A 72,089-nucleotide genomic window follows, 5' to 3' on the forward strand; every position below is an offset into this window, starting at 1 on the left:
TGCTGTTTCGGTTGACAGATGGTATGCTGTAGCTCTGCCCCTTTTGAGAACATTCTTCATGGACCCAGGTTGTCCTGGATAGTTTTCCCCAAGAACAACCAGGCTTGAACCAGGCCTGGCTTCACACTCCTCTTCTCACCAGCTCCAAGGCACCTCAGACTTGTCCTGTGCTTTGGTCTCACTCCCTCCATGGTCACTACTGACCTTAGGCTGACTCCAGACTAGAACATTTGTCCTCTTCTGCCCTGACTCCTTATGATGTTTGAGACTTGAACTAACCCCCTTCCCTTACCTCCTTCTTCCACTACACATCTCCTTTCCATACTTGTGCTGTGTGCAGCCTTCCGTAGCTGCTGGCTGTTCATATTCTTTCTTTATTACTTTCTAGCCCGACTGCCTGTCTCTCCACTGTAAGACTGTGGGGAGCTGCAGATTGGAAGCCAATTAGCTCATCTCTTAAGATGCATGCTGTGATGTGGTCATGGAGCATTCCTCATCGCTGTACATTCCTTCTGCCTCCTCGGCAGGAACACAGCACTATGTTCTCTTCAGAAGTGCTGGCAAAGAGGGAAGCAGCATCCATAGCTGCCTGCTTTTCTGCATCCGAGTCCTGTCTCGACTCAGTTCTAGATATTCATGTTCTAGGCTGGAGATGTCCTGCTTCTCCCTGTGTAGACACCGAAAGCTGTCCTGGTCCTGGAGTAACAATGTGGCCTGACCCCTAGGGCATCTGAAGGTTTGCCTGTTTCTGCCTTTTTGGAGAAGTTTCAATCTAGATTTTAAAAAATCTTCTCAGAAAAAAAAAATCAGATCTCACTTGCTAAGGCTGGCACTAGAGGTTTGGCAAACATCGGAAGTAGGCAACCAGGCCCCATACCGTATGAACATCTTTGTAAATGGCTAATGGATTAGACTAGCAGGAAGGCGCTGCCAGACTCCTATCAGTTCTTTATGTTGCTGTGCTTTCCCTCTCAAACCGGCCAGGTCTCTTCATAAGTCCTGACAGATAAGCCCCAGGGGATATGCTCAGGTATCATGAAGAATCTTCCCCCATCCACTCGCAGCTGTGATTCAAAGAGAAGGCCAACATCTTAGGGAAGAAGCATTAGCTGAGGATTAAGCTGGCTTCTAGTACTGTTCCCCACCTGAGCCACAGGCTTCCTGCCCTGCCCTGTGGGCTGGTTCTATCAGAACCTAGCTTAGGAGATTTCCAGGGAACAAAGTGAGGGGATGCAGCAGGATAGCACGTCTGTGCCTGTGTCTGGGCACCTAATCTCAGAAATAGTCTCACGTCAGTTTCCTAACTTAGTGGTTATGAAGTACAGCCACTGAGCTTCCCAGAGGCATGAAGCGTTTAGCATGTGTGTTAGTTACTTCTCTTATTGTAACAAAATACCTAATAACAAGCAGCTTATTCTGGCTCACAGTCTGAAGGGATACAGTCATCCATGGACGGAAGGCATGGTAGTAGGAGGAGGAGGCTGGATGGTCCTTCTGTATCCACCCATACTCAGGAAGCAGAGCGTGAACATGAAGTGAGGCCCCGCTACAGAACCTCGAGGCCCACTTCACCACATACTCTCTTCCAACCACTGACCCACTTTCTCCAGCAGGGCTCCAAATCTTAAAGGCTTCACAGTCTTCCCAAACAGTGCCACCTTTGCGGCACCACGTGTTCGAAACTTGCGCTTACGGGGAACATTTCACCCTTGATCACTTGAGCTGGTCACTGGCAAGAAATCCTGATCCTTCCCTATGGAGGATTGAATCATTTCTGGATGAATTTGTTCTTACTTTTGCTCTGGTACGTCTGGTCCTGCTCATGATGAAAACCAGGCTTACTAGAGCAGTTCTCAACCTATAGGTTGAAACTCCTCTGGTGGTCACATATCAGATATACTATATATCAGATGTTTACATTACAATTCATAATAGTAGCAAAATTACAGTTATGAAGTAGCATCAATTTGGGGGTTACCACAACATGAGGAACTGTATTAAAGGGCCACAGCATTAGAAAAGTTGAGAACCACTGGACTAGAGGTAGAAACATGGCCAGGTTCCTAGCATCACCATATCAACACTGGTGCCATGTTAAAAGATACCTCCAAGCCCAGCACTATGGTCCATATGCCAGCTTCTGCAGACCTCCCTGGACAGGCCCCACCAAGTTGCTGAGGCTTCTTTTGGGTTCTGAGCCCTGGTACAGGACTCCTCTGACCATCAGTCATACTCTGTGCCTGGAGATAGGACTAACTCTGAGTAGTAAGTGGTATTCTATACAGTGCTGGGTAGTTTGGGCACCAGAAGTCAGTCAGCTAAGCTTGCCTTCTCTCTGGCAATCTACAGCATCTGGCAAACACTAGCATGCAGGTCTTCAGATCAGGAAGGACCAAACACAGATGAACTCTACCTACAGAGGGTCTATACCATGTGGGGCCTCTAGAGGGAATAGTGGTAATGGGTTTTCATGAAGAATGTGAATATCTGAGCCAAAGAGGAACTGCTGTATAGAGTGGTCAAGGCCACTGTTACCTCATGAAGACCTGGGCACAGCCACCACCACTGTCCATGCTGGATGGTCAGGTCAGACACACTTCCCTGGCCAAGGAGACAGCTCTGCAACCCTAATTGATATTCCAAGTCCTAGACTTTAGCTCTTAATTTCCCATCCGACCCATAGGCAGGACGTACCTGATGTTATTCTTGTTAACCTCACACACTTGCCTCCCATGGGAAAAGAATGGGCTGTAGATAGCACCCAGGGCTTTGGGATACTTTAGAGGCTGAACTCGGTTCTGCCATCTTAGAGTCCTCCCTCGAGCTCCTCCCCAGTAAGAATGAGACGCTGGAGGCTGTTGTTCCAAGCACACCTTCTAATGAATATGGATTAAAATGGTAATAAACATTGAACAAATAATAGACACAATTGCCTTTTAAAACAAACTCATATGTTTGAAACTCATGGCACGCTTTGGGGATTTGTGTAATTTTCACATCTCTCTCACCTCTACCAGTGTTTGGCTTTCTCATTAGATACTTATTTGGACAAAACAACAGAGAATTTTGATGTATGATTCATCACCAAGACACTTGTAAACAGTTTTCCTAAATCAGTCCTAAGGCTTCCCTTGTGCTAGCTCTTGGCAGGCAGGTGTCTCTCTTCTGAATTTTTGTGTTACATAAAGAAATGGACTTGTCTAAGTACCATGGTCCACTATGAGCATGTGACCTCTGACCTACGACCTCATAAACTAGAGAGAAGACAGTGTACCCGCCCCTCCCTCTTCCATATATCTCTCTACTTGTCCCACTTTCTTCTCTCTCTCTTTCTCTCTCTCTCTCTCTCTCTCTCTCTCTGCCTCTCCCTATCTCATCTCTCCTTCCCCTCCCTCTTCCCCCTCTTTCTCCCTCACTTGCACAATCTTCTTTCTGTCCCTTCTCTCTGGCCTCTTTTCCACCATCACATTGTCCTTTACAAGGATTCTTCTGGTGACAAGGAGCCTATCTGTTACACGAGACAACATCTCATCTGGAGATCTTAACACTGCAAGGTCGCTACTGACCTGCGAGGTGATATATTCACAGTGCACCCATATTGAAGGACCACATCTGCCCTGCCTGCTCTATAAACAGCCCACATATTATATGCTTGCAAAGTCCTCCCTAGGAACTACCACAGTGGCCTTTCTTAAAAAGGGAGGGGAGGAGTAAAATGTGTGAGTCATACAGGAAATGCTCTACTATTTTAACAAGCTTCTTGGAGGCTGCTGTTCCAAGCACACCTTCTAATGAATATAGAAACAGGTGAGTTTCTCAAAAGCCACAGGCCGTTTGCCTCTGTAGCTACACTGTAGACAGTGCTGCCATCAACATGAGCACAGGGTCCTATAGAAAAAAGGACAGCAACTCCATGCTGTCCTTCATTCTGACTTCATGTCTCACACTCTTAACAGACAAACCCAGAGCTGTGTGTGTAGTAGCAATGTTTTTTGTATGGTACCGGATAATTTTAAGAGAGGGGATCTCAAATTAAATATTCTTACTGGAACTAATAGGGTTGGGGGAGCATTGGGAGGTGACTAATGAGTCATTACCTGATTCTTGTGGTGATTTCAAAGTCATGTGCATACATCCACCCACCAATTATACACACTGAGTACCCACACTTTAGGGGTGTTACTTACAAATGAAGCTGTTAAGAGCAAAGAGTACATTGTTCCCAATCATTGCCATTGCCGGGTTTCAGCTTCCACTTGCCTAGTAGTCATAAAGTTAACCTTTTCTGTTTTCAGCGTTTGTGAGCTGCTGGACACTGGATATCCTCTCAGGGATCCCACAGATAATTTTCAAAGGAAAACTTGTTGCCAAGGTCACAGTGAGCTTTGTACAAACGAACACCAACCCAGGGGTGCAAACAACCTCTTTCTGAAGCCTGAGCTCTGTGGACCAGAGTGGAAAGGGTCTCCCTGAACTCAGAGAAAAGATGACAAGCCTGGCTCCTTCAAGGACGCTAGTCAAGGTGTGAGGCCTCCCTGACTCTCTAGCCTCCAATATGTCCCAGCTATGCTGGCTCCCAGCCCCTTCCTCTTCCTTTAGAGATGGTCATAATGATTAAGATGCCCTAGATCTCCTTCAAGTCCAGCTTCAGTATTTATCACCTTCTGAAGGGAAACTTCTCTGAGATGAGACCAACTCACCCCAAGATTTCATCTCTCTGGTAAAGAATATGGTCACAGACCTGGAATAATGCACAGCATCTTTGAAGACACCATTCTATGACCTCGGCTACAGGATGGCTCACATTGGGACCTCAGAGAGGTAAGTTGATGAGGTCCCTGGACTCATACAGATCTCCCCAACTACTCAGATACAAACTGGAGATCTGTGGGGAAAGCTACCTCCCATGGACTGTTTGAGCTTTGGTCTTTGTGGTCCAGCAGATCTTCATCATCAGACTCTATTGCAGCCTGGCAAAGCAGAAGTGAAATGACTACATCGGTGCCCTTGATAAGCATTAACCACCACATGGCCCTCACATGCTGCCTGCTGCCCTGCTCTGATTGTCCCTGTCCTGCATAGCATTGCCCTCAATGCAGCCAGTGGCATTCACCCTGAAGGTAGGATGCTTTTTTAACTTATGATTTGTCCATTCTAATAGATTTTCCCCCAAGAACAGGGGAGTCTGAGGCCTCTGAGTCTGAAACTTTCTAATGAAATTGTCCTTGACTGTTAAGTTAATGAAACTGCAGAGGGAATTGTTCAAGAGCTGGGAGCAGGCCTCCATCTTTCCCTGGTCTTTCAGATGACTCTGTTGGGACACACTCATGATGGAGCATTGAGGCTACTATGAATGGGGGAGGAGGCTGCAGAGTTGAGGTCATTTTTTGTCTGCCGTCACATAAAATTGAAAGCATAGAGAGTGCCAGGAGAAAGTTTTTTAAACTTGTATGAATTATTCCCACAAGGAGTCATAACATTTTTCACTGTGGCCATTTCAGCTCAGCAGAGCGGCAAGTGGCTGACAGCTGCCTGGCTTTGTGATTAAAGGCTACATTCTGCTGCCCGGTCACACAGGCCTGGGAGAGGGTGGACCATGTCCTCAGGGCCAAATCCATCCAGTCAGGAAACAGGAGAATAAAATGCAAGAATAAGCTGTGGTCCCATGAGAAGTTGCTTCCCTCAGCCAGGCTGTGAATGGATACTTCCAAACCAGAGAGTAGGTACTGAGTGCTGAGCAGAAGGGCCTAGTAGCATGAGCCACCATGACTGGTGTTCATACACACTTGACTAGAGGCTGCTGTAGGCTGTGAGTTTCAGTCCTCGGTTCTGCTGACGTCCTAGTATCTGCCCCACAGATTCCCATATCTGGGTGGCATAGCTAGAAGCTGTTCCTACACTCTTTTTGAGCCACCCAGAACTGCTCAGCTGACCTTGAGAAAGCTTCTCAATACCTGGCTCCAGTACTAACATCAGTAAAGAGAGTCATCATAGAACCTACCAGAGAAGTGGCTCTGAAATCAAAGGGGATGTCTGAAGCCCCAGTCATCTGGCCAATACTCCCAGCATCCCAGACATTCCCTAAGATCAGAAGACCCAGCACATTTACCCTGCATGTCCTGAGACTGTACAGAAGACCAAATCTGGGTTCATCCTTCAGGCTGGAGGGAAACAGAGCCTAGGAGCTCAATCTACCTCCATATTGTTTCTAGTAGAAGTTACTATGTGCTCTGCCAGGGAGCCACAAGGTCTCCACACACCTATGTGTGCTCAGAGGTACATTTGAGAGCTGGCTGAAGACATTATGACCTTCCATGTAGCTCACTTCTACCTCCCAAGAACAGGAACCTCGGAGACTATCACAGCATAGATGTTAGGTTCCTAAGGCACAGTACTGGTTGAGATGTCTCCTGCTGTCCCATTAGTGTCCTCAATAAGTATTTTTTTTTATCTCTAATGACTAGTTGTGCAGTGCATTTAACTCTTGTGTCTCCTCCCCCATGGTTCCTCACCTACTATTGCCTATCCAAAGGATCTAGCAGGTTATCTACTGAAGACATAGCATTAGCCAGCAGAGTTCTTCCCTCAGTATGATGCCCATGCCAAAGTCTAGCCTGTCCATGGAACACCTGGGTCTAGTATCTCATGACAGGGGCGTTCCCTGGGCATCTGGGTTCAGTGTGTCCTGCAGTCTCCTGTGTCCTAAGGGGACTTCAATAAGCAATGGTGATAGTCTTTCTTCTGTCCCAACTGTGTCGGTTCCCTGTAGGTCCTGGAGCCAGGCTCCTTCACAGGAAGCGACACTGAGGGACTGCTATGATTTGACTCCAAGATAACCCCCGGGGGCTCATGTATATGGAAACTGCCAGCTGATGGTTTTAGGGGAACTGATGTGACCCTTAGATGGAGTGACCCCCTTCATAGATTCACTGTTTGGTGAGAAGTTTTAGAGAAGTAATAGAAAGTAGGAGGTAGGATCTTGTTAGAGGAAGTGGGTCACTGGAGTTGCCCTGAAAAGATATATCTTATTTCCTTCCTGTCTCTGCCTCACCTCCACTTCTCAGGTTTTATAAGAAGCTCAGTTCCCATGCTCTGACCACCATGATTGTTTAGCCTCACCTCAGGTTCCAGGGGAACCAGCTGTGCTGCCTAGTTTTATGTCAATTTGACACAAGCTGGGGTTGTCTGAAAAGAGGTAATGTCAGTTGAGAAAAAGACTCCATGAGATCCAGATGTAGGGCATTTTCTTAATTAGTGATTATTATACCCAGCCCATCGTGGGTAGTGCTGTCCCTGGGCTGGTGGTCTTGGGTCTGTAGGAAAGTGGGCAGGACAAACCATGGGGAGCAAGCCAGTAAGCAGCACCCCTCCATGGTCTCTACATTAATTCCTGCCTCCAGATTCCTGCCCTGTTTGCATTCCTGTCCTGACTTCCTTTGGTGATATACTGTGGATGTAGAAGCATTAGCCAAATGGACCCTTTTCTCCCAACTTGCTTTTGGTCATAGTGTTTTATCATGGCAATAGTAACCCTGGCTAAGACACCAGTTGACTTTGTTCTCAAACCTCTGACAGCATCAGTCAAACCACACCTTCACATTGCTTCCCTGAGGTGTTGGTCACAGCACCGAAAAGCTGTCAGCAACTATGTCCTGGGTACCTGTGAGATCCTGGGAGGCCTCACTGCCAGGGGCTGTTTCTTCCTTGTCAACTCCAACAGCACAAGTTTCTCTCTAAAATGCCAGGATTTTGCAGAGATGTCCATAAAGAACTTAACCTTGCAGGACCCAAAAGAGCACCTGTGACCTAGCAGTGATCCCAACGAACCCTAAACATGTGCCCTGTCTCCCAAACAAACTATGTTACTCTGAGAGCAGCATCACAGTGGGTTTATCCTGTTATAGCCCACCAATCTGTGCCCTCCCTCTGAGCCAAGTCCCCCAGGTTGGTTCCTCATCTCTCACAGATGTGAGTTCCCAGACCCAGAACTCATGCCTGGCCCTGGCAGGCTTGGTTCTTCCCTGCCCATGTGTCCTGGGAGCAGGTGACAGATGTTCTTCAAATTTATGTGCCCTCTGTCCTCAGCAGTGCTGTGCGTGGGAGCACCCTCCACTTCACTGCCATATTCTTGTCTCAGCTGGATCCTGGAAAAATGTTGGCACAGAGCTGCATAAGCACAACACTGTCTTTGCTTTTTTTTTTTTTCCCACATGTAGGTAGTACTTCAAAACGTCTAAACAGCACAAACCAAAAAACGGGGACTTCCCCTATCCTGGCCTCAGCCCTACTCCACAGTAGCAGCCATAGAGCCTGACATTCATCAGCAATGTCACACACAGCCAAGCCTGTGCACAAACTAGGACGTCTTTATACACTTTCTATCCAATGATTTTAATCTCAGTGTTTCAGTATTGGTGCTTTTGTGGTTACCTTTCCGCACTAATGAGCGCTCCTTTTAGTGCCTGTGTAGATTCCATTGCACAGCTAAATGACCCTGCCGTCATGTTTAGGTCTGCCCTGTCTCCTTGCTTTTGCAGTATAGACGCTTCCATGAAACTCTGCTCTCCTGTTATGAATCCAGGCAGGGTGGCTCCTCACTCAGGGAGGATGCTTCGAGAGCAGTCCGCATCCGGAGTTGTGCTCATTTCCTTGTCATGATGTCCAACATGCTGTCTCAAAAGCAGAGCCCAGGGTACCTCTGCTGTGGTCTCGTGCCCACTGGGGACTCCCCTTCCCCCCCCCCATGCCTTTGCCAGGCTGGAGTTAACACCATGTCATGACATGATCCTTTATCTCCCTCTCCCTCACAGAAGCCTCGTTCCTTGAAGGAATTTCTCTTTCCTCCTCTGCTTTGTGAAGATATCCCCACCCTACGGAAGCAAAGACAGGACAAGCTGGGCTCCATCCTGTCCACTGTCCTTCTCTCTTCAAGTCACTTAAAATATCACTGTAAGCCTTCTCCTCACTGATCCTTCCAGAACCCAAGCCTACGTTGTGACAGACCTTTGCTCCAAACAGGGGGTACAGGAGTAAATCCTGTTGAACCTCAGAGCATAGGTTTTATGAGGCCTTAAAATGTCCCCTCCCTTACACCTTGATTCTAGGATGTAAAGTCCACTCAGCCCAAGCTCAGTACCACCTGCCACACGTGGGAGTATGCCACCTTTTTAAACTTTTATTTATTTATTTAGTCACTTTACATCCTGATCGTAGCCCCTTCCCTCCTATTCTCCTGGTCCCACCCTCCCTTTGTCTTCCTCCCTTTCCCCTCCCCTCCCCTATTTCTCAGAAAAGGGGAGCCCTACCCATCCACCCCAGCTCATCAAGTCAGAATGTGCCATTTTAAACAAGCAGGATTTCCTCTACTAAGCTGTCAAAGGACAACAGTCCCCAGGTGGCCTGAGAGCGACTCATCATACCCCCGGAATCTCAGAGACAAAAAAAAGCAACAGTTGTTTTTAACTGGTAAGCCCAAGAGTCTGAATAACTAGCTAGAGCTAGTGACCTAGGCTTGACTTTGGAGTACATGAGGCCCAGAGCTAACCACAGCCTTGGTTGGATGCAGAGGTAGTCTTGGGCCCAGGGCTGACTACAGTGGCAGGCACACAGGTGACCAGTAGCCATACACGGGATCATAGTAACTCAAACTCAGAAAAGAAATACCTCTTAAGGAAATCATTGCTTTCTCTCCCCAGTTTCTAGCAGAACTGCGGGCCTGTCACAGAACTGGACAGTGCAAAACAGAAATGTTGGAAAGAGACTCAGCTCTTCCTGTGGGGAGGCCCAATTCAAAAATGGCTGCTTACAGGTTTCCCCAAGGAAGAGAAACCCACACACCTGTGAGATCCACTGAATACCACTAAACTGTCGGCTCTAGACATTGCCGACCTGTTAGCCAGACAAAGCAACAATAAAACAAGGCTGCATACCCTGCACTTGCAAAGTCTCACTGCATAACCTGCAGTGCCCACACTGTCCCAGTGACTGTGAGCACCTGCTATGTGAACTAAGCCAGAGCTTAGCACTCATGCTCAGAGCAAAGCCTCGGATATCAGTAAGCAGAGAGAATGCCTGCGCTTCCGGGAAGAGGACTGGGCCAACCTGGGGAATCAAATCACCCTTGAGTGGAGAGGATGAAAAGGATTAGCCAGATTTGGAAAGTGAAGCGGGAACTTGGGGTCCAGTAAGAGAAGACATGAAACCTGGAAAGGTGTGCTTGGAGGAACAAGGGATGGCCAGATTCTTTCCTTGGAGAGAGTAGGTATGAGCCCATGATGGGGGGTGGGGGAGGGCAGGGCAGAGAATCCCTGAGAAGCCATGATGGGCAGGAAATAAATCAGAAGCCCTCAGTGTGGAAGCAGATGAAAAGGGGCGGCTGCACGGAACAGAGTAAGGTGGATAAAAACACCTGATCTTTGAGCTTCAGCATCCAGATGGGTGCTTGCCACATATAGGCTCTTGCTGAGCCCCCAAAGCCCATCTGTGGAAAGGTCCACAGCTTTGAACTGGAAGAGGGTTTTTTGAAACCTTGGATGCCAGGAGTGAACAGGTTGCAAAGCTGAGCAATGAGAATGCACAAGCAAATGTCTCAACAAAAACAAAAAAAAAGCAAGCATGAGTTAGGAGGCATCTTTAAGCTTTGATTTCCAAGGCATTTGGCTAGCAGCTCATAATTTTACACAGCTGCTGTAATAACATGGTTAGCTGACTTGTACTAGGCGCTGGTAGGAAATATTTCAGAAATGGTGTTCTCCTCCAATTTCCAGGCACCGCATATGCCTGGCATGGAACCACCCCGTGACATAACCAGTGATTAGAGAGTGACAGCCCTCCCATTATCACAGGAGTCACAGTCTACATGATTGGACTATCTTGGGCTAAATATTACTGGGAAATAGGTGTAGAATTTGTCCTTTAAGACAGAAGTATAAATACACCCTTAAGATCATTTTCCACTGTCCATACAGGTCAAAACCACATCTAATATTAGTAGATGATAAATGAGCTGGCAAATTGAAAGTTATTGCTAGAAAAATATGCCTGATACAAAATGGGTAATGTCAAAGTAAGCCGTGCATTTCACATCCGTGCTGCCAATTCCAGAAATAAAATAATTACACTCTTCCTAAAATCGTGATCCTCGGGAAAGGCAAATGAATACTCACAGCCACTCAGCACCTACCCTCTATTAAGCCAGCCTGAGCCAGGCTGGCATCCAGGCACCTGCTTCCTCGGAGCAGTTGTAGAGCTACGTATTACACATGGTGACGGGTCAGGCTTGAAAAGAAGCTGTCTTTACTTCGTAGCTGACGGTTGCTTTGGAAACTCCAAGCCTCTGTTTGTTGTCAGGAATGTGCTCATAATCACTTGAATTCCTATCCAGGTAATCCGTCCAGCCCAAAGTAGAGCCAATTGTTCCAGCTCATTGCTACCAGCTCAGAATGTAGTGATGTGCACCATAGTCTCTCTCTCTCTCTCTCTCTCTCTCTCTCTCTCTCTCTCTCTCTCTCCTCTCTCTCTTGTTGGGGGCCACTGAATTATACCTCCTTTCCTCAAAGACACCACCTGAGCCACTCACAAAAAAACAAAAACAAAAAACAAGCTGCCCAAAGACACCCCAGTGAACATAGCCATACACTCTCCTGAAAGGAGGCCTCTGAATAAAAATAATAATAGTAATAATTAATTTTTTAAAAAGGCATCCAGACTCCTGTGAAGCCAGGATAAAGGAGCCCCATGCCCCATCCTATCCCTGGGCTCAGGGGCCACCTTCCTCTGAGCGGTTTGGTTCTCCGCAAGATTCAGAACTCCTCAATCACAGTCCCTATGATGTATAGACCATTCCTGAGATCCCAGTGATGTTATAGTGCCCTGTGGCTGAGGGCCAAGTATATCCGGCACTCTCTATACCCCACGAATTCACACATCAGCCTTATATATAGGTACACGATAATCCCCGTGTGGCAGATAAGGAAATCAAGGCACAGAGCACCATGGAGATGGTGCACCCTGAGCTCCTGGACTCCGTACTAAGAAGTACAAGAGCAACATCATTGGAGTCAAAGGAAAGGAAAAATGGCAGGGGGGCACTCCTGTCACTCATCCCAGGTCCCCGCAATGATACTTCTTTGTACAAGCATATAAACTGAGTGTCGGCACTGATAATCCCACCAGCAACCACCCCTCAAGCGTTAAGATTCCAGCCATGAACCACCACGGCCAGGGGCTAGAACATGGCTTTTCATGCATACTAGGAAGGCGCTCCATCAATTGCCTACAGTCCCAGCCCAATGTCTGTCTTATCACACCATGCCATGCACCCACCACCATGGTCAGGAAATAGAGCACTCACCCCAAAGGAGCCCCCAGGTTAACCTCTTGTGTCATTAACATGCCTTTTCTTTTGTTCTGTTTTGTTTTAGTTTGACACAGGGAGGCTCTACATAGCCGCAGCTGTACTGAAGCGCACCATGTAAAAGTGACTGGCCTCGAAATCACAGAGATCCGCCTACCTCCGCCTCCTGAGTGCGGAGATTAAAGGCTTGCATCACCGTGCTCAGCACATTAGCACATCTTAATTGTACCTGTTAGGGCGACTCTTCGCGCTGTTCCCTATGCATTCAGCACACACTGATCAAATTCAGCCTTCTTTCCACACTCCCCCCACACACCCTTCCCACTCTAAAGCTGACATTGGACTTTTAGGTCACCATTTATAGCTTTCATAGATGAAAGAACATGTCATACTTGTCTGTGTCTAGCTTTTCTTAACACAGTGACCTCCATTCTTGTCCATTTTGCTGCAAATGGCAGGATTTCACTTTTCTTCACGGCTAAATAGCACTCCGCTGTATGTAGCCGGGCTGACCTTCTATTGCCGCACACACTGCCTCGCCTCCCTCTCCTCTCCCCTCAGCCCCTCCTCTTCCTAACCACATCCTACATTTAGCCACCACTCATCTGCCCTCCTGAAATCTTACCAACTAAAACTGTTTCGCAGTGGGATTATACGGTGCACCCTCCTGGGACTGCCCTTTTCACCAGGGGAGGTCCATCCAAGCAATTGTGTCTGTCCTGTGCTATGCACACACCCACTGGGGCACACCTGGACCAAATGATTCCCTCTTCACAAGCACAGCTGCTGTGACCACTCACGCATGGGCTTTTGAGGGATGGTAAGCCTGTACTTCTTTGGATAGATTCTAGGAGTACCAGTATGGGCTTCTCTCTGGCCTCCTCAGCATGCAGGATTGTCATACTCGCATCCCAGCGGCTCTTGCAGGAGTGCGGGGAGATCTCGGTGTGGTTTCATTTGCATGTTCTCACTGGCTAACCAGAGTAGTTATCTGCCTTCTCACTTGCGCTTCCTCGGTCTTCTAGTGGGGCTGCTGCAGAAACCTCCGGACTGTTTGAGGTGAGGTGTAGTTAGCAAACACATTCTCAGCATGTGCAGCTCTCCAAGAGACAAGCTTGGCACCCTTGCCGCACACTTTCAGAGTGAATTTTCCGTTTTGAATGGGCACGGTTTATCAATTTCTCCCACCAGGGTGTTTCCCTTAGGCTTTCTACTGCTGTGACCAAACACCATGGCAGGACAGGAACTCAAACAGGGCAGGAAGCTGGAGGCAGGAGCTGATGCAGAGGCCATGGATGGGTGCTGCTGACTGGCTTGCTTCATCTGCTTGCTCAGCCTGCTTTTCTACAGAACCCAGAACTACCAGCCCAGGGATGGGACCAGCCAATGAAAGCTGGGCTCTCTCCCACCAAAATTAAGAAAATACCTTACAGCTAGACGTTTTGGAAGCGTCTTCTCAACTGAGTGTCCCTCCTTCAGATAATTCCAGTTTATGTATCAGGTTGACAGAAGACCAGCCAGCACACCCGGATTCTACTTTCTATGCCAAGTCTAGAAGCTGCGTCACTCCACTTTACAAAAAGCTTTGGTTGTTTCATGTCTCCCTTTGAAGCCTGGGATCCACTTTGATTCTCCTTCTGTATAAGCATCAGATGTAGATCAAGGTTTACCTTTTGCCCTCGGATGCCCAGTTGCCCCAGGCTGGCTTGTCAAGAAGGAAACTTCCTCTAGCATACAACAGAGACCTGGACCTTATTCCTACATGACTGAGATTTTATAGCCTTTGGTCCACATCTTCCCAAACACACCCTCAGCACTTGGGAACCCCAACTCTACCCTGTGCCTCTGCACTTGACTTTCCAGTTTTGGTAACGGGGTGGCATGCACACTCCCTTTCTGGTACCTGGATTACTCCCTGTGACGAGTCCTCAGGAGACATCCATGCTGTAAGCAGCAGGATCTCCTTTCCTGTTCTGCATCTCTGCTGCTGTGAGGAATGCCATACAGTGCACAGGAGTGGAGGGATCGCCAGCATATTTACTCCAAGCCCTTGGAATCCCAAGGGGGCACTGCTGAGTCACATGGTTTAATCTCAGACTTTTGAGGAATTGCCATGCCATCTTCCAGCAATGACTGCTTTATTGTACATGGCTACCATCAGTGTCCAGGGGTTCCCTTCTCTCTCTACCCTCTCTGCCACTTCCCTGTCACTTCCCTGCTTGATAAAAGACATCCTAGCAGCTGGAAGGTGATACCTCTAATGTGGGCTCTAATCTGCATTTCCTTGATGATTGATGGTACCAAGCATTTTGTCACATGTCTCCTTTTGAGAAGTGTCTGCCTTTGCCCATTTCTCCACTGTGGTGTTTTCTCTCCATGGAGTTTATTTCTTTTACCCCAAATATTAACTCCCTTTCATATATGTGTTTTGCAAATGTTTTCTCCCTTAATGTGGGTTTTCTCTCTACTCTCCCGAGGGTCTCCTTGGTTGAGATGGAGATTTTAAGTGGTATATAATCCCATTGGTCTATCTTTCTGCCCTCATATCAAAATTACCAACTCTTCAGACCAATGTTAGAGCTCTCCCATGATGTTTTCTTCTAGAAGTTCACAGTTCAGCCTCCCATGTAAGACTTCAATCTGCCAGCCCTATCCTACACAGGTCATAAAAAGCACATGGAGTACCTACTGTTTGCAGAAGAGTATGTCAGAGGCATAGGAGAGAAAGGTCACATAGTACAGACTTGTGGGCTTACCTGAGTCTCAAAATCATCCACAGTGTGATGGATGGCTAATGCTGAATGTTTGAACACACCTATGAGGGAGCCTCTAGGACTGTGTTACCTGAGGTGGTACCATTCCATGCACTGAGACCTCAGAGTGAATAAAAGTGAGGAAGGAAGCTGAGGCCCATTATTTCTTTGCTTCTTGACTACAGATGCAAGGTGACCAGCATCCCCCAGCTCCTGCTGCTGTATCTTCTCCACAAAGATGATAATTCTGTGCTTGACGGACCCTTCAGTTTAAGGTTACAGTCCTCCCAATCCAGATAGCTATTCTAGGCTTAGTGTTAAGGTGCAGGACTCCTTCTCAGCAGGGCCTCCTATTCTCTGCCTTACTTCATTTGGAGAGTGTCTTTAGACATAGATGCCCCTAACCACATTTGATATATGGCCTTTGACACAGCTCCCTGCTAGCTCTCCCCTCCCTGCACCTATAGGATAATTACGTACTGTGTTCCCATTCATATGATAAGAGTGTGCTGTTTAATGCAAATCAAGCAAGCACCTTTGAAGTGCCTAGTTCCAACCAATTATGAACACCTATCCTGGGAGCCCTCCCCCTCCAAGGGGTATATAGACTTTCTTATCCCAAATTAAAGTTAAACTAACTCCCTGAAGTGGTTCCTGGATTGTTTGGTCCAAGTCGTGCTCTCAGTCTTCTGCTCCTTATCTTCTGCTCCTTCCACCTTCATGGGCTGGTGGCCAACAACCCCTACCTCCCTGCCCCCGGAAAGAGGAGAACCACAAGTTTGAACCATGATCCAAAACAAACCCTTCCCTCCCTTAAGTCACTTTTTTCAGACACAGGAAAAGAAACTAATGCACAGAATATGTGTAAAGTTGGGCCAGTGATGAAATGAGAAATTTCAGTGTGCGTTTGAGAATAGCAGAGCCTTCCTTGACTCTTAGATGGCCTTTCCATTCAGGAGTAAAGGGTTGGACTCTCACAGTTACACAAGACTTCCCCAGAGTAGGCAGCCTCCAGGTTCTTTGTCTTGAGAATTTGAAGAATGAATGGACCACAGAAGGTGGAGTTTGGAAAGAAGTATTTTATTATAGATAGCTTAAGACGAAAGAAAGAAAGAAAGAAAGAAAGAAAGAAAGAAAGAAAGAAAGAAAGAAAGAAAGGAAGGAAGGAAGGAAGGAAGGAAGGAAGGAAGGAAGGAAGGAAGGAAGGAAGGGAGAAAGGGAGGGAGAGAGGTAGGTAAGTAGGGAGGGAGGGAGGGAGGGAGGGAGGGAGGGAGGAAGGAAGGAGGGAAGGAAGGAAGGAAGGAAGGAAGGAAGGAAGGAAGGAAGGAAGGAAGGAAGGAAGGCTGAGTGCCTAAATAGCTAGAGGCATATAAGAACATGATATCATTGAGGGTCACTGCCTTGGAAGTAACCAGGCTGTCTGGATGAAGGCATTTGGAATGGGGGATGGACTGGTCAATGCAGCTTCCATTAACCAGGTGCTCAGGTACCTCTCTATTCAGTAGCATCCTTGCATATATGGTTCCCAGAAAAGAGGCTCTCATTTAAGGGAAAGGAAGTAAGGAAATACCAGACTCCCTAACTCCCCTCCCCTTCAATTCTGGCATCCCTAGCCTTAGGCTATGGCAGAACCAAAGACATTTTAGCTTATTTTCTGGTATCTCTGGTCTTTCAAGGACAAACCTATAAATTCGGCCAAGAACAGTTTTAGTTTTTAACCAGGAAAAAAAAAAAAAAAAAGAAAAAGAAAATTTTTAGTTTTTCACCAGGAAAACAACACAGTTCACTTTCAGATCATCTTACCCTAAACTGCCTAGCCTATTTCTTTCTCCTGTCCTCATCAATGACACCTCTAAGATCACGATTATACACATACACACACTTTCACAACATAACTACACTATTACCCTGTATACCGAACACGAACCTAAACCTCAGAACATCCAGAGCCTTCAGACACCCTGCTCTCACAAGCCACATGCTGCAAGAAGCCTTGCGGTAGAAGTCGGGTGGCATTCCAGCCTGTATATAGGAATGGAATCTGCAGGTTCATTAGTGGCAGCCATCTCCATCACTGTGGGCTCCACTGCAGTCTGACGTGACAAACCACAGCTATTACAGCCACTATGGATTGCCAGCGATTAGCAAAGGAACCAGTATATTACCCTAATTTAATTATCCCACCATCTGATGCTTATGATGATCACTAACAGTACTTATTTCTAAAATGAAATGTGCTATTCTCTAATTGTTCACAGTTCGAAAGAAACAGCCAGAGAACACTCGCAACCATTAAGGAAATGATATTTTAAATGATGAACATACTGTATATGTTTGTACTTTAAGGAAACAGACTCTGGTAATGTTTGGGGAAATTAGTGAAAATTTACTGATTCCCAGAAGAAAAATACTTGTGTCTAACAATGCCAGGCAGAATCCATGGGCACAGTATAGAGAGGGTTGCATATGGCACAGCTCAGAACACTGGAATGAGATAAGCCAAACTGATCAGGATCAAAGCTCATCCCCACCAGGGGCCCCAGAACCAGGGAGCCTGCCGCCTGCCTGGGCCTTTTAATCTGACCCTACCAACAAAGCCTGTGCTATGGACTAACAGAAGGATCCCCATAAATTTAAAGCAGGGATAACATTGCACAAACACTCCCCCAAAGTGCCACCTCCCCAAAGTCAGCCCCCCACAAGGCTCCAAAGAGCCTCAAGTGCCTAGTGACATTCTGCAAAGGTGTCCCCAACTGGCATGAGGAAGAGTTGGATCCCAATCTGTGACCAGCCCAGATCTGGCCCTTGCTGGGACATGGTGCCACAGTGAGAATTGGAGAGGTGGGAAAAGAATGTTAGAAAACAGTGCATGGGCTAGGGGAAAGACTCAATGGTAGAGCACTTGCCCAGCATGCTTGAAGTCCAGGGTTCCTTCTCCAACTCAAGGCAAACAAAATGTCCCCATGTACATATTTGTGGAATGTACAGCCCCTGGTGGAATCTCACTGGCATTGACCTTGGTCATCTACCCACCCAGCAGCCACTGTATCGTAGAAGACCCTTCGGAGAGAAAAGGCCAGTGTCAGCCAAGTACAGTGGTATACCTCTTTAATCTCATCCCTTAGGAGGCAGTGGCAAGCTAATTTTTATGAGTTCCATGACACCGTGATCTGCATAAAGAGTTCCAAGCCAGCCAGTTTTACGTAGAGAAACCCTGTTTCAAACAACAAGAAAAGTCCACACTGCCAGTCAAAAACTCCAAAGGCATCACCGGGGCTAACAGAGATGTAGCATTCCACAGGACTAGGAAGGATGCTTACTTACTAGACCACACAACTGGGGTTGTCAATCACCTCAGGCTCCCTCCCCAGACAGAGCCTTCCTCAGAGGTGGGGCTGGGAATCTCTGACCTACAAAGTCAGTGGGCTTGAATTAACCACAGGAAATGGGTTGTGTTCTGGTTGTCGACAATCAGGACAAGTGTCCCCAGAGCCCAGCGTGCAGTCATAGCTCTCCCTTCTGTCACCTGCATGACTCAACATGAACCATTGGGGCCTCCAACCACAATCCCACAGAGATCTGCTAGGAATACAAGGTGGGGCCCATCCCGGGGACAATGCCTAGTCCTTGGAGGCATAAGTCTCAGCAGCTCCAGCCCCAAGGACGGAAGAAGCGATCACAGGCCCTTCTTGTTGATCCCTGAATCCTGCTGGCTCCCTGTAGCTGCTTTCTGGGAACCTCTCTTTATCAAATGATAAATGATGATCGCTCCATTCTCCCATTACCGCACTTCTCACTCCTCCGTGCCCTCCCTTTCCATGGCTGAAATAAATAATCCTGCACTGGAGGTGGATGCATTTGTCTAGATGGTAGATGGCCCTGGTGTCATGAAGGCTGGTGACTGCTCTCTGGAGCTGCAGCCTTCCTTACATCTTCCTCCTCCTCAAAGCTTCCTCTCTTTCTGTCACCTTTGCCTTCTCTCAGTTTTAATGTCAGTGGGAATGGCCAATTGCGTGTGATGGCTCTGAGCTGCCTAGGTTGTGTCCTGGTTGTTCTTGTGAGTGTGAGAGCATTCAGAGGCAGAACTGACCCCTGGCATCTGCTGGTTCCAGCCTCTGGGTGGGTAGAGGCAACTGCCTGCTGACCCCTGGAAATCCTCCTCACTCTATCCAGCAGACATTTCCTGGGTTCCTGAACACATCCGTTTCCTGTGAGAGAAAGATACAATAAACCACTGAGCCTCATCCTAAGTCTCAGCCATGTCTACTTTTATCACCATTTGCACATTTCCCTGTCACCTGACTACCTGAGGGAGCTAGCCCCGTGCTCCTACACCTTGAACTGATCAAAACAGTCAAGGGGAAAACCACCTCTTCACCAGAGAGGGAAGGACAGAAGGACCACTGTGTGAGGTGTTGCAGGCCCAGCCTCAAGCCCTCCCTGAGCAGTTACAGATGGGCATCCCCTTGTCATTGAGGTGGTCTTCTCCCTGTGTCCCCACAGTGGCTGGTGTCCACCATCAGGGCCTTCCTCGAGCTGGGAGTGACAGCGGTCAGTCTCCTAGAGAGACTTGGATAGTGGGCACTGGCATTGGTGAATCACCGAGGAGATTTCAGAAGACTCCGCTGATAGTTACAGGCAGTGATCAGCAGCAAGGTCAGGAGCTGCTTATTTTAAACTTCTCAGAAGATTCTGGTGTCCAGCAGCTTTAGAAACCAATGTCTGAAGATGGGCATGACAACCCTTTAAAGAGAAGACAGTTGTTTCAGGCCTTGAAGGCCAGGCAGTTACTATTGCTGGGTCTTGTTGACTAGCCATCAGGAAAAGAGCTCTGGCACAGAACAAGCACAAATGAGTGTCAATAAAGTTTTATTTATGAGAACAGGTAGTGGGCCAAAGTAGCCTATCCCTCCCCTTTGTCTTGCAGACTTCCTAGCCAAGACCTAGGAAGGGTTTTAAATTGCAAATCACAGATATCAGGGAAGCAGCCTCTCAGGCCTAGGACTGACTAAAAATACTCATTATAATCCTGTTTAATTCATTCAAATATTCTAGATGCACATGCCTCTGAATTTTTGCTTTTATTTTATTTTCAAATAAAGCATGGTAATAAATTAAACACTAACCACATGGTTATGGCACATGCCTTTAATCCCAGTACCCAGGAGGCAGAAGCAGGTGGATCTCTGAGTCTGAAGCCAGCCTGGTCTACAGAGCAATTTCCAGGACAGACAGGGCTACACAGAGAGACCTTGGCTTGAAACATAAATACAAATAAAATAAAATAAAATAATCAGTAAATTAAACACACATGAGCACAGCAGAAAAATCCTGATTAAAAATATAAAGTTAAAGCCTGGCACAGTGGTATACACCTTTAATCTTAGCCCTCAGGACACAAAGGCAGGAAGATCTCTATGAGTCTGAGGTCATCCTAGTCTACACAGTGTGTTCTAGAACAGCCAAGAACACATAGCTAGACTGTCTCAAAAATGTATGCGTGTGTATCTGTGTGTGTCTATGTGTGTGTCTGTCTGTGTGTCTGTGTGTTTGTATGTGTATGTCTATGTGTATGCTCCTTTCTGTCATGAGTATGTGCTCATGTGTATGTATATACAATGTACAAAGAATACATGTATACACATGAACTTATATAATTTATACACACAGATGCCCATAATAATGCACAAGCTCATAACACACACATACACACACACACATACTACATATATGTACACACATGTATACACTCACTCTGATCATTGAGGAGCTACCATCCAGGTAAACTTGGTGCCTACTAAACCTAAGTTTCTTCACAAACCCATGAGGCTGCTCCCACAATCTGGTATGTACTTGACATGTCTGTTATGATGTGCCAGCCCAGTCAAGTTCTCCTGGGGAGAAGAGCTTTGCTGAAGAGGGGATTATGATGGAGCTCACACACACACACACACACACACACACACTATCCTCTCCATTTCAAGAACTTGAGTTGGAGCACCAGGAAGTTGTGGGACTTAACCAAGACCACAGCCATGGCATGAGGTGAAAAATCAAGACAGTGCAAAGAGTCATACTGGACAGGCCATTCATCTCTAAAATAGGGAACGTTTGTCACTCCTGCCATAAGGGAGCAGAGCTTGCAGACAGGGACAGAGAATCACTAGGTGCTGAAGTATAAAATCCCATTTAATCTGTTCAAATATTGAACTGTATGAAAGGAACCCTCTGCCCTGCAGGAATACACTTTTGTCCCTTGCTCTCCCAGCAAAGTTCCAAGACACACAGCTCCAGAGACAATCAGCTCTCCAAACAAAACACAAAAGGCCCTCGGGGACTCCAGTGGCATTTGAGATGCATTATTTCCCCTTTAGCCACTGCTTGCCATCATGGTCAGTGGTGACACAGGTTCCAGACACTCTCTGACAGGGCCAGAAGCACCAGCTGATCAGAGGGGCCAAGAGGCACCTCCATAGACATAGAGCTATGGTTGTTCCTGTGAGCCACTATGAGTGATGCAAAGCTTGTCTTCTTGCAGAGATCCGGGAGCAGTGAGCAGCCTAGAAGTAGGCAGCCCTGCTCATTCACCCATGCTGGCACTCCCTAAAAAGGGAACCCTCATAAATAAAAAAGCAGGCACTGGGTCTCCGGGCTGTTTTTATTATGGGCTTAATTCCTCTTCCCTGATATAGCTCTCAATATTTTATGACTTGTCGCCTAGCAATTCAGTTATGACAACTCCCCAGGCTTGCTGTACCCCTGAAGGAAACACTGGAATGCAAGGAGAACAGGCCCCAGCCCCGCCCTGTTCCATAGGCAGCTTGTGCTGGGCATGGGATTGAGGCCAAAGGACAGATCCATGTGAGAGAACTCAGAGCACAGCAAATGATGGGTACCACTCCTGTACAACCAGATCCTCTGTGGAGGAGCAGGGCTTCGGGCCCTAGCCTGAAGGAGGCCCAGGCTCCACCCACTGTCTACCTGTGCCTCTTTAATAGTGAAGCAGTTAAATCCATTCCCCACCCCCCACAAGCCAAGTAATCCAGAACTACAGGAGGCAGAGGCCTGTGGATGTCTGTGAGTTCAAGGCCAGCCTGGTCTACAAAGCAAGTCCAGGACAACCAAGGTTACACAGAGACCCTGTCTCAAATAAATAAATGAATACAGAAGGAAAGAAGGAAGGAAGGAAGGAAGGAAGGAAGGAAGGAAGGAAGGAAGGAAGGAAGGAAGGAAGGAAAGAAGGAAAGAAGGAAAGAAGGAAAGAAGGAAAGAAGGAAGAGACCCAGAGGCCCCTGTCACTGCTAGGAGTGGACATATAAAATGGCCTTGCAGTTAAGACACTAGCAACTGCCTGGGGGACAATCACATTATCATGATTTGTCAATGTGGTGACAGTGCACCAGGAAAATAGGAGAAAAACCTGAGCCAACCCGTAAAAGAATCCTGTGAAGCTGTTGAAAATGTGATCGTTTAAATAAATCAATAGCTTCTCTGTATAGTAGCAATACTCAGCTGAGAAAAAAAAAAATCCTAATACCTTTTATAACAGCAGCAGAAGCTACTTGTTCAGATAGGATTGCTCCTGTATAACTCAGAGGTGGATTTGTAAAAAGAACTTATATAAAAGACAGTAACAGAGGGTGCCAAGAGATTGGTGGAATGATGCCCCCAAAGATATTCATTCTGATCCCTCAAAGCCTGTGAATATGTCACCTTAGATCAGCGGGTCTCAACCCCTGGGTTGCAACACCTTAGGGATCACATAACAGATATCTACATTACAATTTATAACAGTAGCAAAATTATACAATTTTATGGTTGGGGTCACTACAATGTGAGGAACTGTATTTAAGGCTTACAGCAATAGGAAGGTTGAGAACCACTGTCTTAAACAGTGCAGGGGACTTTGTGATGGTATGTGAGGATCTTGCAGGGAGAGTTCAACACGAGTGCCATAGAAAGACATAGTGTCCTCACAAGGGTCCTCGTAAGAGAAAGGCAAATAATAAGAGGAAAGTGAGGAACTTTGAGCTCAACAAAGGCTTTCTCTCTAACATAGGAGTTGGGGGGACAAGTGCTCAGGGCCACACAGACTTTCACTGAGTTGGTAGCTTCCGTGTTCTTGTCTTCTGAATTGCAATAATGAAGCTCACAGACACAGGGAGATTAATTTAGGAGATTTATAATTGTTCACGAGTGGGAGCTTCAGACAAAGAAGATAGAGCTCCCAGAAAGCAGAAATGGGTCCCTAGAGGTGAGGTGACACTGAGTGGCTGGTCCAGGGACCTTCAATAGACTCACGGCAGAGACAAGAGTGAGGTATGGGGAGGCAGTCAGTTTAGCTGATCCACCCACAAAGTGTCCCGATACCTCCCCTAAGTTCTCAACATGTCTTCATGACAGTGGTACTCCTTTAAGGGAAGAGAAATAATTAGAGAGCAGACCTCCCTCTGATATCCCTGGACTCTGGCCAGGCCAAAGCAGGACACTTCTGCTTCTGTCCAAGAATCTCTCGAGGTCTCCTTAAACTGTCTGACTGGTTTCTGTCTTGGTTTTTTATCGGTCACAAGAAGCAGTGGACAGAGAATTGTGGAATCTTGCCTGCATGCCTCTGGCACTGGAAATAAAGGGAGGGATGGAGGGAGGAAAGGAAGAAGAAGAGGGACAGAAGGAAGAAGGGAGGGAGAGACATAAGGAAAAAGGAATAATGTGAGCGAGACTAAGAAAGCAAGATAGAATAGGACAAAAGAGTGTCAAAAGAGTGAAAGAGGGTGGCCTATGCTTCAGACACTGTCCCTGGAAGGTTGTGTATTGAAGGTTTGTTCCTTCCCTAACAGGCCTGGGGGACTATTAGGGAGTGATGAACTTTTAGGAAGTGGGCCTTTAGTGGAAAGAGGTTGGGTCATTGTGGGTTTGCCCTTGAAGGGGTCATTGGGGTTCCAGTCCCTACTTTTTGTCTTTGTGTCTCACCGTTACCTTCCCCACAGGGCCCTACCATGCTTTGCCGCCTTGCCACAGATTCAAAACATGAAGCCCAACCCACCATCGGTTGAAGTCTCTGCAACTGTGTACCACAGTAAACCTTCCCTCCTCTTAATTTATTCACCTCAGGTATTGTCATGGTGACAGAAAGCCAACAGGATGCCAGAGGCAAGGTCAGAGGAAAGGAAATCGGTTGGTGCTGCATAGTCACTTCTGAAGACAAAGAGTACTGAGCCCAGAAATATAGGTTCCCTAGAAGTTGGGGAAAGCAGGAGCTGGGTTTTTTTTCCCCAGACCCAGCAAGGAAGCACACTCTGCACCAGCCCTCTGGCTCCTGAACTGTAGGTAAGAAACGGACATCATTGTGAACCACTAAGATTAGTTACAGTTACCTTGGTACAGCAGGAAGAGGGAACAAGCACCTAAGAAGCACCTCAAGAAGGTCCACTCTAATGGAGATGAGCAAGGTTTTTGTTTAATACAACAGTGTAGTTATAAAATCACCTTGATTAAACACACAGAAAGGAGGAAGCCTGGTGGAGGAGACTCCTGGCAGAAGGGCAGCACTCCCACCCACATTCCAGCCTCAAATGAAATCTGCTGCAAAGAGGAGGCAGCGGTGGTGAACAAAGATGGGAGACTGTGGCTACAGGCCCTCTGCTCGGTGGGGAGGGTGTCACATGGCGATCACTACCCAGGGGATAGAGCTGTGCGTCCTGCCAGAGCAGAGAAACTGAGCCCAGTTTCTGATTTTCTGTAAGAACCACAGTGTGAACTGCCTCCCTGGCATGGGGGTGCCAGGGAAGGGTGGTGCATCCTCAAGGGAAAGCCAGAGGAAGCCTTGGGATGGTGGTGGGTTCTGGGGCTCCAGGAGGGAGTCTGTGCAGTCGAAGGAGACTAATGGGCTGAAGAACACCAGGGAACAGATGTTAGGCAGGGTGGACTAGGGCTTGACCATTATGGGGATGGCAGTAGGTGATGAGGTAAGTGACAGGAGGAAGGGAAGGGTCCGTAAGGACCAGATAGGTGAGAATCCATCAGGGAGCCAGATCTAGGTTTGGCCCAGAGAGTCAGAGGAACCCTGGGTTTCTCAGGGGACCTGTCAGGACAGTGGGCTCTGGACACAAGAAAAAGGTTGGCTTGATACACCTATGATCACCATGTAAAGGTAATAAAAGCCTTAACCAAGAGTATGAGGGACAAAGGGGCAGGAAGCAGAGGAGAGACTTTGGGAGGCCTGGGCACATTCATGAGGAGAGTGGAAGGGCCACCGCACTGCCCTATGAGCTAGAGCCCAGGGTAATGGAGGTTTTCTAGGAAGAAGACCCTCCATCCCTCAAGTCTTTAAGCAGAAATAAAAAAGCCTAATTACTTCTTAAAAATTCAATGATGCTTTTATATTTAAATATTAATGAGGATGGAAGCCATACACCTATAGCAAGGAAATGTCAGGAGAAGCAGGGAAGAGGCAAGGTCACCTTTGCTGAAAGGTTCTTTCTCTCTAGCAGGTGTCTCTCCCCCTCATTCTCAGGGCTTGCTCAGGGATTGGCTATTGTCTTAGTTAGGGTTTTATTGTTGTGAAGAGGCATTATGACCATAGCAACTCTTATAAAGAACAGCACCTAATTGGGGCTGGCTTACAGTTTCAGGGGTTTAGTCCATTATCATCACAGCAGGAAGCATGTCAACCTACAAGCTGACATGATGCTGGAGATGGAACTAGGAGTTCTACATTTTGATCCACAGGCAGCAAGGAGCAACTGGGTACCACACTGAGAGAGTTCTATATCTTGATCAGCGGGCAGCAGCAAGAGATCTTGAAGCCAGCCCCACAGTGACCCAATTCTTCCAACAAGACCACACCTACTCCAATAAGGCCCCACCTCCTAACAGTGCCACTTCCTATGGGCCAAGCAGTAAAAAACATGAGTTTATGGGATCATACCTATTTAAACCATCACAGCTACTAAAGATGTCTTTGAAACTGCAAATTCTAGACAATACTTGAGTCAGCAGGGCTAAGGACAGGAAGACTGAAGTTCCCATTGGACCAAAGCACCCCCAGCTGTCTGAGTACCCCTGGTACCAATGCTGACCACAGAGCAGTCACCAATGAAGGAGAGGAGAGTCATCTCTACACACATGACCAGAGCTGGAGAGTAGGGACAAGATACAAGGACAAGAGCAACATGCAAAAACAACTATCTGGCCGATAGGACTAGAAACCCTTTAACCACCTGGGCCACATTAACAAACAGAGCCTACCCAGGAAAAGCATGGGTCCTATGTAAATGAGCCGAGTCAGGAGTCTTGTGACTTAACACTTTTGAGCATATGCCTTGCCCCAGCTCACTTACCTTGCCTGCCTACTGCCATGTCTTCCCAGACATGATGGACTATATTCTTCTGGAACTGTAAGATAAAAGTAGCCCTTTCTCCCTCAGGTAGTTTTTATTGGTATATTTCACCACAGCAAAGGAAACTAAGACAATGGCCGTTGTTTCGCCAACTCATCATCTGTCTGTAGAAGGAACACTTAAAAGCCCATTCTTCTAGCAAATTTGTAACATGCAATCATGTATTATCTTCTTTCACTGCCTGTCTACTGTGTGTCTGTGAGATGGTGGCACAGACGGATGCAGAGGACAGGACGAAAGTAAAATGGGCCAGGGAAAGAAGGGTCAGGGTTATGTAATCACAGTTTCATGTGGAATCTGAAAAGTTGATTTCACGGTGAGAATTTTTTAATTTTTTTAACAGGTTTGCTAAGACATAATGTAATTCACACACAATTTTTAAAAGTGCACAACTGGGAAGCTTAGTGATAACTCATTGGGTAAAATGTGAGACTTTGAGTTCAATCCCTAGACCCACATACAAGTGCCAGGCAAGAGGGCACACACCTGTAATCTCAGTGCTGAGGGACAGAGACAGAAGGATCCGGGACTCACTGGCCAGCCAACCTAGTGTACTTGGCAAGTTCCAAACCAGTGTGAGATCCTGCCTCAAAAAAAAGGGGGGTGGGGTGGGGAGCGCTCCTGAGGAGCGAGACATGAAGTTGTTCTCTATCCTCCATGTGCACATGCATATACATACATGAACATATACACAAGAATAATGTGCAATTAGGTGGTTTTCAGTGGATTCAGAGTCATAAGCCCATCACAGCTGCCTAACTTTATAACATAAATATCATACCTGAAAGAAATCTGAACCCTTTATCAGTCACCCCCACCCTCTCTTCCTAGCCCTGATAAGCACTAATCTGCTATTGCCGATACTAGACAATTTTTTGACAACAACAGATCCTCTCAACCCTGACCTGGGGTAATCATTCAGACCCGCTCTAGTGGGAAGGACATGTACTACAGACTTCCACAGAGGCCCCTTATTAGGTGGGACAGCCTCTACTCACCTGTGCAGAGTGGTCCTCGTCAAGAAGAGCAGAGGTTTTCATCCATTGTACCCTCCGTGTCAGTTATATGAGATCACCATATAATTTTTTTCTTTATTTTACTTTGTTTTTTGAGACAGAGTCTCATCTATCCCCAGGATGACCTCAAACTTTCTATATAGCTGAAGAGGACCTTGGATCCATGGTTCTCTTGCTTCTACTTCCCAAGTACTGGATCAGAGATGTAATGACATGGCCATGACACTTAGGAACTCAAAACAGTTATGCTTGCCTATACAGGGCCTCCACGAAACTGAGCCGATAAACATTCAGTTATAGATGTAGAAGAGTTTGGGGGGCCCTGTCCAGGAGAAAGAATGTCAGTTGAGAGAGAGGTGCTGGAGGATAGGAAGTCATTGTCTTCGGTGATGTCACTGCTGGTTACTCATGCTCCAGAACGTAGCTCCACACTCAAGCCCATGAAAGTGGCCCTGATTAGGCCCAGTGAGTCACAAAAGCAGAAGAGATAGCAGAATAGCAAGAGTGTGAGGAAGATGAAAGATGGTGGAGGGATGGATGAGTATGACCAGGATGTATTGTATAGGTTTACAACATTGTCAAAGAACAAATTATTTTCTTTTAAATGTAGGGCTGGAGGCTGAGGAGATAGTTCAGAAAGTAAAATGCCTACCATACAAATGTGAGTGCCTGAATTCAACCGCCATCATTCATGTGAAAAAACAGGTGGTAGTGTGCTGGAAAGGTACAGATAAGCGATTCCCTGAGGTTCACTGGCCAGCCAGACTGACCTAATCAGAAAGCCCAGGTCCCAGTGACAGAGCCTGTCTCAGACAAAAAGATGGACAGCTCTTGAGAAACAACACCCAAGGTTGACCTTCAGCCTACACACATTCACAGCACACATGCATGTGTACCTGCAGAAACACACACACACACACACACACGCACGCCTGCCACCTGCACGAACACACTTGTGGACAACAACAAAAAAATGCGGTATTGAATTTCCTTCCCACCATTTCTAATTTTTCTAGTTTATATTACCACTGTAAATTCAGGGTGATCCCATCTCAAGATCTTTATGAAAGCCCCTTGTTGCAAACAAAGCAATATACACAGGTACTAAGCAGGCAGAACTCTGGGGTCGGCATATGAGCTAAATGTCGAGAACCAGCAACATACCAGCCTCATAACATGGATAACATTAAGAAGCGAGCTCCTGGACTTATGGCTATTTTTCTCAGCTCCACCCAACAGGGCTTGAAAGGCTTGAAAAGACCTCAAGAAGCCCAGGAGGAATCCCTGCCTTTGTTCTTGGCCAGACTTCTCATCTCGTCTGGGGATTACATCTCAGTATGCAGGCCTTGGTAGAGCCTTATATGAGGATGGACGATCAGCACTTGAGCATACTTTAGGATAAAGTTTCTTTATGAATTTTGTCTTCCCTTTCTGGCTCCATGGTACCTGTCCAAAAGGTGGAATCCATCAGATCAAAGGACAGAACAGTTGCCAAAGACCCATGTCTGACTTAGAGCCTGAAACATGGAAAAAGCTGGCCCTAACCATAATCCCAGCCCAGAGTCCAGGGTTCCTACTTGGGAGTTAGTACTGGACTCTTTATCTATTAACCCCGCCCTCTTTTTTTTTTTTTTTTTTTTTTTTTTTTTTTGGTTCTTCCTTTCTGTTCTTGCATGGGCAGACCATCATTTAAAAATGGCCAGAATTTGCCTTTCTTTTTCTAGCTGTTTCTATTCTAGTTTCCATAGAAACCACCATGTGAATGTGGACAAGGAAGAAAATAAGACCCTTTAAAATAATGATAGTTGAAAAACTTTAACACGCCTATGCTTCCAGCTACCTGGTAGTTTCCATGGAGATTCAAGGAAACAACAGAGCCAGATGGATTTCCCAACAGCTAGCACTGGATGGAATGGCATCCTCAATGGCTGTTGCTTTTGCATGGCCCAGTGGATTGCACTGTCTCCTCCCCCAACAAAACCTGTCCCCACTTCTTCTTGGGAATATCCTCCAAAATGGCAGAGAAAAGACATGAGATGAGGAACTCTGGGAGAGAGGAAAATGGGGGCAAGTCCACAGCTGATTCCTACTGCTGAACTCCCTAGTCTTTTCTACCCAGAACTTAAAGTGGGATGGAGGGGGAACAAAGCACTCTATGCTGACAGAGGTAGTTCCCTGGTGGGTTGTGGGGCTCATGCTAGTGTCATTGATTGTGCCCACCACATCCCGCTTCTTTTCTGGAAGCTGGTAAGCCCAGTCCAGCAGCCAGGAACACCTGGCCTTGCCCAGGTAGCAGGTTTAAGGAGCTAAAAAAAGACCATAAAAGAGAGACTCACTGCTCCTCAGAATGTAGTTCAAAAGCCATCTACTAAGGGACCACTGAGCCTGTATCTGCTCAGCTAGGTATACGTTCGGGAGCCAGTATGGGAAGAGCAGACAGGCCACTGATCTGCAGTAAACCACCCAGGGATCCCTGGGATTTTAGGGATTTCTGATTTCCAGCCAGGATTAGAGGGCTCAGAGGTAGTCCCCAGTATCCATCAGAAAGACTACATGCCATCTAGCCACAGAATGCTGATTTAGCAGCCTGAACACAGCCTAGTCCCAAAAGTTCTGCCTTGGTTTTGGGGGTGGGAGGGTATCTTTCCTTCCATTTAAGCAATAACAACCCTGCCTTCTGGAGTCTTCTACTTTTCCCTGGACAATATCCAAAGTCCTTAAAGTAGTTAATTCATTCAAACCAAATAAATATCCCTTTCCCACCATAGTCACCACATTTGGCTGATGCTAAAAGAAAGAATCGATGGCACTGTGAAAAGGTCTCACTATCACTCATGGAGCCCAGGTCTGCACTATGACCTCACATGGAAGCCACAACCTTCCATTGTACCCACGCTGCATAGAAGGCCTGGGCATATAACACTGCAAAGATTCTCAGCCTGCAACTCCAGAGACAGGAGGCTCCTTGTTCTGTATAGCCATGTAGTGAACTGAAGAGAAAAGCCCTCTCACAGTCTTGGGCATTTGAACACATAATGCCTAGGTGATGGCACTGCTTAAGAGAGGTTTGTTGGAGGAAGTATGTCACTGGGGTTGGGGTCTGAGTGTATTAATGCCTGTTTGCTTCCAGTTTGATCTCTCTGCTTTATGTATGTAGCTCAAGACATGAGCACTCAGCTTCCTGCTCCTACTGCCATGCGGGCCTGCTGCCTTGCTTGCCACACATGATAGACTAACTCTCTAGAGCCTCAAGCCAAAATAATGTCTTTCTTCTATGAGTTGCCTTAATCATGGAGTTTTATCACAGTAACAGAAAAGTAACTAATACAGTCCCCATCCAAGTACAGAGAAGGGGTCCACTCTCTCACTAAAACACAAAGTAAAATCTGTGTTTGGACTCTTCCCAACCATTGCACCAGAGTCTTCTAGGACACCCCATCCTCAGGGTGACGTAGGACAAAATGCAGCAATGCTGCCTGTCTGTTCTCTCAGTTCTCTTAATTCAAAACCCAGACACCAGATGTTCTCGCCCAGGGTGGCCGCAGTTTCCTACTTCAGCTGTGCTTGAACCCCGAACCTGTGCTGACTTCTCTAACCCCAGCCCCAGCCACTCTGAGCCTGGGTCTTTGCAACCTCATTGCTCTACTGCTCGACGTCACCACTGAGCCTCACCCACCGCCACGACCACAGCATTTCCCCCCAAAAGTACACCAGAACTACCACCAGGATTCTGAGGCTGCCATCAACCCCCAGACCAGATGGAATTATATGCCTCCTAAGTCTGTCTGTCTGACTGACTACTTCGACTGGAAAGAGTTGGCTCTGAAGAACGTTGCCAAATACTTTCTCCAGCAATCTCATGAGAGGGAACATGCTGAGAAAATGATGAAGCTGCAGAACCAGCAAGATGGCCAAATCTTCCCACAGGATATCAAGAAACCATACCAAGATGACTGGGAAAGCAGGCTGAACACAATGGAGTATGCACTGCCCTTGGTAGAGATTGTTAATCAGTCACTACTGGAACTTCACAAACTGGCTACTGACAAAAATGACCCCCACAAACTGGCTACTGACAAAAATGACCCCCAGTTAATCAGTCACTACTGGAACTTCACAAACTGGCTACTGACAAAAATGACCCCCACAAACTGGCTACTGACAAAAATGACCCCCAGTTAATCAGTCACTACTGGAACTTCACAAACTGGCTACTAACAAAAATGACCCCAAGTGAGGTCATTGAGATGCATTGCTGAGCAGGTGAAATCTTTGGGTTCCACCTGGGTGACCACATGACCAACCTGCGCAAGATGGGAGTCCCCTAATCTGGCATGGCAAATGAGATGAGAGCTAAGTTTAACTTCCCCAAAGCCACTTGACTTTACTGGTCACTGAGGCAGTGCATGCATGTTGGATTGCCTTTATCTTTTCTGTAACTCTCTCCAAAACATCGGCTTGTTATTTAATTTGTGTCATTTCTTCAAATAGAGAACTCTGCTATCCCCACCCCCAAAAAAAGGAAACCCAGATGGCTGAGAGCCTACTAAGACTGAGAGAAATTACACTTAATGATCCTCTGCTTTATACCGAGTCATTTCAGCTCCTAAGGGTCAGAAAAGACAGAAAAATGTCCTCAATTCCAAAGCATGAAATATGAATGAAAATTTGAATGAAACTATGAAAAAGACCTTTAAGGACAGACACTATCAATGAACTACAACGTCTACCGATCATAGGAGTAAGTGAGTGGGTACCTGACCAGCCTATGTGGAAATGTTGGCAGCTGTGCCAGGACTGTGCACTCTGCCTCTGCTGGCCTGGCACTTGTCTCTCAACAGCATACCTTGCACTGGCACTGAGCTACAAGGTCCTTGCAGCGGGTTGGGGCCCTTAAGGATGCTGAGCAGCCTCTGAGTGGACCAGCAGGGCCTGGGCAGCACCAACTGGTTACTATGTATTGTGGCATACTTTTTTAAAACTCTTATTTACATTTCTTATCTCTTTCTCCCTACTTCACCCCAATCTCTTCCAGCATCCCATCACCAAGTAGGAGAAAGAAAGGGTTAGTGGGAGAGGTGACACAGTTCTCTTAGCTGCTTCCTGCTAGGTAGGGTCGTTGGGTTCCTTGGAGCCAGTCCACTCCTTGTTTCAGGAGATCTCTGACTTCTTGTCTCACAACAGCAACCAGGAGCAGCAAAAGGGAAGCACGAGCAACATGGTTCTTTCTCGGATGCTCACGCTCGGGGCTCTGGGCTCTGGCATTTCTTCTCTCTCCAGAGCCCTCAGATTTAAACTGTCTGCAGCTGGCAAAGAGCTCCTCTCAGAACCCATACAAGGCAAATCATCTGCTGCTGTGGACCATCTGAATCAGTCCCACATCCCACACCTGGGACCAAAAGAAAACCATGCTTACATCCACAACAGTGTAGTGTTGTGGTTGATAGAGGTGAGTGGGTCAACGGGATCTACACAGGTAGACATCATAGAAAGCCCCGGAAGGAGTTACAGTAAGGCTGACACCCTACTGATGGGAGCTCTTACCCTAAGAAAAAGACCTTTCTCCCACAGGCTAGATGAATGTACCATAAGGCACCCCATGAAGCTGGCAGGCTGAACTAGAGGCAAGAGATGGTCCTGGTTCCTCAGCTGGCCCAGATCACAGTGGGAAACTGGGGTAAAGGGAAGGCACAGCAGAGTTCCTGTCTCAGTCACTCTGGAGAGGCAGGGCAGACAGTAGAGGATATGTAGCCAGAGTGGGGTGCTCTGCAGGAGTCAGGAGCACATCCACAGAGATGTTTAAATTTGCTACTCCAAGCTACATCTGAAGAGGATCCACAGACTTTGCCCCTACCTGCCAGACTCCAGCCCTTGCTTCCTAACAGAGCTGACCAGCTGCTCTCAGTAACCTGGATTGTTCCTGAGTGAGCTGTGCTAATTCACTGTCACAGCATGAGGCATACCTACAGAGATCATCGGAGTTAAAGGTTTCTCCTGTCTCCACTCCCAAAGAAGAACAAGGGAATCAAAGATGGAATACTGGGAAAGGAAAAGGCGATTTAATCTCATCCCTGAGTCCTTGTACCTGCTGCTGTGTGTTCGGCTGCCTGCCCCTGCCCTCCATTGTCTGATTCTGAAGCCTTCTAACCTCAAACCTGGAGAGCGGGATGAGGAAGAAAAACCAGATGTCAAAGACATCTTCATTGTCTCAAATTTGCCACAGACTGGCCCTGCTCCTACCTTCCTGTGCTTCCCTGGGAGGAGTCAGCTCTCTTCTCTTTTACATAATTCCTCTGAGCTGATTCCCAAGTGAATGCACCTCCATTCTCCAGGAGGGAAGAAAAGCTCCCTGCTTAACAAAAAGACTTCAGACACCTTCAGTGGAAGGAGCAGGAATTGGGAGTGGGGAAGTTCTTGGTTCTCATGGCTGGGGTAATGTGTGGTTACATTTGCCCCACATTCGGCCTCTCCTCCTTCTGCCTCTGCCCCTGCACCTGCCAGAGCATAGGGCACATCCTTTTTAAGCTGTCTAAGTCATTTCAAAGGACCTCAACCCAGCAGTGTTTTCATTCTGATCATGTAAATGGCCCATGTTGAGGTCCATCAGAGAGGCCAGCCATGCTAAAAAGTCCCCGGGGAGAGTGAGGACCCAGGGCCACCAAGGGAGGAGGATGTGAGGGGACTGGAGATGCACTGTGATAAATGACCACCAGGCTGAACTCATCCAGGCATCGGGACTCCCGCCTGGGTATACAATTCTCCTAAAAACCAGTGGGGGTGCAGCACCAGAACCTTACCACCTGACCACAAGGGATGCAAGCAAACAGAACGGCCCCCCCTGCTGCAAACAGAGATTGCAGGGGAGGCTTTCGGAGAGGCTCCTGAGGGTGACAGAGCAGGAAGTTCCTCCCTAGATATCCCTCTGACTGGTGTCCCGAGTTTCTGGGGCAGACTGCATAACCAAGGCTCAGGACTAGGCTAATTCTCCCCCAACCCTGTCACACAGTCATTGCCTCCTAGGAGACTCGGGATGTTGATTCGCGAACACACACCACAGAATAGAAGTGACCTTGAAGACAGTCGTCTGGAGGAAAGCCTCTTTCAGACTCTGTGAAATATTGATGGAAAACCTTCCCATTTTTCTGCAGGGACAGATGGCCATCCATCTGCTCTGCTTCCCAAACCTGCTAGAGCAAAAATGTCAGGGCTTTCCAAGCTGGCCCCTCGGTGTGGCCACAGCACTCAAACACCCTCTGCAGCACCCTGCAGTGTCCAGGACATAGTCCCCGGCTGGGACCAAGCTTCCTATCAGAGAGAGAAACAGAAATGGGCCACCTGCAGCAGGGAGGAGCTTCCCACCTTCACAAAGCATGAAGGGATAAAGAAAGGTGAGTGGTAGCCAGGGACACCAGGAAGGCATCCCGGCCCAGCCCTGTCCTGATGGTAAAGCACAGTTCACAGTCTTTGCCATCACAGCAGGGCAAAGACAGCCCAGTACTGATGGGCAGACCTTTGCTAGCACTCAGTGGGCTTCCTGGTTCAGCTTACTCTTCTACAGAAGAGGGCTGTGAACAGACACACTCATACTCATCCATCTTCACCAGGGCACATGAGCATGAAACATACTGTCCTGGTTAGCTTTGTTTTGTTTTTTTGTCAATTTGGCACGGTGTCATTTGAGAAGAGGGAACGCACTTGAGAAAATGCCCCCACCACATTAGCCTGTGTGTCACTTTTTTTTAAATTAAGGATTAATATGGGAGGGCCCAGCTCACTGTGGGCAGGGCCACTCATGGGCAGGTGGACCCGAGTTGTATAAGAAAGCAGAATGATCAAGCCAAGAGGAGCAACCAAGTAAGCAATGTTCCTCCAAGGCCTCTGCTTCAGTTCCTGCCCTGACTTACTCTAATGAGGGGCTGTGATGTTGAAGTATAAGCTTTTGGTCATTGTGTTTTATCACAGCAATAGAAACCTAAGTAAGTCAGGGACCCAGAATGGGGAGCCAAGCCCACAGTCGATGCAGAGAGCCTTCTGCAGGTAGGACAGGGACTTTAGGGGAGGAGGCTGACATTCTGCTTACTAGAATATCAGGAATAGCTGCAGACATCTTTGGCCACTGCAGCCACCATCTTTTCTAAAACAATGTTTTCCACTGAAATACAAGCCCCTGGATTTGTGAGTTCTAGGACATCTGCTTTCCTTCTTGAGGTCCTTCTTCTGGGGCTGGCTGTTGCTCCTAGACAAAGAAGTACATGGGGCCCCACCCTGACCGTCTGCCCTCCACTCCCTACAGGCTGACTAGCCCACTGTGACACACCAGTTCCTGCAGAGTGCTTGCTGTAGACACAATTGGGGTTTACCACATACTGGTCACAAGGGTGAATAAATGCTTGAGTAGATGTTTTTTTTAGGAGCCGGTGTCAAGATAAATGGAACTCGGCAGAGGGCAGAGGCCAGAGGCCATGGCAAGAAAGACTCAGGGCTGTCCTTACGCTATGATCCTGCAGATATAAAGACAAGTTCCTCTTTCAGGGGGCTCTATGTCCAAATGGCACTTTCCAGATATAAGCAGCTTAAAAACACACACCTATACACAACATACACTACATAGCAGGCGAGCATACATCAAACACACAATGTACCTCCAGGTACATATATTTACAGAAAGTGCACACATCACATACATACTAACAAGTGCATAACAGTTGGTCAGTGGTGGCACACACCTTTAATCCCAGCACTCAGAAGGCAGAGGCAGGCAAATCTCTGAGTTCAAGGCCAGCCTGGCCTACAGAGTGAGTTCTAGGACATCCAGGGCTACACGGAGTAACCCTGTCCCCAAAACCAAAAACCAGAACAAAATACTCAACAGACAGATGCACATACTTAAAACATGTAACACATATATAAATGTTATGTCACATGAACACTACATGGATCACGTATGCCTTCAAAATAAACACAAAACATACACACATAACACATGTCACATCACACACATAATATGTATATGTACCACATAGCACACACACAAAATATATGTGTGTTTGTGTACAGAGCATATCCAAAACATATATAACACACATATACAAAAAAAAATCATACACCCACACACATACACATTCTGAACCAAGACATCCCCTGGGCTGACCTACTCTACTGCACTCCCTGCTGAAGGTCTCTTCTGTCTGAGTGTCCTCTAGAGCTTCAGGCCCCACAGCCACCCTGTCAAAACCTGGGCTAGCCCTCTGCCTGGGACAAGAATAACATAGCCCAAGGGCACCTGCCAGAGATAGATTTCAGTTGCCAGTGCTTGGACACCTAAGCCCTCTGGGTATTCAGAGGACCCGGGGGAGCATCTACTGTGGAAGTGAGTATTTGTAGAAAGGCATTCCCAGGTCTTTACAGGCCAAGAGGGGCAAAAAGCAAGCAGATTCTGTCCCTTCTGCACCCCAAACTCAGATCACATGGCTCAGCTGGCTTGACAATTTGCCATTAAAGGCAGTACCTGATGTCTATAGCCAACTCTGCAAAAGCAACGGCTTGAACCAGCACAGACTACTATTTCCCAGTGCTTGAGACCCAAAGTCTGTTACAGGCCTCGCTGGCTGAAATCAAGTGTTGGCAGACAAGGCCTGCCAGGCCCCTCACCTGAGCTGACACCATCCGGTATGTACCTTCCCCAGCTTGCAGAAGTCATCGCACCTCGTGGCTCAGCATCACTTTTCTCTGTTTCCAGAGGCAGCAACACAGCAAACTCTTCCTTGCTCTGACAATGCCTGGCTCTCCTACTCCATTTCCATATTGATGGACCCATGTGATTATGCAGGTCACCTGGGCAATCCAGGAAGCTATCCGCAGGTCCAGGTCAGCTGATCCACAATCCCTAAGGCCCTTCTTCCAGTCACCTAATATGCACACGGTTCAGGAACTAGGACTTCACACCATTTCACGTCCCCTGTACGACTGCTTCGCAGAAGATATTCGCTGGCTGATTTTCAGAATTTGACAGAAATTTGTCCCAAGTAGGCAATTTGCTGGTGATTACAGTTATCAAGTGAGAGAACCAGGATTTGCACAGAAATTTCAGGCCCCTTTTCTCACCAGTGGCATCAAGGTCTCTTCCAGGAGGAATGAACCCATGTGGGGAAACGTGGAGACCTAAAATGGAGAGGATTCTGCCGACAAGGAAACAGCTACCAAAGTAGTCTTCAGATGTTATTTCGGACCGTAGTCAGGGTGGCACTCTTGTCTTCACTCCTGGTCCCTCCTCTGCTGCAAGTCCAAGTAAAATCACAAAAGCTGTAATGCAGCCGGCTTTCCACAGGTGAGGAACAGAGTGGAAACATTGCTGGTCAGAGCAGAGAAGCCGTGAGCCTGCAGAACCATGGGACTAAAAAATCTGTGGTCTGATGTGACCAGTATAGATACCAAATCACCCAGGATAGGAGGTGAGGGCCCAAGCTTCCACTCAAAGGGTCCCCCAAGCTTTGTAGCTGGTGATGTCCACATGGGCTTCAGCAGTCACAGCTCTAGGTTGGGACAATGAGCTGACACACGTAGCAATGTCAAAAATGATGACGCTGAGATAGATGCCCAGGTCACAGTACTATCATTCCAAGATAAGCTGGCTGCAGGCAGAAGGCCACAGCCTAGCCACTACAAAGAGGAAAGGGGGAGGTAGGGTAAGAGAGGACAGAAGACAACGAAGACCAACCAAAATAAACAGAGTCTCCCACACTAGAAATGAGCCCCCAAAGGCAATGGTCAAAGGAAGGAAGTATTGCGTGGTATTGTGCAGGAGGGCACAGACTTCTGCTTCAGTGAGGCCATACCCTCACTGACCACCACAGTCCTGACTGAATTTAAAGAGCCAGTGTAATGCTTGACACTCAATCTAAAGGTATGGCCAGAACACTCAAGTGAACACAGAATTAGGTGATGAAAATAATCCAGGGCCATTGCCTGTGTCTCCAAAGGTGTGGGCCAAAACACAAAGAGAAGAGCATGGGGGATTCTCTCTGAGGACCACAAGATGGCTCAGCAGGTAAAAGCAGGACAACTGAGTTTGTGCCAGCACTATATATGGTCCTAATAATCCCTCCAGGTTGTCTTTATGCCCCCACCACACACACACACACACACACACACACACACACAATCCTTTACTTATTTGTAAAAGACAGAGACACACACGATAGATAGACAGACAGAAAAATAGAAAGTGTAAAAATAGTCTTTTCCTCTCTGGAAGAACACAATTTTAACCCAACTTTCAGAGCACTTCCACTTGGAAAGATGAACTGTTCCTACTGTACATCCAGGAATAAAGTATCATAAGTGATTAGGAGGGGCGTAAAAGTAGATTCAGTAAGACTTTAGATATTGGAAGTATCAGACATGCAATATTAAATTTTCAGTATGTTTTAAAAATTCAAAGGACGTTTAAGAAGGAAGCATACATATATTAACAGGGAACAAGATGATTTGAAAAATAATAAAACCAGTAAAATATGAGTGAAATAGAAGCATATTGAATTGAGTTTAAAAGAGAGAGGGCAGGGTATGAAAGAAGTTATCCGAAACATGTCCCAGAGAGACACGGCAGAAGCATGAAGGGGAAGGTAAGTCACAGTGTAGCTAGGTCTAAAGTACATACGCTTGGATTTTAGGAAGCAGAGAGGAAAGTTGGAAAAAGGCCACGTTTAAAGAGACAACAGTGTATAATTCACCAAGACTGTGGAAAGATGTAATCATCAGAATCTAAAATTTCCTCGAATCCCAACCAGTTATAAATAATACAGAATCCATACCCTAATACATGCGGGTGAATGCAAAAAATAAGACGATGAAAAGCATGAAACTGCCCCATCCACACACAGTGAGAGGCAATGACCTTCAGACCACACTAACACCTCTCCAGCAGCAAAGGAGAATGTTGGTGTATTTTTAAAACTATTTTATTCATGTTTTTTTATGCCTCTTTCTCCCTTCTCCACCCTAATCCCTTCCAACAACCCAACACCAGGTAAGAGAGAAAGGTTAGAGAGGGGCCATAGTTCACCTTAGTTACTTCCTGCTGGTTAGGGTCAGTGGGTTCCTTGGGGCAAGTCTGATCTTTGTTTCAGGATATCTCCAACTTCTTCTCATCAAACTGCAGCAACAGCAACTAGGAACAGCAGGGACGAGCATCAGCAGCCTTCTTCCTAGGAGCTCCCCTTGCTCTCTCTGGCCGCTGGCATTTATTCCCTCTCCAGACTCTTCAGAATTAAACTATCTGCAGCTGTCAAAGAGACCCTCTTAAAACCCACAGGAGGCAAATAGTTTGCTGCTGTGGACAGTCTGAAGGAGCCTCATATCCCACACCTGGGATTGAAACAAAAACGTGTTCACATAACGTTACTGAGCTTTTAAAGACGCCAAAACTTACCACTATAGGGGAAATTAAAGCCCATTGAGCAAGTCACTCAAAGTTCCAAAAACAACTGACTTTCATCCTAGAATTCTGCATCAGTTCTAGAAGTATATAGAATAAAAATAAAATAGGTGTTTTAAGCTGGTTACCATGTGTATTTCTTATGTGGCAGAATACCCAGTCCTTGATGGGTGGTACCCTCTTGATTTAGAGCTTGTTAGGCAATGAGTGGCCAGGCATCTTCTGCTGGCCACCTGTATCTGCTTCCAGCAGGCAGGTAATCAGCTCTGCAAGATCTTGAGTGACCCTGTCAAATGTCTGCTGGTTAGGCTGGTGGATAGGCACCTCAGTTCTCCTCTTCAGGCTTTTCATCCTTGGGAGACCTGATCAAACTCATGTCAACTGGTTTGAGTTCAAAGCACAGTTCCAAGGGATGGAGGAATGGACTGGGAAGGGGGAGAACTTGAGACAGTTTTGAAGCTTGTTACATATTGAGAGACCCCAAGCAAAGGGCACTAAAGACATAGCTTCGGGGAAGGGAAGAGACCCAGAAGGTTCAAGTGGCAGACATTGCAAGGGTAGGGCAGCAAGTCCAGGGCAATGTAAGACCTTGTCTGGGAAACAAGTCTGAGGTAACAGAGTGGGAAAATTAGAGACCAGGATGGACAAAGCTGAGAAGGGAATGATCTGGAAAGCATTGGAAGACTGTATCTCCCCAGAGGGAGGGTGGGAGCAGTAGGGATAAACTCTAGAACATGAAGGAACTTAGACAGTCAGAGGGCAGTGTCCTGCCAACAGCACACACACAATGTCTGCTTTCTGATGGATAGAGACAGTTCTAACTACCATGTATCTCTGAGTGGTGATGAGTCCCCTGGGTGCAGGACCGAGTCCTGAAGAATAGCCTTGAGGCAGCCTCCCCATTTCTAGGAAGATTGTGAAGCTCTGTTACCAGAGCCAAGACAGACCCACCAAAATGAACATCACTGGAACCAGATCTCACCAGAACAGCTGCAGACCGCATGAGCAGCAATGGCTTCTGGGTGGATTCTATTCCCACTTCATGCTGCAGTGCAGGAAGTATAAAGAGTTTTCATATCCAAACTTCACAAGAGAACTGCTAATGGGTGTGCTTCAGCAAGAAGAAACCAACTCTGCAGGAACAGCAACACAGCACTTTCAGATGAAGTAGTGGAATCAAAGTTCTAAATCATCACTAGTAAAACTCCAAAAATGTATCATGGTCAGGAGAAAGAACAAACAGTAGTTGTTAGTCAATCTTCAGCCAGTATATATATATGGAGGTATCAGTCCATGGTCACATGGTCTTGTAGTTTTGGGCCTGGAGCAAGGCAGGACTGCAGGGCAGAGTGGGAATGGAGGAATGAGGCTGCTCATCTCCTGACATTCTACTTTACTATCTACTGTTGTGATAAAACACTAACCAAAAGCAACTTGTGTGGGTTTACTTCGTCTTACAGTCACCATTCACAATCCAGCATTGAAAGAAGCCAAAGCAAGAACTTGGGAAGCCAGGCAGACACTTGGAGGCAGAAACTGAAGCAGAGGGCATGGAATAATCTGGTTTATCAGCTTGCTCAGCCTGCTTTCTTACACAGCTCAGGACCACCTGCCCAGAGATGGCACCACCCACGGCGAACTAAACCTTCCACACCAATTTTAAATCAAGAAAATGCTCACCTAGAGGCAATCTGGTAAAGACATTTTCTCAGTTGAGGCTCCTCTTTCTGTATGACTCCAGCTTGTATATCAAGTTGACCGAAAAAAAAAAAAATAGAAAATAAAAGATACAAAGAGGAAGCGGCTAGAGTCCACCAATGACTTAAAGACCTCCAGTAATCTGCACTTCTCAAAGGACCCACTATGTCCCAGTATTCCATGGGCTGGGAAGCAAGTCTCATTTTGCACATTGGAATACGACTTAGTACATGCTCATACCATCGCCTTTATTGAAGGCACATGCCAGTAATGAGAAAAAGCTTTCTAGATAAGTCCCTTTTTCAGGATCTTTTGACCACATTGCACCATGCCCAGTGTCAGCCTTCTTTGAAAGCTACTCAACCAGGGTCCATGCCAGGTTTCCGGGGCAAGAGAAGCAGCAAACACAGCCTTGTCCACACTTTGATGACATCCCTGCTGAGGAAGGATTCAAACTCAAATTCATAAGTTCAGCTAATTGTTCTCACTCATGAGCTCTTCTAATTTCTGCCCAAATTGTGCTCACATGAATATTGACTTTACAGACATCCTTCTACCCCTTGCTGAGCCTTTGGTTTATTTGAGTGGCATCAAAGATCAGGCAGAGCCATGAGGTCAAAGTACAAAGGAGGTCATTTCCTTTCTAGCTCCACTGTCACCAGCTGTGGGACCTTAGACAAGGTACCCAGCCCTGGTGTTTCCAAGTTTTCTTATCTGCTCGTTACCTATACAGTGGAGAAGCATTTGGCTAGCACCTGTGAAGCTATGAGTCAGCTCCTGGGTTCTCAGGTAGAGCATGCTCTGTCAGCGTTGCTTGCCAGCACACCTCTAGGTTATAAACAGCAGGGCAGGGCTCCCCAAGCAGCAGACCTAGAAACAGTTTTCCAGACAGCTCTTGCCCAGACTTTTGTCCTACACGAACAGGCTCCAAGCCCATTTTTACCTCACATCGCCCTCAGACTTACAGAAAAGTGCAAGCGATAGACACGGAAGGACTCTGCACCTTGTCTCTGCAAAGTAGCAGTGTCCCTCCCCGCTACTTCCCATGAACACACAGACACCCAGAACTGAAACAGGGCTGTAGGATGCATGCCTATAGCCCTGCTCCACACACAAGCCACTATTCACATGCAACAACACAATATATTTCTCAGCATGCTGCTATCGATCCTATCATAATAAACTCCCTGTTTTGTTGTATCGGGTCCCATCAGATCTATTCATCAATAAGGTATTGTCTTTTTTTTTTTTTTTTAGGTTCAGATTCCAGCATTATAAAGGGGTCATCGAAGTCATTTCAATCCTCCTGATTTAATTCTAATTCTCTTCTTAATCCTTTAGACTGAACTCATTCTTGGGGTGTTATAGGTAGAAACAAGATTGCTAGGTAAGTTTCAGGCTCCCCCTGCCTGCTGCCTGGATTCAGCTGCCATCTTCGGGGTTTGGATAAGCAAAACAATAAATGCAAATGGCTCTGCCAGCTCTTTCCTGTGTCAAGTGTGAGATTATCTTTAGACATCCCCTTGGTTTCCTCCAGCCTGGTCTGAATGCCCTGTGGAGAACTTATCTCTCTGCCACAAGTCAGAAGGAGCCTGGACTCCATCACAGCACGGATGTGCCTCTCACGCTTTGGGAAATACAAGAAATCATTAAGCTGTCCCAGGCAGAGCATCAACAAGGCAATGTTTGCTATTGAAATCATCCCTTTTTTGAAATAATTTTTTAAGTTCTTTGAGAAAAGCATTGTAACAGGGTTGGAGCAATGGCCAGTCAGGAGAGCTCTAACTTGGCAAGCATAAGGGCCTGAGTTTGAGCCCCAAAATTCATGTAAAACACCAAGCATAAACCCAGCACTGGGGAGGTAGAGACAGGTAGATCCCACTGGCCAGCCAGCCTATCGCTAAATTAGTAAGCCTCAGAACAATGAGACTCCTGTCTAATGTGTGGATCACTTGCTAGACTTCTGTGCTGCTGGAGCTCTCTGAGAGATAATATCCCTGAGGATGCCAAAGGAGGTCCTCTCCAGGATATCTCTGTCTCTGTCTCTGTCTCTTTCTGTCTCTCTCTCACACACCCAAACACACACACACACATACATTTTTAAACAGAAAAACATTGTAATAAACTAACATGGCATCCAATACCTGCAGGGGGTGCCCTGTTTGCTTATTGCCAGAGGACCAGAATGGGGTGCTAACAGAGCCCTTTCACAGGGAGTGAGCTCCTGCCTGCTCACTGGCCACCAAGCCCCTGACATCATTGCAAACACACACTTCCAGATTAGGTAGAATTTTACCTTTTAGTCACTTTCATTTCACATGCACTTTAAGCGAAGAGTTCATCTCTCCCACACTGGTCCTTTTTGAAGGGTACTGGTCTCAGTGGAAGAGGACAGGTAGAGGAGCCCAGGTACCAAGGGTGGCTGCAAAGTAATACTGATGGAGTGCCTACCAGCAGAGTGCCCCCTTTCTCAGGACCCACCTAGGGCTGAGCCAGACCCAGAAGTTAGGCAGATGCAAGGAGTGATGTATATGCAAATGAATCATAATGCATATGTAGATGAGGCTGTCCCCACTGGCACATAACCTTCATTAGTGGCCATGAAGTCTCAGGGCCAGTCTGCCTAAGAGCCCATTGTGCAGTTACTGGTGCTGGAGGAAGCCTCCGTGGAGGATGCAAAGCCTTCTGCCGACTGCTTTGTGATGGTTTTAAGTTGTTCCTTGGCGCCTAACAGAGCTTATCACGTACATTTCATTTCTGGAAGCTAAATGGGTATTGGCAATGTTATCTCCTCCTAGTAATGAACTGAAAGTTCAAGAAGCCAACTCCTGCTGCAGTTTTGTGCCAGTCCTGAGAGGTCCTGGAAGAGGCAATGACTTTCCCTAGGAGACCATGGACACTGGAACATCTCTTGGATATGGTCCAGAGCTGTGTAAATGGGTTCATTTTCATGCTTGAGAGATGAGGGGGCTTTTCATACTGCCATTGCAGTCACCATGATTAAAAGAGCAACTTGCCAGCTAAGAGCCTCACCGCACCTTAAGGAATGCTTACCAGGCTGCATCTCCTGGTGCAGACTGTAGTATTTTAACGTCCTCGCCAAACTCTACCCACCTGCCCGGTGCCCTCTCCCTCAATCAGCCAGGATCGATTCCTGCATCGCTGTCAGCCAGCCTCTCTTCCAGGAGCTCATCGATTTCCTGAGATGAATGATTTCTGTCTGTAAAACCCAAATTACCATTTCCCTCAAAGTAACACTTAGAATGTTTGTCTCCCTGATAATGTTAACATCATCCATAATGACCCACTGGGGACACTTAACCTGATGATGTGGAGGTGGCAGGGAACCAGTGAAAGCTCACGTGTTGGCCCGAGCTAGGGTCTTAGACATGAGTACCAGGTAGTACCAGGACCACATTGGACATTCCAGAAGCCACTGCTCCTGTGATCTTCTTTAACTATGAGCAGATACCGGCTGCCCTACCCGAAGGACAGCTTCTCCCTCCCCAGGCCTGGGGGCTTCTTAAGGACACCTTGCTTGGTTCCCTGCCTGCCTATTTGCTTTCTGAGCCAATTCTGGGGCCCAGCTATTTGCCAGACTTACCAGGACACAGATATGGCACACCTCCTGTGCCACCCTCCAGAAGCTCAGAAGGAGAGAGGTCACCTTGAGACATCAAACCACCAGCAGGGTCGCACCATGGGCTATAGCCCAGGAACAGACCAGGAAGTTGTAAGAAGAAAACATTTGGGCTTCCATGGGCTGGAAACAGAAACTGTGGGACTGAATGCAAATCACTTACCCACAAAGCAGGACATAGAGGAAGCAGGACTGGGGAGAAACAGTGTAGCCTGAAAGCTACTCAGTTTGGCCTGACCAGAAACCACCAGGCCCATGCATTTGGAGTCTACTTGAGGAGACAGTTAGCAGCAGAGGGACCCTAGAAGAAGGAAGGGTGACTAATAGGCCTCTGAAGATGTGAGGACCAAAGCAGGAGATGGGCAGAGCAGCTAGCTCCAGACTCTCAAGAGCATGGAGCGAGTGCCAATTGCAAACATAGCTTTCGCTCCAGAGAGAGTTTATTCTGAATTTATATGAGTTATCATGGCCCAGGAACAGGGATTCTGGTTGACCCAAATGAGATATTCCTGTATGAAAGTGGTTATGTGAGCTTTTTATAGTAACAGAGTAAAATAGAGTCATAAATCAATGCATTCAGCAAGAATGTTGGTGGGGACACCAGGTGCAGGGCTTATAGAAGAACAGGGAAAGCTCTGCTACAGACTGCAGATGTCATAACATCCTTAACTTCAATGGGTGGAAGCTAACGGTCTACCACGTTCATATGTTCCGAAGTTTTTACCTGATAGTCTCAAAGACAGCAGGTCAGACACAGAGAATGGTCATGAATGGCTATTAAGGGGATTGTGACCATTAATCTTGCTGTCAACTGGACTGGATATGGAATCAACCAGGAGACATGTACCTGGGCTGGGCTGTGAGGATAGTTGCTAGGAAGATTAACTAAGGTGGGGGAAACCCTCCCTGCAGAGTGGACAGAAACTCCCAGCACAGCCCACATAGAAAGAAGCCTGGAATGGTGAGGGACAATGCTGCTTTTGCCTGTCTACTTTCACTTCTTGCAGGTAAGGGTGTCTGTGCTGTTGTTGCTGCTGCATCTCTCCACTGACATCAGAACCCAGTTTCTCTGGCCTTTCAGTGTAGATTGGAGACTAGTGGCTCTACAGAAATTTTCCAGGATTGAAAATATCTCACTATTATTTTGGCTGTTGATTTGCTACATTCCAACTCTCTACCATCATAGTTTTCATCAGTCAGTCAGTGAGCACATCGTCAACATAGCTGATTTTTCCACAGCCTTCAGTTCACACAGGACCAAAAGAGGCACTCTGCAGCCATCTATGGAGACACAGGAAGGCAGCTTCCAGTCAGGCCAGGATGAAGGCCACACACAGAAGCTGAGCGCCTCAGGCCACGAGGCTTCAGAGCACCTGAGCCCAGCATAGACGCTAAAGAGCCAGAGATTAAGATCTTAGAGCCTTACCCTGCCAGGCAGTTATAAGCTAGTGGTTCAGGGGTCTTGGTGGTATACACACACACACATACAAGCTGGCCTTAGAAATTGACAGGTTCCCTCTGCAAACCCCATTTCCTGCAAGCTCACTATCTGCCAGTCAAATGGATGGTCACCGCTGCCCCTGCCCCTGGCAGTGGGCAAAGCTTCCCAGGTCAATGATGATGTTAAGAATTCTGAATTCATCAGCATCAAGAATGGGGCATAATGGACAGCTAATTCTGATCCCAGTTTGGAACACATTTTTTTCCATTCCTGCCCTTGGTTCCTTGTGCAAATTCCCAGCGGATGGGATGAGCAGAGTGACCTCTACCAGGGCAGTAGAAGGAGACGAAAAATCAGAAGGGCCATCAATCCTGAAGCACTTCCTCAAACTGGCAGGCCCCAGGGGCTCCCGGGGGGCACACATATCCATGCAGAAAACCTAATACAACTGTTAGGCATTCATACACTACGCCCCACGAGAGGGCCTTGGGAGACACAGGAAGGGCCCTGGGTACACATTGATACAGTTTGTTCCTGAAGAGACCAGAGACCTGGCCTATAAGAAGAAGAATGAGGCTTCCTCTGTCCTGTCTGGTCCTGGTGCTATCTGAGAGTGTGGTTTTCCTATGCCATGGCTGTGAATTGTATATTCCTCAAGTTGGAACAGAGGTTTTCCTCTTAAGTGTACAGAGAGTGAGCAGCAGCTGGCAAGGGGTCCTACTGTTTTTTAATGGCCCTTCAATGACCCCTCATGGTGGAAAATGGCACCTACTAGAACTCCATGGCCTCAAGAGACACAGTAGAACATAGCAAGAGCCAGAAGGTAGCCTTGGGTGGGTGCAGCAGAAGACATCAGGGCGCCCACCCTTTGGGGACATTTAGCTTGGTGACAAGTGAGCCACTGGGTAGGCCTGCCCTGCCTGCCATGACCCGGGGACTTCCATCCTCTTTCTTCTTGAATCTGTATCTGCCCAGCTTCTCCCTGAAGATCCCTTCCACAAAGAATCACTCAGCTCAAAACGGCTTGGGTTGAAAAGCCCATTTCTGAGTGGAAACCTTGAGAGCCACAAGTGTTCTCCACAAACATGTCTCTTGTGCCTCTCTCTTGAAAATGACAGGGTTGTTTAACATCGGGTAGGTTGTATCTCATCACTGTGAGTAAACAAGTACCTAGCAGCAACAACTTTGGGGCAGAGAGGCTTGTTTGAGCTCCTGGTTTAAAGAGATCCATCACGATGGTAAAGAAGACATGGTGCAATCCATGTGAGGAAGCAGGAAACATCTTGGTCACATCTCCTGGACCAGAAAGCAGAGACTGGGCTGGAAGCAGGGCTAGGCTACAATCCTGATAAGCTCTCCCCCAAGGACTCTGTCCTCCAGCTAAGCCTCACCTTCTCAAGGTTCCATAACCTCCCCAAAACAGTGGGAGGCCCACTATCTGGGACCAAGTGTTCAAACATATGAACCTATGAGGGATATTTCCTATCCAAACCGCAACACTCAGGAAAAGCGTTTGCTCTGGGGCAGATGAGCATGCGCGCGCACACACACACACACACACACACACACGTGTGTGTGTGCGCTCCTGTGCACAAGCACAAACTTCCACACTTGCTAGCCACCTTCTGTCAGAAGTACAGTATCTCCTGCCTCTGGGGACTGAACTTACTGACATCCCAGCTTCCTCCATTAGCCTCATGGACCACTTAGCTCAGCTCAGCCCAGCTCAGCTCTATTTTACCAGCACTGGGGGAAGATGCCAGCCTCACACAAAGCCCTCCAGGAAGACAAATGACCCCAATTATGGCATCAAAGATAGTTTTTGAATAGGGAGAAAAATTCACAACAGCTCTTTGTAGTTTGCATTCGGAGTTACCTTCGGCCCAAGACACCTGGGGCCCACATGGCTCTGGCTTTCCATTTCTAAGAGAGCTGCTGAGCAGCACGCAAGCAGCTGCCACCTGAACAGTGCTCCATCACACACCAAGCTCAACTCCATTTGTTTTCCGAGGGAGAATTTCTTTTAGAAGCCTATCAGAAACTTGAGATTAGTTCCAGGAAAACTCCTAAACTGACGGCACATATTGCAGTGGCTTCTGGAAGGACCAACTGATATAGAGCAGGTGTAGGCTGAGGGTAATTAAATTAGCCCCGTGTGAAGGCTGTTTGGAGGATGGCTGAGGGTTTCGCCTCTGCAGATGAAATGTCAATATTTTAATAACTTTCCTTGGAAATATATCGCTCCCAATGATCAGGCTGCAGGAATTACCACTCCAGCAATGGATTCCTGTGTTCTTCCCATCCCCAGACTGTTTCACCCACCATGGTGTGCGCTGGAAATACAATTCAGCTAGGGTTTGACATGTAAGGGTTCTTTAAATGTCTTTCGGAGCTCTGGTTTCATATTTTTATCTCAGTGACTAGAAAATTAGAACGCTTTTGCTAGTTCTCTCTAAAAGAGCTACAGCAGCAAAAGAGGGTTTGGCGATGTATCCCTATGCCCTCTGGCCCCAGTGGGATGAACACAAGTCGCTTTCTCTACAAAGAAGCTTATGAATACCCAGAGAAGGCCAGGGTTCTTGAGTCCACTCTGGAGGTCAAGACTGAGAGAAGCTGAGGAGAGGAGCTGGGAGCCCCCTGCAGGGGTGGGGCTTTATCTGAGAATGTCTACTCTCCATCCACTCAGGAGGCAGGGGCCAAGAAAGAGGAGATAATACTAGTTGGAACCTTTATGTCCATAGAGACCACACAAAGGTCTGCATCAGCCACAGTCCAGAAACCAGAGTAAGCTTTCACATCCTCCACCACACTTGAGGCCAGCCATGGAAGACACAGAACAAATCGGCCAGTGTCCAAAACAGCCCAGTGCTCATTCTTCAAGGCCTGTAGTGCCCAATTCATTCCTCCACAGTTCTCTTGAGTGACACATGAGACAGGAGTAAAACATGAGGACACAGTGGCCCCTCCAGAGCAGCCCTTGACCATCAGGAACCAGGAGACAAAAACAGCCCCCTGTCCTCCTGAGGATGCTCTTGCTTCTCTGAAGTTTTCCAGTGGTCCAAGCTAACAGTCCCACTGGTATCCGTTAGCATCTTCTCTCACACCTAACTCAGCTAGGTATTCCTACAATTATCCCATGAACAAAGGTCTTCATCTGGGGGAGTAGGAAGCCCCACATTGCAGGAGGGGGGACCAGCTTGATGGAATGAGTTCCCCAGCACCCTTTGCACGTGTGAAGACCCAACAGAAAATGCAGTTATCCCTGGGTATTGAGCCCTTAGGTTCAGATTCCCACCTGAAAAACCAAATCCCTAAAGTGGGTAGCAGAAAGATTTAAATGTTCTTGCTCCTGGGATAAATGCTATTAAAGTCCTACTTTAAGGAGAAGGGATGAGAACAGCATTTCTCTGTCACCAGGAGTAAGTCAAACTGTAGTGAGAATTGTGTAAATTTGGCTTCTTTAAAAAACACAGAAATGGGGCTAGAGAGATAGCTCAGAGGTAAAGAGCACTGGCTACTCTTCCAGAGGTCATAAGTTCAATTCCCCAGCAAGAACACGGTAGCTCACAACCATCTATAGTGAGATCTGGCGCCCTCTTCTGGCGTATGGGTGTACATGTACAGGTGTACATGCAGACCCAACATTGTATAAATGATAAACCTTTTTTAAAAAACACAGAAATGTTATAGGAATATATTTTTATTTTAATCCCAGGTGTGGGGTAAGAGGCTGCTTCACAGCAAATGACTATGGTTTGCCTTGTGCTCTAGCAGGGGTGAGGTGTTGCCAGCTGCACATAGTTTCTGTGAGTGTGTGACACTCAGTGTTTGGTTTTCTAGAAACTTTTCTGGGGATATATAAACGCTAAGAAACGGGGTTGCTGTTGCTGGCTGTTTGGTGGTTGGATGCTATTGGTTACTGTTTGTCAAGTAGTCATGCACAATGAAACAAAAAGATGAGAAGAAGTCAGATATCCCAACAACGAAGACCAAACTTGCCCCCAAGGAACTCTATGGCCCTAATCAGCAGGCTCTGGGAGTCAGGAATTTTATCACAGCTATCCCTGCTCCTTGCTTGGGGAGTAGGATTATAGGGAAGACTTGAAACAACACGAGGTATGGAAGGAGCAAAACGGGACTCTTCCCAAGTGAGAGTTCCCTGCTATCCTAGGCTGCACTGTCACAAGACTTCTGATGAGAGCAAGGCAATGACCCTTTGCTAGCTGGCCATGTCTGCCTCACCAGGCTCTGTGGCTGTAGAGATAGGCCCCACCCACCTCCCTGCTATAGCAGGAAGGCCCAGAGTCCCACTCAAGCCACTGACGTCCTAGAGCTGCTTTCTGTAGCTCCAAGACCAGAGTAGCTGTTCTGCTGGGGTCACTGACCAGCACAGAGCACAATTCAACAAAGAGAGCATGTGCCCCACCTAAAAGCTTTCTGGAGATGACACTTTAGTGATTTTTCACTCAGGACAAATTCAGATTTTAGGATTGCTACCGGGGTTTCTTGGTTCAGCCACTTGGATTGTTCCAAGCCAAAGTGCAAAAGAATTCACAGCAGGGCTTGCAGGAAGCTAAAAATAACCAGGGCACCCACCGGAGCCAGCTGCACTGCAGCAGCTGCAGAGTGCCGTGGGTAACCTCACCTGTTTTTATTTATTGGCTTGCCTCTAAGACCATCAAGAACAGCCAGCCAGCAACACCTGCCCTTAGCGAGAGTGGGGGACTGTCCTAGAGCCCAGGAGGTCATGAAAACAGACCAGATCTTCCTCTCCGCCTCAAATCTGCAGGTGGCCTGGGTATGTGAGCTGGATCCTTCCTCCCTGAACCCCAGTGTTCCTGTCACTACTCAGCTTGTCTTCTCTTGTGTCCCCAGGCTGCGACACATAGCCATGAGGGCCCTCAGACAGAACGTCTCCTGGCTCCAAGCAAGTTTCCCTCACTGAGGATCCCTGAAGCCCTGGTGTGCAGACAGGTGTGGGACCTCACTTGAGGATGGCAGGCTTCTTATGTAAGTCCTGGCCATCAGGGCCAGCCCATTGATGTGTGTGGCTGAGATTCACAACAGGGGGGTGGGGGAGCTACAGGGAGGTGGGGGTCCTTTACCAGCCAAAGCATCTTGCCGGCCTTATTCACTTTCTTATTTGGGAAAATTTCCAGGTGTGTTTAAAGGATTGTGGCACAGAAGGAAGACACCTGCTTTGCTGTCTACACAGCAACAGACCCTGATCACAGTAAGAGAAGAACTGGAGGCCATCAGCCATTATAAGTGGTTGTCCAGATCTCAATGCACCTTCGTTTTCTTTCGTTTGATCTTTAATGGCACGTTGATATAAGATAAACATGAATATATATTCCTAAACACATGTATCTGCTTGTTTATTCACTTATACTTTATATAGTTATTAAACACACTAGTCAGTCGGCTCCATACAGTTGCTACTCATCTTGTAGTCAGACTGGTATTAGACCAGATCCTGTATCCTCCTGAATCAAGATATAATTTCTGCCCAGAATAAACCTACAATCTGACAAGAAAATAGACATACTTATAATCATAGCCTAACATAATAAATGTTCATGCAAAAGTGACATGAGAGTCTCTGTGGCCTCCCTGTCACCCAGAAAGGCCCTGAAGCAGGGAGCTCTGGGGAAAATCCAGCTTCACACTGGTAGCCACAGTCAGTTAGAAACTCTTTCTCACACACAAGTCACAGGTCTTGGCATGGTATGTATCAACAATATGCAATTTTAATTAGCAGCAAAAATATTGCCACAAAATGGTACATGCTGCAGAAAGATTTAGAATGCAGAAACAAAAGATGTATTGGCCAGAACTATTTAGCATATCTGATTCTCCCTAGCACTCATGTGGTAGGCTAAGATAGGACATGTTGGCTAGGAGGATCTGGGCCATGCCCCAAAGCCATAGCATCTGATGCTCTGTCCACCTCCTCTGGAGATGTCCTCATTTCTCCTCCCCATCCCTCAAAGCACATCCTTGGGATATGGAGCCCCCAACTCTATTGACATTAAAGGCACCACAATACACCTTCTCAGTGAGCACTTACCCTGGTTCACTCAGCTAAAATGACTGCTCATCTGTCATGTGAGTGTGGGGGAGAGGAGCCACAGAAACATACACAGGAAGATGACAATCCTGTGTCATCCCACCACTCTAGAAGACCTGCTCAGCATTGTTTTGTGTCAACCTTTAACTTTAGCATGTGTAGACATGCATGTGTATACCTGTGGGACCGGAGGACAACCTCAGAAGCCATCTTCCTTGAAGCTCACTGATTTGACCAGTGAACCATCTCCCTGCCCCCCCCCCCCCCCCCGGGATCAGACTATCTCTGCCTCTCTAGCCATGGGATTGAAAGATCACACCACCTGACCTGGTGTTTTTCACATGAGTGTGGCGGGACTGCACTCAGGTTCCCATGCTTGAAGAGCAGGCACTTCACTGGCCAAGCCGTTGGCCCAGCCTCTCATACAGGCCCATGCTGATATAACTAATTGTGTCTTCTCTTTTATCCCTTTACAGTTAGCACAGGAGAAGCAGGGCACGGTGGCTCACGCCTGTAATCCCAGCGCTCTGGAAGGCAGAGGAAGGTGGATTGCTGAGTTCGAGGCCAGCCTGCTCTACAAAGGGAGTCCAAGACCGTCATGATTACACAGCACAATAACGTAAGGAGCTCTGGAAACCCCACTTTAGTGACAAGGGCCTGACCTAGAAAAACAGGCAGGATAGACACATGCTCATTTATTTGACTGCCCTGTTCTCATTCTGCACTTGGGGCTATTCCACTTTTCCATTTAAAAAAAAAAATGTTGTGACCAACTCCGTTTTTAAATTGCTCACAAGGCACAGACACAATCAGCCCTTTCTCAGAGGCTCCTTGCCCTGTGACACACCTAAGTGTCTGCTGGGCACAGAACCCGCTGAGCCCCCAGCAACCAGTGTGGGGGCTCCAAATGAAAAGGGGATGGGTGCCAGAGTGAGGTGCACTCTGTGGCTATCAGTATTCAGAACAGTATCATTTTCACAATTAAATAAAATTTAATTTTTGGCTCATGTGGTAAAAGATCATATCAGATTTCTCATTCCGTGGAAAATCAGAGAGAACTTAATAACAAATACCACAATTATCTGTGAAGAATGAACAGTGATTAAATTATCAAGAGGCTGCTCCTCCCAAAACTATTTCCTTAATTAGCTAAAACTGGCAGTATATATTAATATTTCTTGAGATATTTGCATACATTCACAACAGGCTAACTCAGATATTAGCTGAAATATAATTTTTATAATATTATGTTAGAAATATTTTAAGATTAAATCATATTATCATTTTCTTCAATGGTTATTAGAGTAGACACTCTTGATTTATTAAAATAAATTCTCTAATTTAAGAACTGAAAATGCCTCTTGTTTTCCATGATGTTTTTCAGCTTTGCTGACAAAATAGAAGTCTGTCTAAAAAGTCAACAGCTATTGCCATAGTGTGTACCCCAAGCACATGGATGGAGGCAAACAAACCACTCTAGCATGTAGGAAGGTACCGCCACAGCATGCTGCAGCTATTCAAACCCTTATGACCAAAGCAGGGGGCTCAGACAATGTGGGGTTTGGGGGAGTGAGAGTGTGGGTAATCCTGGTGAGCCCAGCAGAGGACAAGAGTAGAAGGCTTGTAGCTGGCGGGACTGAGTTATGATTCAACATCCATGTGATCATTAACCTTATCAACTTGATAAACGCTTGAGTTCAGCTCACTTTCTCCCTTTGAATACAGTCTAGGATCCTAGCGCAGGGAATAGTGCCACCCACAGAGGGCATGTGTCTCCCCCATTCCTGAGAGTCCTTATTCCCCTCTGAAGCCTCATGAGCTGGGCACCCATAGGCCACATTTCTTTAGCACTCACATCTTCCAAGCTCCAATCAGAATGTCCCATTAAGTTCTACTTACAATATTCAAAGTTTTTCAGCCCAACGTGCTGAATTCTGCCACGTTCCTCCCACAACCAATTCCAGTGGTCTAAGAAAGCACATAATCAAGACTTATCACAGCAAAGGCCCTTCCTCCTGGTACTAATTTTCTGTAACAATTACTTCTCCTGCTGCTATGATGAAAACACTCTGACAGAGACAATTTTTAAAAGGTTTTTAAAAGTTTTTTTTTCAGCCCACAAGTTGAGGCAGCTGGCTGCCCAGTATCTGCATTCAGGAAGCAGAGCAGAGTGAATGCTTATGCTCAGTCCACCTTCTCCTTTTCATATAGGCCAAGATCTTCGCCTGGGGAATGGTGCTGCCCACGGCGGCAGTCTTCCCACCTCAGTTAATCTCAATCAAGGTAATTCTACCACAAGCATGTCCAGAGGCCTTTCTCTGGAGGGATTCTAGATCTCATCAAGTTGACAACAGAGATGAACCATTACATTTATCTTACGTAACAACAAAAGCAAATACCGCATTTAAGATAATAACACGCTGGCCTGGAACTTTGTCTATGTAGTTCAGTTTAGCCTCAAAGTTGAGGCAAGCCCCCTGTCTCAGCATTTTTGATGCTGGGGTTATAAGTGTTAACCACCTTGCTGGCTAAAACAAACATTTCAGAGAGACCCAGGAGCCCACAAACTGATGTGGGCACAATTAGTAACCCAAAACTCTTTATACAAACAGAACTATATTTAAGTGATTTGTAGGTGCCAGGGAGATCTGCTCCAAGTCACCAAGGCTCACTTTGCTGAGTGACCACAGGACAGGTGAAGATACAGGCCAGGGTGGAGGAGCAGACCCAGCCTGGGCCTTCGGATTGGAGAAGGCATCGAGGTAGGTGACAACAGCAAGAAGTTCAGTGTGTGTCCTGAGAACTGTCTAACACCAGCCTGCTACCTTGGCTATCACTGGGCTCTGGAAAGCCCAAGTGCATTTCCTAGACCAACATGACAGGAACCTGAAACAATCCAAGCAAAATAACCCAGCACAGTGGCACCACTTGCAATTCCAGTTCTGGGGAGGTAGAAACTCATCAACTGGCCAGCTTATCCATATCAATGATTTCTAAGCCAATGAGAAGTTCTGCCTCAAAAACCAAGATGGTTGACTTCTGGTAAATGACACTAGAGGTAGATGTCAGCCTACACATACACATATACACAAGGACCTTGTTTCTGGGGCAGAGCCACTGTGAGGAAACTCCTCATTTTAATCTATCCATTTCACAGCTATCTCTGTATGGCTTTTGATAACATGTCTTTGAGAAGAACAATGAGTTTTTAAAGCCCATCCCACAAAAAGACAAAACAAAACAAAACAAAACAAAACAAAAAAAAAAAACCTTCTCAGCCTTCCCCTCTCTCACTTTCTAGACAGACCATAACAAAAGTAAGATGGCCTGTGACAGTCCAGGGGCAGAGATAGGTTCTGTCTGCTCATGGTAAGTTCCCCCTGAAAGGCCTAGACTGGGACCTTTCCCATAGATGTGACTGCTCTCGGTCAGAGAAAAGGCACAGCAGCCATGAGACCCCCTTGTCTCCTCAGCATGCCCCTTGGGGCTCTGTCAAGGCAGAATCTACTTTCTAACACATAATATGTCCCAAAGCCATAGTTCCCCTTCCCCATGGACTGCAAAAGTATTCTAGGGTTTGGAATGCAGTGTATTCAAATTACAGCGGCCTATCCAAATCAGGATGCCACAAAGGCGATGTAATATTCATGCTCAGCTTGTCATCTTAATTAATTTGTCTGTATTATTTCAGGAGTTCTAAAAAAACACAGGGCAGTCATCAAGGAAAATGGAGTGTAAATAAAGACTTTCAATTACTCTCCTGCAGACTAGTGGGGGGACCTCTTCACCCACAGGGCAAGTGGCTGGAGGACACCCAGAAAAAGCCACTGAGTATAAGTGTACATAGCAGATAGCTTTAAAGTGATTTTACAAAGTCCATGAAATTTACATAATCTCTCTCTCTGGGATTCTTTTTTATTAATGAAGTGCAATGTCTATAGCGACTTTAGGTCCACAGAACAACTGAAAGGTTTCCTCGCACCTCCACTTCATACTCAGGACCCCCTACATGCCCACCTGTGCTATTTGTTTACTGAACCTGAGCTTGTGTTGATGCCTGGCTACCAACCAGAGTCCACGGCTCCCAGCAGAATTCACTTACATCCTGTGTGTCTGACAAAGTGCTGTCACATATAGTCACTTTACAGCCCCCTATTGAGTCTTTAAAAATTCCCCAGTGTGGGGCTAGAAAGATGGTTCAGTGGTTCCAAGTGGTCAGCGCTCTTCAACAGGACCAGAGTTCTATTTTCATGTGTACATACTCACATACAGATACACACACATACATATGTTGTTAAAATAATTTTTTTGAAAAAAAAAATCCCCCAGCACCCCATCTCTTTATCACTCAGCTCTGACTCTTGGCAGAAACTTGACTTTTCTGTTTTTTTGTCCATAGCTCTGCCTCATCCAGAATGTCATAGTTAGAATCACGCAGCTTGGAATTTTTCCTGATGAACATTTTGGTTTCTCTGCTTCCCTGAGCCTTGACAGTCCATCTCTTTTGCTGTGGAATGATATTCTCTCATGCCCTGTACATAGTTTATCGACCCATTCATCAACTGAAGGACATTTAAGTTGTTTCCAAAGTCTGGCTACATGAGCATCTCGAAGTAAGCTTTTGAAAATTTTCAACTCCTTTGGGCCAGTTCCAAAAGGTTCTATTGCTGGATCTTAGGGCAAGGTTAGTTTTCTAAGAAACCACCAAGATATCTTCAAAAGGGTCAAGGTCATTCCACACATTCCCTCCAGCAGTGAGTGAGGCTCCCTGTCGCCCCGCATCCTCACCAGCACTTAGTGTGGTTGCAGTTTCTCTTTTGGCCTGTGTGGTAGACACTTAGTGTTATCCCATTGTTTAAATATTTGCTTTGGTGATGATACAGATGTAGAAGACATTTGTGCTTGTTTATTTGGCATCTAAGAACTATCCTTGGGGAGGGATGACTCAGCCATTCGGCTTGTTTTTTAATTAGCTGACTTATTGCTGAGTTTATGAGTATTTTGGATAAGTCTTTCATCAGATATCTTTTTAAGTGTATTTTAAATGTTTATTTTTATTTATGTGTTTGGCGGTGGTGGGTATACACACATCTGTGTGTTACTAGGAGCAGTCCAAACCTGGGGAATGGCAGCAGGAAGCAAGTACACCACAACCAAGCTGCAGCTGTGGCCCCAAGACAGGGTTTTCAATGTGTCTGTTAGCACAGCTGTCAGAGAAAGTTTCCATTTGCTCGTTTATCTCCTTTCTTTAAAAGGACTATGTATCCATGTTTTTTCTTATGCTGTGATTTTCTTTTGTTGAAATTTGGATAACTCAATTAATAATGTGATATCTCAAGAAATCATATTTCCTCCTCCCCACAATAGGTTGCCTTTTTTCTTGGTTGGTTTGGGGTTTTGTACTTATGGCAATCTCCAGGCTCAGAATCACTCTAGGCTGTTAACTTAGGGTCTCTGGAGAATTTTCTGAGCCTATACCTTGCCTATAAGCATGCATGGCAGTACTCTAATTTCCTTCGTGTTTAAAGCTCCTTTTGGATGTTCTAGTCTTTAATGTCTGGCTCCCAAAAGAGGGAAATGAAAGGCAGATCTTCACTAGTCATTTAAAGTCCCTGGATGTCTCTCCAGTTTGATGTATGGATAGAGGGTTGTGGCAGTGCAAGAAGGTACAACAGTGGCTGCTCTTTCATCTTTCCTTTTTTTTTTTTTTAAGTATATACTAATTGTAAAGAATGTGTTTCTCTATGTTGTTTTCACGCATGTTTACAATGAACTTTAGCTGGACTCAGTCCCCCCTTCACCCTCTTATGCCCTTCCACTGGTTGCTTCCTTCCCCTCAAGTTCCCCTCCTTCTACAACTCCTTCTTTTTACACAGATGTACCTCGTGTGAAGATCTTCTCCAAGACATTGGATGACGTTCTTGTTTCCTTGGCATCATCTTCTATAGAGTCAGGGTCTTCACCTGTTGATTCTTCCATGAATTATGACCTCAGCATTGTGTCTAGAGACTCATCCTCACACAGAAGGTCATCAAGGCTTTGGTCTGTCATTTTCCCGGAGCTCCAAGATGGATGTCTTTATCTGTGATCCATTTGATATAATGTGGGGGAAGGGAACAAGGTTCATATTTCTCAGACATGAATACCCAGCTGCCTTGGCAACAGTTACTTGAAAGGTTACCCTTTTCTCTTCAGTTGCTTTTGCTGCTTTGTCAATAATCAGTGTGGGTCTAGTTCGGGACTCTCTGTTCTGTTTCCTTAACTTGTTTGTGCAGTTTTGAAAATACCACAGCCATCATCACTGTGGAGGGTTTTCAATGAGTTTTGAAGTCAGGTAACATCAGTCTTTGACTCTCTTCTCCCTCCACATTGTATTGATTTTTACTATTTGGATTATTTTTCCCTCCCATATAAACTATAGAGTATGTTTGTTGATATCCCATACCTCCCCTGCAAAAAATATAAAAATAAAAATAAAAACCTCTGAGGAATATTGGTAGGAATTGCACTGCATCTACGGACAAAGCAGGAAAGAAGTATTTTTTTTTTTTTTTTACTATTAGTTACACTTTATTCATTTTGTATTCCCCCATAAGCCCCTCCCTCCTCCCCTCCCAATTCCACCCTCCCTCTCTCCCCCTTCCTCCTGTATGCCCCTCCCCAAGTCCACTGATAGGGGAGGTCCTAGGAAAGAAATATTTTAACAGTATGAAGTTTTTCTGTCCATGGGCATGGGCTATGTCTCCCTATGGTAAACACGGGATGAGGCTCTCCCTGGTAAACAAAGTCTCTGTTCCCTATGGAGAATATGGGGTATGGTTCCCTGTAGTAAATGTGGGATGTCTCTCTCTGTAGTCAGCATGGGATATATCTCCCCACAGTGAATGTAGGATATCTCTCTCACGGTGCTATGTCTCTCTCCCTGTGGTGAAATAGGATATGTCTCCCCATGGTGAACATTAGATATGTCTTTCTGTGGTGAGCATGGAGTATGATTCCCTGTGGCAAACATGAGATACATCTGTCTCCCCATGCTGATATATCTCCCTGTGGTAAACTACGTGGTTATAGCTCCATGTAGTTAGCTCTTCTTTAACATCATCCATCACAGTTTTGTAGTTTGCTTCATCTATATTTTTTAGACTTATGCCTAAGGAGCTCATTTTTAGTGCAATGTAAATTGTAATGTGTTTCAAGCTTTAAGACTCAGGTGTTCCTGCTCGTACACAGCTGCCTTTCTTGGTACATTAACTTCTGTCCTGGAAGTTTGCTCAGACTCCTTATTGCTCACAGGAAGGTTCCGTTTTAATCAATTCCTGAGCACTTTCTACAGAGTCAATCATACTATCCATAAGCAAATACAGTTTTCTTTCTTGTTCCTCAGTCCCCACACTTTCATCTCCTCTTCTTCTCTTGTTCACTCTAGCTAAGACTTCTAGTATGCAACTGAAGAGCAGTAGTGAGGGAGAGGCACAGCCCAGCCTTGCTCCTGACCAGCATGCTTGTCACTGTTCTTAGCAGAGTCGGTTCCTTTGCTGAAGTCAGAATGTTTGCATTCGTTCTCTTGACAAGTGGCGCAATTCCCGAAATGCTGATACTTGTAACCTCTGCATCACACCATGAACAGGTATGTCTGATTTTGTTTGGAGAAGTGGGAGAATCTTGTTTAAAAGTATTTGAAGGTGTGGATAGAGAGATAGCTTAGTTGGCAAAGTGCTTGCCTTGCAGACACGAGGACCTAAATTCAGTCTCCAGAACTCACATCAAACAACCAGTTGTCATGGCACACCGCTATAATCCCAGCACTGGGAAGGTGGGATCCACACCAGAGGATCGCTGGGGCTTGCTGGATGGTCAGCCATGGAACTTAGAGAGTTCCAGGCCAATGAGAGAACTTGTCTCATTGACAACATTTGAGTTTTTCCTCTGGTGTGCAGATATGTTCACCTACACACACACACACACACACACACACACACACAATATATATATATACTTAGCTTGACTTGATAGCCCTAGAAGTGTCCCACATTTCTCTAAAGACAAAGCCCTATCCTAAATGTCATGGTCCCTGCTTGTCTCTAGTACTTTCTTTCTCTTCTTTCATCCTGGATTCTATTCCCTATGTGAGCTATGAAGAGCTCACTGTTCCTCTTCTCCAGGGTGTATCCTGAGATTTACCAATTAGCAAACCCTTCTGCTATTTAAGACCTGGCCAGAGGCCCTTTCAAAGACGCTAGGTCCATCTATCCAGGGAATGATATGAGGCTGCCCAACACCACATTGTCAGAGCCTCTGCCAAGGCAATATGTTAATTTAAAATAAATGAAGTACACAGACTGTAAAAGATGGGATAATCATTGGCAAATTCTTATGGCTGCATTCAAAGAAAGATGAAAGAAAATTTATAATTAGAACTAATAAGAAGGTTCAGCAAGGATATGCTTACAAGCTCAACACAAAAATCAAAGCCTTGTTCCACACTGGCGATAGCTAATTAGAAAATTGTGATTTATGAAAGATTCTCAGTACAATGACAGGAGAATAAAGAAGCTAAAAGCTGCCTCAGATTAAATCTAGCATAAGAGGCCTAAGATACTTGAAGAGAGCATGACATTACTCAAGGACACAAAAGGTGAGTAAGTGGAGATGGAGAGATGTACAGCGTGGATGAGCAGGGAGACATGGTAACACAAAGATCTGATCCTCTCCAAGTTAATCTATAAATGCAGAGCAATTTCAATCAAATCCCCAAGAGATTATTTTTGTCAAACTTGTAAAACATATTCAAAGATTCACAAGCTTGTTGCCCCATTAACATATACCATGCTACATTTTTATATATCAGTTAAAAATAACTTTAATTAAAAAAAAATAAAATGTATGCAAAAAATGAGATTCCAGGAGAGCCAAGGAATTCTGGAAAATTACAAGAGTGGATAGTCTTTTCAGGACTCAGGCCACAGGAAACATACTGCAGATAGCAGGCTAGGCTGATGAGCACCAGGTCAGAGAGTCATAGCATAGCCATGGATATGCACCGGAGATTGCCATATTACAGAAGAAACAAGCCAGAGGGAAGATAAGGGCCACTCAGCATCGGATAAATGACCCCATGGTTTGGGGCTTTCCACAGGGTAGATCCCAGACCCTCCTCCCAACAAGAACAACTGAGCTCTGCATGAATTAAACCTCATAGTGAAAATCAAATTGGAGGGGCAAAGATGAAGAGGGATTTTTCTAGCGAATGCTGGAGGAGGGGAAAAACACAAATATTGAGTGAAAAGAATCACAAATATGGCCTTTTCAAATAAATCTATGCTATCACAGGAAATACAATAAGTTAATTTAAACTTAATCAAAACTCAGAGCAGGGAGATTTGCCCTTTTGTAATCCATTAATTATTTTATCCTGAAGGTGTGATTTCTCTTTAAATCAATAAAGAAAAGCAAAGAAGCCAATGGGCAAAGTGCTCGTAGGCTTTGTGGCCTCTGAAGTGCCTAGGTTCTACTGTTTTGCAGGGTGATATCTAGACTGGCTGACAGTAGAGAAGAATGAAACCAAGTTAGGCCTTAGAAGGGAGGGATCTCCGTGATTTTGTGGGCACACTCTAAACCTACCATACAGAGTACTCACCTTTTACCCAGAAAGGAGGGAGACATCAAACAGGGTCCCAGGGAGGTGGTACCGAACTGCCATTAACAGATTCCAGCTCTTGTAGCCAAAACGCTGTTTCTAGCAGACACTGCACTCCCGGGTGTTTTGTGAAACTGAGACCCTGCCTCTGAGCTCTCCTCCTTATCTCTGAGTTTATGCCACTGGTTGATTTTAATCAGCTACTTTGAGAGCAAAAGGAATCATGTTGCAAAATATCCCTGCAAATCGGGAGCAGCTACAAGTTCCACCAAGTTAGAAAGTAAATGACTGTTCTTTTCCTGAGACATATGTTAGGCTCGTACCTCATTAATCTCCCTTCTGCTCTGACTGTAACAACCTGGCTACTAAGGCTTTGAAGTCCCTGCATCATTACTCTTTTATAATCTGAGAGTTCTTGGTTTTGAGAGACTTAGCCCCGCGCCATGAAGATTGGCTGCAGCGTGGACAAGATGGTTCAAGGGAACCAAACAAGAAGCTGCAACCAGGGGCCAGCACAGAGCACTTTAGACAGAGGAGGCTATGGGGTGAGGTCAAAAGACACTCTGACCTACCAAAGGTACACTTTCAAGGAGTGAGCAGGCATGAGATGGGAGCCGTGTGCACATTGTGTGTCTCCTCAATATAACGTTTATTGCTTTTAGAGAGAGCCATGAATATGATAAACATTCATTGGCAAACACTCCAAAGACCCAGAACAAAACAAAACAAGACAAAACAAAAGCGAATCCTTCACTGGCCCAGCCTTTCAGAGAAAATCTGCTGACATTTTATGTGTCTTTTGGCCCAGGGTTGGCACGCTGGCTGGAGGGCCTCTGTTCCATTTGTCTGATTTCTTAACACGCCTAGAAAGACTCACCATGCATTTCTCTTCCTTCTTCACTCCTACTCTGTAATTCCAGACACAGAGTGGGTCAGCTTCCACTGCCCATTTTCTGGATACTGGGAGGGTAACTTCCTGCTTGTTTGCTGTTCCCAAATCCGCATCTGGCCTTTGTGTGCTCTTCCACAGCCTGAAGTGATGGTTGGGGGTGGGGACGAACTTCATTCCTGCATCACAGATTGTCCTGTGGAAAGCTTCAATGTCTACAGTCACTAACCTATTGATACCTCGTAATATCACTTTCTCCATGTCCTATTATTGAGCAGATAATTGCTTCTAATTTTTCAATATCATGGTGTTCTAATTTACATTGTATTCATTTCTGGATGTGAGTCTGTTAGGTAGAAAGTCTGTATTTCTGTAACCCTTGACACTGGCCAATTGCCTACTGCCCCCAAGTATTCCTAAGCCCACTTAACCCTAGATGGACTTTACTTTATCATTATGAGAAGAGATGGCCTCTGCATTCAACTCTACCTGCTTGTCTGTGTGGAGTCAGGCTGTCCCTCACAAATATGGATGTCTGCACTTCCTTGACTCGGGGTTTGAAAGAGTGATCTGCTGAGCCACTGACCACCACAGGTTCTCAGTTAACCTCCTCTCCACTATCTCAGCCCATACTATCTCTGATGGTCAAGAAGCCGCCATTACCTCCAAGAACACTTGAGCCCATCCTTACACCCAGCAGATGGCACTGTGATCCTCAGGAGCCTGGTAGAAGCCCAAGAAATGACTCTCTACACATGGTGAGGCCATAATGACCTCCAACAGCCAAGTCTACCATCATGCACACTGATTCAAACAATTTTATTACTATTCGGGGTAAAGGGCAACTTTCTAGAAAACTGTGCTGTCTCATCCACTTAAAATTTAATACAGCAAGAACACAGCTAGCTGTGAAATCAGGTAGAGTTCTTTGGGTATTTGCTGCACTGGAAATGAATCCTGAAGTTTAGGTTAGACCATCTCCAGGCACACAGAAAGCCAAGTGCTGAACGCTGCTGATGGTGACTGAGCAGTTAGAGCAAATGAAAGTCAACACAATCGCTCTGCCGTCTCTATTCATATTCTGAGCCAGCCTCAAATGGAAAGGGGAATAATGAACAGACACTGATTAAATTGCCCATATGAATATTCATTGAATCACCTGGCCTTTCATGCTAATTTGTTCTTTCTCCCATGGCTGCCTCTGAAGAGCAAAGCTTCCTTCCCTCTCCGAAGACCTGAGTTCAGCACTGATTAGAAAACAAAGAGAGAAACTGAGTTTGAAATTCTGCCAAGAAAAAATAAACTTGAAGGAATCATGACCCTGTTCCTGGATCTATCTGACCCTTTAAGATGTATCCTCCCTTTAAAGTCTACCCTACTTCAGTATCTTCAAAGCAATAGAAATTATTACATTGGGATGGACATGTATTTGATGAGTGCTGTATACAAATGTTTCAAAGGATTGTCATATTAAACTGTTCTGTGAGAGTCCCTTGAGCCAAACATCTAAAGGGAACTACTTCTCAAATGCCAGATGGACTTCTGTCTAAAACCAAGACCGAAAAACCAAGTGTTTTGAGGGGAATCATGTCTGTAGGTTGACTCCTGCTCTGGAGACTTCCCCATGGCAATAGGGAGTGGCACACTGTCTCTCTAAAAACAGAGCAGGTGTCCTAGTTCCCTTCCTCCATCCTCTACTTGTCTTAGCCTCCTTTCTGCTCTGGGAGTTCTCCTAGGTCTTCCCCACCTTGTCTCCTGGGCCTGTACTCTAGGTTGGCAGAAGGAGAAGTCCACAGAAAGATCTGGGCTGGAGGAGAACAAAACTCCTATATTCTCTAACTCCCCATGAGATCCTTGCTTCACACACACACCTGAGACATGTGAGTCAGCCATTACTGTAGCAGTATACCTGGCGCAAAGGCTACATTTGCCTGGGGCATCTCAGAGTCTTTGAGGGAAGGCCCAGAAGGGAATGGGCTTCCCACTTATCCTCTCAGCCTCTCCAAGATACCTGCCTTTGCTGACTTAATTCAGTACATGGACGCCTCTTCCGCTACCACAAGAGACACGGGATGACTCACAGTTTATTCTACCTGGCACTCAGCCATTTGAGAGAAAGATTTTACAGCCAAGGTATATTCAGTTTCAGCAGGCAATTGTATCCATCATAAACTAAGGGAGAGTTGGCCTTATTAAAGTCCTCTGGATGGTTAAGAATACATACTGTTCTTACCTAGGACCTGAATTCAGTTCCCAGAACCCATGTAGAATGACACACAACCACCTTTAACTCCAACTTCAGGGGATCTGACACCTTGTTCTGGCCTCTGCAGGCACAGCAGTGATGTACACAAACCACTCAGGCATACACATGTATACAGAAATTTCAAAGCATTCTTCTGAACACTTCTGAGGGTCTCTTCTGAAGATGTTCAGATAGGGCATGTCACTCATCAAGAACAAAGGTAGGACTTGAGGGTTTCTATAGTGAGATTTTGGTTTAAAAACCCAGTTGTGTTATGTGACTGGTTTTATTTTGGTCCCAGGTGGAAGAGATGGGGCTGCTTCAAATTATCCACAGCAGCTGACTATAATGTGTTTCACGCTCTGGTAGGGACATGATTTGTGTAATCTACAGATAGTTCGCATTTGGAATTCTGGGGACACTTGAGAGGGTGTAAAAAGGAGAGCTCAGAGAGGTAGCTGCCCTCCCTGCTGCTGCTGGTTTGTCCTGCTGCTGTGTTTGCTGTTAAGTTTGCAGGTTTGCTGGGCTGCTGGATATCCTCACTACAAAGACTGAACTTGCCCCCCAAGGAACAACACCCCTAAACAGCAGGAAGTGGTCTAAAGAGACATAAGCTGCCCCTTTCCCCTCTTACCCTCTTTCTCTCCTACCTAGTATTGAGGGTGTGGGGCTAGAAGGGATTAGAGTGGATAGGGTTGGAAGAAAAGTAGAGGTATAAGAACCCCAATAAAATAGATAAAAAGTAGGCCAACAAGTTTTCAGCTTGTGCTGCTTTCCCCTGTTATCCATATCAAACTGTAGCATGATGGCTCTGGAAAAGGTATATATGATTAAAATACTATAATAAAATCTAAATGTGACATGTAAATGTTAATGGCCAAGAAAGAGCATCTCTACTGAGAATACCTGAGGACATCTGAGCTCAGGAAAGATGGAGGGGAGTGGCTGAGAGGTGCTCCCTCTCCCTTGGCACTGGAAGGTACCATCTTAACACGGCTTCATCTTCATACTTGATACGTTTGCACAAGAGTCTGTTTCTAGATGAGACCACTAGCACAGGTGCTAGAGGCACAATCAGCCCCAGTGGGAAATCCAGCTCCCTCCCACACTGAGTACCAGGAGACCCAGGGGGCTTCCGCTGGCCCCTGAAAACTGGGCCAGGTACCAAAAGCATTGCCATCTCAGCCCATGGCTGTATTCATGCTCACCTCCAGCACACAGCTCTACTGTATTTCTACCATAGTTTCATTTGTTTCATTGGTTAGGGGGCGTGTGAGTGTGTGTTGACTTTGACTGTCTGCTGCTTGTCCCTTGGCTGGCATTGCTGCCTCTGGCCGTGGAGATGTCTCCAGTGCTGGTAATTTTTTAAAGCTCTTTGTTCCTGCAATTAAGGGGCTCAGCTTGTTCCTAAGAAGTAGCTGTACTTAATCAACTTAGTTAACTTCTTATCTACAGGATGCTCTGGGGCCTCTTCTCTTGAATAGGTGGAGGTTTACTTAAAGCTGTGTTATCTTGGTTTGTTATATCTGGCTGCAATAGAATCAAGGTATACAAAAGGACAGTTGTGTGCAGCGTATTTCCCAGGAGGGGTCTCATGGAAGCTTGCCACTGGCCCTCCAACATTAGCCTTACTTCTCAGAGTCTGCCTGTCTCCTATCAAGTCCTCTTGACGATCTCAGACTCAGTTCATTACTGTTTCTCATTCCTGGTGTTCCCAACCACGAACCTCGGTTCTCACTGCAGGATCTGCAAGCAACTTGCAGTTCTCACCACGGGTCCTTTCTCCTGACTGCCCACAGAGAGTAAGCTCCAGCCTCACCCCTGCTGATCTGAACTGGGCCCCGTCTTAGTTACTGCTGTAGTGCTGTGAAGAGACATCATGACCAAGACAACTTATAAAAGAGAGCAATTAACTGGGAGCTTGCTTACAGTTTTAGAGGGTGTGTCCACGGCCATCATGGCAGGAAACAAGGCAGCAGGCAGGCAGGCAGGCATGGCACCGAGAGATTACATGTTGAGACAAAATCCTCAAAGCCCGCCCACAGTGACACACTTCCCCCCACAAGGCTATACCTCCTAATCCTTCCCAAAGCAGCTCCACCAACTAGCTACCAAGTATTCAAACATGTGAGCCTATGGGAGCCGTTCTCATTCAAACCGCCAAGGCCTCTACACAACTGAGAAAGGAGAAGAGACCCTTTGCCTTCTCCCCGTCATTCTTGCCCTAGAAGAGCCCCTGTTATACACAGCTTGTGGCATCAAATGACTTGAAAAACCTTTTTCCACAAACCACACAGAGCCTCCAAAGGAGAAGAAAGGATCCTGAAAGCCGGTCAGTAATGACATCTGTGGGACAGTGTGTCTCTCCCTGTGTGCCAGATGCCACAGGACCAAGAGGTGCAGGCATGAGCCCCAGCTGGGTGAATCACCTGGGGAATGGGCTCAGCTAAAGAGGCCTTACCCAAGGAGCTGATTACACAAGCTCAGAAAAACTTGCAAAATTCTCCCAGAGGCCCTCTGAACATGGCAGCCATACTTCTCCCAGCTGAGTTAGTTTGGCTCACTGCTGGACGGAAGCAGAATGCAGAGCCACTCAGGAATGATGGCACAATCTACAGCATCCCACTGGTCCTCCTTTCACCTTACCATTGAACCCCATAACTGAGTTCGTCATTTGGCCACAAAGACATGGAGCAGGCATGGTCATTCAAGCCACCACATACAGGGAACTGCTGAGGTCTCAGTAACTGACTCAGGCTGCTCTGTCCATCCAGAAGTCAGGCTGGAAGCACCAAAGAGTCACCACCCCTGGCTGGGATGGGAGTGACTAAGTGGCAGGGATTTGGTGAGGCCCTTTAAGGGAGTCCTTTTCTCCTGATGAAGCATAGCAGCTTGTGTAGATGCACTTTTATTCTAACTCTCTTTAATCTGCTTTTACATGATTTTTTTTTTCCAGAAGATTAGGATCTGAGTTGTATCTCTGGCCCTAGGTAGAGCTGTTACTCTTTAAACTGCCAGGAAAATCATAAGATTACTATCTAGCAGGAGGCAGATAAAGAACAAAGACATGCTGTTGTTCTTTCTTATGAGTTAATACAAATGTCAAACACTTGGAGAGGAACAACCCCCCGACCCCCTCCCACCAGAAAACATTTAATTAACATTTTAAATATTTTAAAGCTACCTTAAGGTGTAGGTCAATCCAACAGTCTCCCTGGCCACTGGCCACTCTCGTCCTGGAAAATTCTGTCACTCTATGATAACTTACACTGTATTTTGTAGAGCTTGTTGGGATCCTTTCATCAAACATTATAAGGACCAGGAGCTGAGGGCAGGCCGGAGTACAGTCTCAGCAGCAGCTGGAGTGCCACATGTGGCTGAGCCCTTCATGGGATGAATGAAGCACCCTCTCCCGTGGATGAACCTCCAAAGCTGGGAGTCAGCAAATGCGGAACACCAGATGACCACGCACTAGATACTCATGTGTTTCACTTGCACAAGGCCAGCAACAAAATAATGGCGTGCCCTCTTTAGAGATGCATGTGTGTGCAGAAAATGAAAATGGAAACATTATCAGGAAATGTGGGGCTGAAAGAAGAAAAGTGGGACCAGGGAGGAGTGGGAGCTTCCTCCGGGGCTTCCTGTCTTGCGTGCTCACAGTCACAGAATGTGGCTACGTAGGATTCAATTCATTATTGCTCTTTAAGCTGAATCTGCATGTTTTTAAAAATCTCATTTCTCTCTGTTTTATGTATTTTATAACTTATTTTAATTTCAGAAGGAATGAGTCGCAATGAGAGCCCCAGGCATCAACAGGAATCTAATTCTGAGGGGCTAAGGGGTGAGTGAAGGCAGGCAGGAGATAGGCAGCCCCCCAAGGGCAGTAGGAGGAGGCGTCAAGACTCTCCCAATTTTGCTGAGCCAAATCTCTGTTCTTTAACCCTCCAGAGAAGAACCAATAACTGCAGTGGAGTGATTTGAGTAAACTCAGGACTTTCTCAGTGGCCAGTGAGGATCAGAAATGAGGATTCTAGCTCCTCACCCAGTGATGCCTTGGACAAGAGAGTGAAGTGTGATGATGTGCCTCCTTAATGTGGGAGTTCAGAGATCAACGGACCCTTCTCCACACTCTACAAGGCAGTGGCTCTTCAGGCTGTGCCTTGCCACAAGAGACTACATTTTGACTCCATTCTGAAAACAAATACAGGCTGTATCATGGGAGGCTGGGTATTGCTGGAAAGCATGATCTGCAATAGCATTGAGGATCCAGAGGAATAGGGGTTGGCAGTGGGACACAGCTGTGTAACACACTTAAACAGCAACTGAGGTCAACCTCCCTCCCTACTCCTGTACTGTAGGACAGAGCAAAGACATCCCTCCATTGAACCTTCAGCGGCCTATCTCCCTATGTACTTCTCTCAACCGCCCAGGGCCTTCTTCTTGCCCTACGCTGTAGCTTCTTATAGTTGCTTTGCACTACCCAGCACCCAAGACACATAGTGGGAGAAAAGGTTTGCTATAGTTTGGATATGAAACGTCCCCCATGGGCTCTTATATTGAACACTTGGTCCCCAGCTGATGATGCTGTTTGGGAAGGTTGAAGAACCTTATGAGGTACAGCCTTGTATGAGGACATGAGTCACTGGGCTTTATAGTTTACCCTGCCTCTTGTCTGCAGACACAATATGACCAGTTACCTCATACTCTGACTGCCGTGTCTTTCCTACTTTGATGGACTGAATCCCCCAAACTGTAAGCCAAAGGAAACCCTTCCTCCCTCAAGTGGCTTCTTGTCAGGTATTTAGCCACAAAACAAGGAAAGCAACTGACATATGGTCTGAAAGACACCTATGCCCCTGAGAACTAAGGAGCAAGGTAAACACCTCAAAAACCCAGTGTTGCCCAAGAATGAAAGAAACTGTCCCTGAATGTGAAACACTGGGAACAGCCAAGTAAGAAGATATACTCTGCAAAAGTCTCCAGGCTAATGGGGCAAAAACAGATGGGGACTGTCAATAAGATGGATTGATGGTATGACTGGAGACACAGCAAAGTCCAAGACAGACAGGAGCATGGCTCACTTGGTCACAGCTGAGCAATATTCTGCCACATTCAGCATATCAAGCTGGGCTCACAGATGAAAGGTTTGACTCCTGGCTATGTCCCATGTTCTAGAAACAGAGGCTCTGAGCATCCTCATGGCTCCAGGAGCTGCAGGAATCTTCTCTTTTCCCTCTCTCTCTTTCTCTCTCTCTCCTCTCTCTCTCCTTCTCTCTCTCCCCTCTCTCTCCCTTCCTATCTTTACTCCTCCCCAATCTCCTCTCTCCCCTCCCATCCATCTCCCTCTTTCCCACCTTTCTCCCTCTTCCTGCCTTCCTCTTTCTCTCTTACCTTCTCAGAAAAGGGCATCGTCACAGAGAGTGGTCCCCTCAAATTAGCATCTCATAAATCATACTCATGCTTGGGCACCTCTCCACCCCCATGGGGCTGGGTGTACATGGCAGAGACAAACACACACAGACAGGTCTACTCAAAGGTGCAAAGAATATGGGTGGTTGCTGCTTAGGGAAAGAATGGCTGAGCTGCAACTCTGACTCGAAAGTCCTCAGGGATTTGTCCAGCCTGAGAAGGCAGTCTTACACAGGCAGATCCTCACTCAGTAACCCTCAGGACAATGTCTACCACTCTCAGAGGTGGGGGAAGCCTCAAAGCAAGCGTGGACCTGGGAGAGCTGGCATGAGTGTGCCCGACTGCAGAAAAGGGCAGCATCTCTCTGTGTGTCCTCATGCATGAGGATGTGCCGCAGCGTGTACACCTGGAGCTATGTTTGCCTCACTGCCCAGGTGTGGATGTCCATGAGTGTGTTCATCTGCACAGGTGTGTGCCTACATGATACAGTGTGACAACGGACTCACCTTGGTGGAAGGGAGGGGAAAAGAAAGCTGTGGACTGCACCCCATGGCCACAAGAGAATGTTAAATCTACTACCATTTCTGTCCCAAACCATAGCTAAGGAAGCTGCTGTCTTTATATAAAAGGTGTTCTCTGTTAGCAGCTTCTCCAGCATTCACATGAGGGAGGGGAAGCGTGCTTCTGAGTGTTCAACAAATGCATGGTACATCCAAGGTGCTCATTCACACTGTGTACCCTTAGAATCATCCTCCGTTGCCCCAAATCCACTTCTGTCCTGAAGGCCTAGGGGACAGATCGGATGCTGCCAGATCACTGCACCCTCTCTGCAGAGCTCAGGTGCAGAACAGCTGCAGAGATCATAGCCAACAGGAAGAATAGAAGGAAGAGATAGTCTCCAGGTCAGGATGGAACAGTGTACCAACGGAGCTCTAGAGACTTTGACCACAAGGGAAAATAGCCTATTCTTTTCTATATATCTGTTCCGGGATGAGGGATTAATCTTTTCACTCATCTTACTCGCTGGCTGATGACAGCTCCTCGCCAGTGGAAGGTACCAAGGAAGCTGTAGCCTCCTCCATAGAGCTCGAGGTCCAGTGG

At 46.5% G+C, this 72,089-nt stretch overlaps 1 pseudogene; it reads left to right on the forward strand.

Moving 5' to 3' along the window:
- The first annotated feature begins 25,049 nt into the window (after positions 1 to 25,049).
- LOC129678159 (ferritin heavy chain-like) lies at positions 25,050 to 31,905 on the forward strand (annotated as a pseudogene).
- Positions 31,906 to 72,089: the final 40,184 nt, after the last annotated feature.

Source organism: Psammomys obesus, unplaced genomic scaffold (assembly GCF_907164565.1).
Source record: "Psammomys obesus unplaced genomic scaffold, mPsaObe1.curated_primary_1811, whole genome shotgun sequence".
Taxonomy (NCBI): domain Eukaryota; kingdom Metazoa; phylum Chordata; class Mammalia; order Rodentia; family Muridae; genus Psammomys; species Psammomys obesus.